The sequence below is a fragment of the Tasmannia lanceolata genome, unplaced genomic scaffold, assembly GCF_043159265.1.
Source record: "Tasmannia lanceolata isolate RefF3 unplaced genomic scaffold, GAP_Taslan_0.1 ptg000011l, whole genome shotgun sequence".
In the NCBI taxonomy this organism is placed as follows: domain Eukaryota; kingdom Viridiplantae; phylum Streptophyta; class Magnoliopsida; order Canellales; family Winteraceae; genus Tasmannia; species Tasmannia lanceolata.
Window position 1 is genome coordinate 7,292,076 of NW_027518688.1, and position 72,089 is coordinate 7,364,164.

The window sequence follows — 72,089 nt, forward strand, 5'->3', positions numbered from 1 at the left end:
AAGGATTTTCGGTTTCTGGACATTTAAGGAATACCAATGGTTCTAGGGTTCACCAATTTCGGCCTCGAATGGCATCCAATGAAGGGAATCGTGCGCTCTTTCCTTGTGCAATTTAATACTTATGTTATAGCACCTTATTGCCTGGCATATCTCAGGATTTCCGTGGACAGTAACCTCGGAGCCAACAACATGCTATAGCTTAAATATTCAAATTGTCAAAGATCGAGTGGAATAGGGATACGATTATGGATGCACTGGCCATTTTTCCAGGGAAATCTAAAGATCATAAGATTTCTGTTTCAATGGATTAAGAAATTAATATGTGACAGAGATTTAAGGTTCTTTAGAGATTTTCAGATGAATTTCAATTAATTTCGATATTTTAATGGATTTTATCAATTTTAAACCATATGAGTGATTTTACAAGTGAAACAGTTTCAAACAAATTCGAAATGAGTTGAAACTTCTACAGCAGCAATATATGATGAGATGTAGCTTACTAGAAGATTTCTACAGAGTTTTACATTAATCTCATATTTAATTTTGATTTAACAATTAATTGACCAGATTGCAAAAATAACACAGAAACTACTAGAAAAAGAAATCTAAATTCAATGAAATTTATACAGTAGTAAGAGATAAGTAAAAATAGTATGCTGTGAGATTTGCATGAATTTTAGGAATTATTTACTATCAATTTCGGATTTTTCAATTTTCAGATCAGATTATGAATTAACACTACATCCCATATGGAACAAGCTCCAAACCAATTGAAACTTTTACACCAACAATAAATATGGAATTTAAGACTACTGTAAAAATGTGGAGAATTTTATCCGTGATCTGATGTCAGTAAAAAGTCTCCCAAAATCTGATAATTTTCAAAGAAAGCATAAAATAACATACCAAAATGAATCCAAAAATCTTTAAAAATTCATGGTAGAATGTATCAGAAACATATTATTTTCTCACAAAATTTTATTAATTTTGGAATCCAATTAGTATATATTTTATTTTACTTTGTCAAAAAGATATTTTTGAACAGTTTTTCTATTTTTAAAACACGATTTTCGAGAAAATTACGACTCCGGAAAACGTCATTTAATCTTGTTCTGATATGATGAACACAAGAAAAATTAAAAATTCCAAAAAATAGATCATCCTGAGATGGCTATTTTTTCGAATTTCGTAATTTCTCAGCCATTATTTTAAATAAAATTCCACTCTTCACTCAAATTCTAAAAAAACTTTGATCCAATGTCCGATCCGATACGATAGTTATTTTACTCTATTCAAGTAGAACATCGTATTAAATTTCGGGACGAAACAGATTTGAAACACTCATGCAGATCATGATTTTTAGCACACACATATAATATTCAATTAAATTCAATTAAATGTTTAAAAATCATGCAAAAATATAAAAAAATGCCAAATCATCCGGAAAAAATCTGAGAATAGTGTACTAACCTGTGATGGAAATCCTCGCCGAATCCGAAGCCGAAAAGTCCGAAAATATCCCGCCGATGTGCGATCCGATCCGATTTTTCTTCTTTTCTTTTCTTTGTTGTTCCTCAACCGAGAGTGCGAACGCGAGAGAGAGCGAGGTTGAGAGTGAGATAGAGCGAGAGTGAGAGTGAGAGAGAGGCCAAGAGAGAGAAGCCAAGAGAGAGTGAGAAAAAGGCCGAGAGAGATTGACAGAGGGTGTGAGAGTGAGGCCGAGAGAGAGTTGAGAGAGTTAGATGAAGAGAGAGACAGATGGAGGGAAATAGAGGAGGTGATATAAAACGAGAGAGAGGGTGAGATAGATGTATATAGAGAGAGGGTGAGATAGATATAGGGAGAGAATGATGGAGAGGGGTAGAGAGAGAGAAACGGCAGAGAGATAGAGAGAGAGAGAAACGGTAACAGAGAGAGTAAGATAAAGAAGAAATAACAGATAGATGGAGGGGGAGAGATAGTATAAGAGAGAGAGTATAAGAGAGATAGAGAGAGAGAGAGAGAGCAAAAAAAACAGAGTATTACGATACTCTGTTTTTTCACGCTCCTTCCCTTTTTTTTTTCTTTTTTTCTTTTTAATGGGCTGTTGAGGGTTGGGGGTAGATGGTGAGAAGAACAGAGGGAAATCGGGAGGATCGTCCAAACAGAGAGAGAGGGTAGGGGAGAAGAAAAAACAGAGGGAGACTCCTCTGCTCTCCGTTTTTTTCTTTTGTTCTTTTTCCCTTCCCCCTTGTGCTGCCGAGAGAAAGCTCCTTTGATATCCTCTTTCTTTCTTTTTTTAATCCTTGAATTCCTTTTTTTCCACCATGTAATTGCTATTTTTCTTTTTTTTAAATCAGGTAACCCATCCTTTGCACCGAATATAGCTTTTTCTCAATGTAGAAATTCCATTTTTCGTGAGAATAGTTGCTATCTCAGCAACAAGGAACCTCAAACATATAAAATCAATGCAGGTCCCACATGTATTACCTCTATTTGCAGTGGGATTAATTAGAAACTCGGTAAAAATGTGAAAATCGTCCATTATCTTAAGATACTAATAGCATTTTGGCCTCTTTCTTCCCCACAATAGAGAATTTCTATTTATAACCTTTCCCAAACGGTTAACTCTTCATTGGATCCCTTCTTAAATAAGGCCCACACATGGTGGCCCATTTTAGGGTGGAAAAATACACAATCAGCAAGGCCCACACATGGTGGCCGAATTTGGGATAGAGCCCATTTGGAATGATCCAAGCGGTTCAATTAATGGGCGGTAATGCGAATGGGCTAGGCCCACAAATCATTTTTCATGGGATGACTTGAGCCATTCAATTAATGGACCTCAATATAAATTCGATGTGCTTCTTGAATCGTTTTCAAGGGTTATTTGAATAGCTCAAAACTCATTTTTCATTAAAACAATATGCGGGCCCCCTGTTTGATCCAAATCTCAACAAAATGCTCAATGCGGGCCCACGCACGGGCCCAAATTCTTTCGTGCTTCGATTTTTGAATAACTCTTCTCGACACTTGACGGAAAAATGCGAAACACGGCAGATATGATTGAAAAGATCGAGAAAACATAGGAGGCGAACACGGGAATGGAAAACACCGAAGAACCGATAGAAAAACACTAACTTCTTTGTTGACTAAGGCGGAGCAAAATGGGGGTGTCTACACCGTCGTACTTGCTAATGTCAGGTCATTTGAAGCTGGCCGGGAGCTGTACATCTAGAAACAAAGAGACGTCTCGAAAAGAGAGTCTTGTTGATCCTTGAATCTTGATAACCTTGAGGTATTGACTGACCTTGGCAAACTTATCTTCCCATTGTTTCAGAATTTGAGAAAAAGGATGGTTCTCATCTGCATATTGTTCTCCTAAGAATGGGTCCGGAGGCTGAGCTGTAGACTGGTTAGTGGGCTGGACTGGTATGGTTTTCTGAATAGGAGGAGTTGTCTGTTGAGGTATAGTGGGTGCCACAGTGACCTGAGGAGGTGATCTCAACGCGGCGTTCTCCTCTAAGAGATGACGAAGATTCTGAGCAAGTGCAGCTACTGTCTGCTGCAGTTCATGGATAACCTAAGACTGGTCCATAGGTTCTGCCATGATGGCAAGGGAAGTTGAAGGACTAGACAGTTCTGAAATTGCTACCGGAGGAGTAGGAATTGAGGGGCTAGGTAGATCCAATGTTATTTAACGGGCTTGGGTACGGGCCCAGGCATTTGACTTCTTGGATGCAATGGTTTTAAGTGTAAAAACTTTCTACCTGCAGATGAGAAGATACACTAGTTTTAAATTTTATCCATGCAAGGAGAGAAGAGTTTATGCAAGCAATTGGACGAGTACAAACAAAAAAATTTATTTTATTTATATGTCTGACCATTATTTTACATTTTGTAGAACAAGGCATGTGCTAGCCTGACTTCTAACACTATTTTTACAAGATTTAGCAAAACAAGAAAGAAACTTGTTATCTTCTGTATAGAAGTGGTCCATAGCCTGTTAGTCCTGAGTTGAACGAATGACATTTGAACAATCCATATGCCTCTGAATCAACGAAGACTTCCGAGGGCACAGCACCAGAGGGAAGTAGCATACGGAGTGCTGAATAGTACTCTGGATGTATCCTGTCTTTACGAGGAATGAAAAGTTTGAAGATAGGGACTACTCTGCACTTTTGCCATGCTGAGTATACGACAACGGCTTCAATTGCATCGAATTCCTCTGGTGGATGGAAGCGTCGGAGGGGTTCTCATGGCTTTTGTTTGCCTCTGAATTGCCACATGATTCGGTGAGGAATATCAAAAGAAGTATCCTGAAGGCCTGGATTTGAACATAGTTGGATTTGAAAGTAGCCAAGGTGGCAGAATCGGAACCTCGAAGTTTCCAGAGTATGTCCTCATTTGTACGGGTTCTTAACCATTTAGACCATTTGATCTCGCTATCAAAATGAATATCACGGGTCCATGACTCGAAATTCAAGATGCAAGGGATTGTCTGAGGTCGAGGGGTTGCTATATGAAGCTTCGGGCATAAACAAATGTATAAGAGAGTTGGACATCCTGTGAATGAGAGATGAGGATGCTGGAAGACATCATCAAGTCCATGGAAAGTCTCAGCGAGTATGGTTGGTATGGGGTTGGCGTCTAATGGCAACTGGTCAACCACACTAAGGAGGGACAAAGAGGCTACATTGGACCTTTGACAGAAAAGGTGCTTTGCATATACACAAAATACATAGGCTTCATGACAACGTTGTTGAAACAACAGGTCTTCTGGGTCTCCAACGGGAGCATCGGCTCTGATAAGCCTATCTATGTAAACACCTTCTGGCGTCATGAAATCGTCGGGGTCTTGTAATAGCTTGCAGAGTAGCCGAAGACATAGGAATTTGTTTGATCCGTACCTAAGCTCAGGGTGGATGACAGGTCCGTCATCCAGGTACTGTAAAAGAGTACAACCATCGTCGAAGGTAGGACACATTTCTTCCAGATAAAAGCGAAAGACATGGTACCAGGGATCCCAACATTTTGTTGCTGCTTTGAGGAGGTTCCAATCTATTTGGATGGACTCATATAGGGGGAAAAACTGCTCATGGTAAGACATACGGTCAAACAATCAGAAGTTCTCAGGCTGGCTGTAACTTTGAATCCATTCTGACACCATTTATGCAGACATGGTCTGCTCCATACAGAAGATAACAAGGAAATTTTCAGACAAACAATAAGATAAATACAATACATATACATACTTTTTATTTATTCACATTTCCTTTCTCGTTTACACAGAGGCCTTTAACAGGCTATTTACAAAGCAAAAACCGGTAAAAGAAAAGAAAGCGACGTTCTCTATCTTCTACGTAGGTTGATCAGTGACCGAGAGTGAACATTCTTACAGCGACTTCTCTCTGTAAAGCAAGGTAATATTCGGGCGACACTTCATTTCCTCGGGATGAAGAGATGCTGAGGAGAGGGACGATATTTCTCTTTCTCCATTTGGAGGCAATCTTACTTGCCATCCATTGGGTAAATCCTTCTGGAGGGGAGAACTGATAAAGGGGGCGACAAACTTCCTATCTGGCCCCATACCGGCACCTAATGCAATCTGGGATATAGAAAGAAGTTTCTTCTAAGGCCTGAATTTTGACATAGTTGTATTGTGGGTCGTCAGGGCAGCGAATGCGTATCCATCCATTTTCCAAAATATGTCTCCGGAGGAGCGGTTACCTAACCAAGCGATCCACTCAGAATCGGTATCAAAGCGCGGACCAACAACCCAAGAGCTAAAGTTAAAAATGGAGATATTATAACGGGACCTCGGGATGAAGACGCCAAGTTTAAGGGTAAGCCACATGTATAACAGAATAGGACTTCCTGAAAATGGAAGGCTCAGATTTGCAGAAACCGCATCTAGGCCATTAAGGGTTTCCCTTAAAATAGTAGACACAGGATTTGCTCCATCTGGGATTTGATCAACAAGGTTGAGAATGCTAGGAGAAGCTATCGCAGAATGTTGAACAGTAAGGTATTGTGCACATACGCAAAATAGAAGGGCGCTATATCGGTGCATTTGATAGATGGAATCTCTCAAATCTCCATCTGGGGAGAAGGCACCAAGGACGAAACTGGTTAGCACGCCGTCTCTATTTTTGAATGTGGAATGTTCAAAATGTTCCCAACAGAATAACCACTGGACAGTTGCTCAATGACGACCTCCGATCATTGGAGTGACCATGGGTCCTTCGGATGATACTCTCAACAAAGCGTAGAATTCTTAATATATCGGGCATATTTCTTCTGTGCCAAAACGAAAGACATGATAGTTGGGGTCCCAAAATGTAGCGGCTGTCCTAAGGAAATTTAGGTTTACCAAGATTGTGGGTAAGAGAGGGATGAAGTTTTCATTTGGATCTATCATCCATCCAACGTGCTTAAGACTCTCAGGAGAGTAAAATTGCTGCATCCAGTCGATCAAATTGGCTTGGTCCATGATCTACCTATACGAAAGACAGAGAACAAAAATACGGTAGAACAAGTGTAAAACGATCGGTAAAACATTTGTTATTGTAATTTTGTTGTTTCTTTCTTTTTTAAATTTTTACAAATTTTGGACGGATCGTGGACAAGCAAGGGGTTGAGATCTGCCCCTACGGTATGAGAACTGGGAGGACACTCCTAGAAAAATAGAGTTACGATAATGATCTAACCCTGATTTTGAAATGACAATTGGACAGAGGTCCGACACTTTGGATGACAAAGGTTTGGATGGGTATATCTTCTTGCGAGAAGACATATTCATTTGAACGGAGCCCTCACGCTTTGACCATGAAAAATGGTCGGGATAAGATTGTCTTCAAAAGTGAACACAACATGAACTGAGTGTGACTCCTGAGTTATGAACAAGACACTGGTCAGAAAAAGGCCATCTTCCCATAGGAAGATGAAGAGAATTCGGGCAGAGTTCTGCCGCTGTCTTGACCATAATGGGTGGTCTGGATGAGTCTAACCTTTCAAAAAGACAAACTTGGGTTGAGCAGTGCTCGGGTACTGTGACCAAAACAATGGTCATGACAAGATTATCTTCGTGCCAGAAGACAGGTGTATTTGGGCAGAGCTCCACCGCTCTTGACTATAACAGAGGTCGGGGAAGGTCTATCTCTGTGTGAGAAGACAACTCCAAAAAGGATTTGACCAGGGTGGTCAGGACAAGTCTAAGGATAGATAGACTTTATTTGAGCAGAGCTTCGCGGTCTTAACTATAATGATAGTCAGGACGGATAGAAACACAGTAGAGCCTACACGGCTGAGACCAAGACGGTCTAGAGAAGAAGATGATTAAGGGATTACAATAACCTTTGAAAGATGGGACTAGAGTGAGGATCTTTTGGTTAAGAATAATAACCGGGGGACAAACATCCCTCCAGGGTACAATGGTTGCTTATCCAAGGAATGTGATGATATGGGTTTGCAAACATGACTCTGGACAAAACTAAAGGTTAGACAATAACCTATAGTCTTGGGTAAAATAAGCTGCGACCGTTTGCGCATCGGGCTAGGGTAATGACATCCCTAGCAAGAATAGGCAACCTGGGGATACCTATCTAGACTCGCTCGACATGCCCGAGGTGGGCCAAAGGTTTAGTGTATTCCTACTTTGGAAGACACTCACATCTCTCGAGAGTAACTGGTTTTGGCTTGCCTAACTCTAAGCTCAGCATGCCCTATGCGAGCATGGTAACATCTATGTGCGTATGCTGAGCTTATACATTGTGATGAAGGTTTGAATGTTGCTCTTACCGAAGTAATCAAACAACCCTTGCCAGGTGTGCTCCAGCGCGGCTGGAAGTTTAATACATCATCGTTTTAACATCACCACAAGGGCGACGTGCAAAGAGGTGGTGCTTTTTGTGTACCCCAATCCTGAGGAGGAGGCCAGGAACGAGTCCCCCGTCGGTCCTTTGGGATCTCCACATGAAGGAGAGCTCTACTAAGGAACTCTCAAAACGGTGCCACCCTCATAGCATAGCATGAGTGGCGATGTATATGAGATACCTCTTGATTCGGGGACTAGCCCGGAACCAAGATGTACCTGAAGCAAAGAAAGAGTCGTCATCCAGGGAAGTCGACCCTGGAACCCAAAAGATACTCTGTCGCAACGGATAACCAGAGATACAAAGGTCCGTGCCTGGTGACGAATGAGGAAGTTCCGAAGAGCACCCCCACCTGCCCGAGTGCACGCACTCGATCTCTTATATCATTTTTAATAACTTCAAAGAATTTTGGGCAAAAATATATGAAATGGGAACAGATATCCTAGAGAAGACGTCTACCTAAGCATGCATGACCCGAGGATGAAAATAATAAGCACACACAAAATAAATGAAAGAAGTGCCACCTAAACATAGCTAGGTTATGAGTCTCTTGCCTAATTGATGTCTAAGTTCTAGTGGGCAAACACATGCATGCTACAGCTAAAAGTATAAGGTCTGTATAGGAAAGTAAGAAAACACAATAAAACACACAACACGACTCGACACTACATACGATACGACATGACAAACCCTATACTTTAATGTGAAGTTTGACTCGGACCAGGATGGCCATCCCGGCTGCTCTATGTATCCCGGCCTCGGGAAGAATCAGTGTCAACATAGTTCGATGGCCTATTCGAAGCTACGATGCCTAAATGTGCCTAGACCACACTAGACTCGACACGACACGACTCGACTCATGTTTAAGTATTTTAGACATGCCTATATGGTCCTAGACTAATGCAAGTCAACCTAGTCTAATGCAAGTGGGCCTTACATCCTACGTGTAACTAGGCTGAGACCCTAGAAAGTGGGCTAACTAAGTGCATCCTAATCTAGCCATCAGCTCGACAACCATGAGTCGAGGCCTCCTAACTCTAGGGACACTCACACGACAAGACATAGCAAATAAGAACAACCTGTGGGACTCGATCCCGCGAGAGGGGTGGGGCGCGAGCCGCCACGCTCTCTCTTGGTCTCTCGTACCCACGCGATTGGCGTGTGCTCTTTTATTATTGATTTTAATTCATCTTTTATGTGAACTTGGGATCACTAAGGTAATCCGAATTCCACACAAAAGAGAGTGACAGAGTCGCCACCTAGATGTGGGATCTAGGACCCATAATTAACCAGAAATCTAGACTCGTTACCTGGTTACAAGAATGGAAGGTATGGGGAGTTATCCACCACATGCATCATTCCTGCCCGATAATCGGTCTTCAATTCCAAAAGTTAACTCTTTTGAATTTCTTTTAAATGGCTCATTTAACTCTATGTTGGTGTGCTAACTACGTGACATGCATCCTATGATCTAATTTCAATGTAGATCCTAAATGTGTGTCTTGATTTCTTAATTTGTTTGAATTTAATCTAAGTGAAAGTTCTCCTAAGATTCTAATTTCATGGAAGGTCCTAAATGATTTAATTAAGAATTTACAAGAAAATTAATATACAAAACCCCACAATTTGTTGTGGAGCCGACTCACGGTTGGTATGCCATCAAGCATCCAACCTGCCTACGTACTCAAGCCTCACTGGGATCAGAGTCAACGTAGTTCGGTGCACCTAAGCTAAGCTACTTATGCCTAACTCAACTAAGACACCGATCTAGACTGGATTGACTGTTTCAACAGTTTTAAGAGAAGTTATTTAATTCAAGTTGAAGATTTTATTATCCTAGGATTTCATCTAAGATGCTATATGATCCTATCTAAGTGCAAGTTGTCCTTTAGACTAATGCAGGTTAACCTACATCCTATGTAACTAGGCTTGTCCTAGGAAAAATTTGGGTGACTAGTGTAACTAGACCTATGGTACGGTTGCTATCCATAGCAAACGTCCGTGATGAGGCTGGACTTCTAACTCTAGGACTCCCTAAAACTTAGGACACGACATGACGTAAGTGTTCTTAAATAGGGCTCTAATGGTTCTTACGATGGAAACTGCCATCCAACGGTGCCAAAGACATGGAGTAAATCGATTCGAGTTCTTGAAGTTAATAAATTTCAGATTTCAAGAATTTTCGGTTTCTGAACATTTAAGGAATACCAAAGGATCTACGGTTCACAAATTCCGGCCTCGAATGGCATCCACGGAAGGGAATCGTGCGCTCTTCCCTTGTGCAATTTAATACTTAAGTTATAGCACCTTATTGCCTGGCATATCTCTCAGGATTTCCGTGGACAGTACACCTCGGAGCCAATAACATGTTATAACTTAAATACTCAAATTGTCAATGATCGATTGCAATTGGGATACGATTATGGACGCTATAGCCATTTTACAAGGGAAATCTAAGACTCCTAAGATTTCTGTTTCAATGGATTAAGGAATGAATATGTGACAGAAATTTAAGGTTCCTCAGAAATTTTCATAAGGATATTTAATTAATTTCAATTTTTAGTGGATTTTATCAATTTCAGACCGCATAAGTGATTTTACAAGTGAACTTATTGCAAAAAAATTCGAAATAAACTGAAATTTCTACGGAAACAAGATATGAAGGAATGTAGCTTACTGGAAAAAATTTACAGATTTTTATATTAAGCTCCTATTAATTTCTGATTTAATAAAAATACGACCAGATTATTAAAATAACACAGAAACTATTAGAAATAGAAATCTAAATTCATCGAAATTTCTACAGTAGTAATATATGAGTAAACATAGTATGTTGTGAGATTTTCAAGAATTTTCGATACTATTTACTATCAATTTCGGATTTTTGAATATTCAGACCAGATTATGAATGTACACTACATCACTTAGAAATAAAATTTCAAATCAATTGAAAATTTTACAGTAGCATGAACTATAGAATATAAGACTACCGTAAAAATTTTGAGAATTTTAATTGTGATTTGGTATTAGTGAAAAATCTCACAAAATATGGTTGTTTTCAAAGAAAGCATCAAATAATATACCAAATAAAATCTAAAAATCTTTAAAAATTTATGGTAGAATGTATCAGTACCATATTATTTTCTCATGAAATTTCATTAATTTTAGAACATATTTAGTATATTTGCCATTTTTCTTCTTCAAAAAGATGTTTTTGAAGAGTTTTCTATTTTTAAAACATGATTTTTGTGAAAATTACGACTTCGGAAAATGTCCTTTAACCTTGTTCTGATATGATGAACATAAAAAAAATTTAATATTCCAAAAAATAAATCATCCTGAGATAGCTATTTTTTCCAATTTCTTAATTTCTCAGTCATTATTTTAAATGAAATTCCATTCTTCACTCAAATTTTCGAAATCCTTTGGTCCAATGTCCGATCCGATCCGACATTTCTTTTAGTCTATTCAAATAGATCAGTGTATTAAATTTCGAGACGAATCGGACTTGAAACACTCAAGTAAAACACAATTTTGAGCACACACATATAATATTGAATTAAATTCGATTAAATGCTAAAACCATGCAAAAATATATAAAAAAAATACTGAATAATTCTGGAAAAATCTGAGAATAGTGCACCTACCTTTGATTGAAATCCTCGCCGAATCCAAGAGCCTAAGAATCCGAGAAAGTTCGCCGACGTGCAATTCGATTCCCTTTCTTTCTCTTTTTTCTTTGTTTTTCTTCACCACTGTGGAGAGGGAGAGAGAGATAGAGAGGGATGAAAAGAGCTATTGAGAGTGGGTCAAAATGAGAGAGAACCGAGTGAGATGAATGTGAGAGATGAGATAGTGCTCTGTTGAGATAAATAAGAGTGATGAGAGTAAAATAGAAAGAGATATATGAGAGATGAGAGTAAAATAGAAAGAGATATATGAAAGAGATAAATCAAAGCAAACAATCCTAAAAATGATGGAAAAAAATCCAAATTCGTCCTTTTTGGGGTGTTCTTTGGGTCTTCTTCATCATATAAAAGGGTGCGACAAAGCGTATACCTCGGATCTACGCACCCTAGAAACAAGGAGCGCGATCAACGTTAGGATCTTTATCTTTGTAATATCAAAAGTAGAAAAGCATGCTAGGGTTTTACTTTTGATAGATCAAATCAATGAATTTTTCCTTGAAATTTCAGTATGTTATAATATAGATTATAAGTTTTCAAAATTTAAAATTTCACCAAAAAAATAAATTTTCTCCATTTAATAATGATTTTCTTTCGTTTTTTATTCAATATGGATTTAAATTGGACTATCAAATCAAGTGTTAGAGAACGTGGGTTTCTTTAAAAATTGATATTTTTTAGAATTTCTATAAAATAATTTCTAGTGGAAACTTAATTTCCAATCGGGGTTTGGCCGTTTTAATTTTCATTCTATTTTTCAAACAATAACCCCGAAAGGAGTTATTTCTTGATGAACGAATCCAAAAGTATATCAAACCATGTCCAAAATTTGTGAAATCTTTTTTCCAAACCAATGTTTTGATTTCAAGAAGACCCAAAAAAATTTGGATTTTTTTTAATTTGTATAATCCATTTTTAAATTATTTTAAATTTCGGCCATTTTTAATAAATATCAGAATGTTTTACAAATTGATGAAACTCTTCAGAATTAATTTTCAATAATAAATTGAATTTCTTATGAAATTGTTTTTTCAAAAAATAGTTTTTTTATTTATTTTCTAATCGCTTCTTCGTTTTACGTGCCGTAATTCGTTTTTGTATTAAATTAGTATAATTTTGAAATTTTTCTTTACAAACGAGTAACTTTGGTTATTGGAATGTTAGATAAAAATTTCAATTGGTTTTGCAAAGTTTTAATATGGTTTTGTAATTTATTTTAATAAATAGGTTTCAATTCCTAGGAAACAAATTCCCCTTTTCTATTTAAAAATCGATTTTATGGAGAAGATTTAATTTTTAAGTTTTGAAATTTTGATAAAAAAATTTATAATGTATTATATATCTACTGGAATTTTTTATTTGATATTAGGATATATTAGGTTTGCTTTTTAAGTAATTCTTTGGTTTCATCCGATTTTTGTGTGAATTTCAATTGACATCAAATCATAATAAAAGTCCATGAAAGTCATACCGTAGTCTAATCTCATGATTATCTTTATTTTGTGAAAGTTTGGATTAATTTAAAATTGATATACTATAAGTTACGGTGTTAACCTATGAACTCATTTGAATTTTGAGAAATTAGAAATTGATATCAAATCTTAATGACAATTCATATAAGTTTTCCAATAGCCTATAATAATCTAGATCTCTATTTTGTGAAAGTTTGGATTAATTTGAAATTGATATGCTATAAGTTACTGTGTTAATCTATAATCTGATTTAAATTTTGAAAAATCAAAAATTGATATCAAATCTTAATGATAATTCATGAAATATTTTCAGTAAGCCACAATCATCCATATCTTGTTACTGGAAAGTTTCAGCTGATTTGGGGTTTGATTGCTTAGGGTTTCTGTGTAATCCTAGTAATCTAGTCTTAATGTTAATAAATCATAATTTAATAGCAAATCAACACAAAAGTCAGTAAAAACCTCCAACAAATCTTAACTTTACATCATAAATTTAATCCCTAACTTGTTTGAAACAGAAACCTTAGGGTTCATAGATCTCCATTGTAAATTCGCTATATCGCGATAGTCTAACTGCCGAGATCGCAACCGTAATTGTATACTAATTGTGATTAATCCTGCATAATTGGAGTGCGTAAATTCTAGTATGATATTGGCTCCGAGGTCCACTGTCCACGGAAATCCTGAGAAATATGCCAGGCAATAAGATACTATAATTTACGTGCTAAATTATACAAGCGTTGAGAGCACGATTCCCTTCCATGGTTGCGATTCGTGGCCGAAACTTGAGAACCATAGAGCCTTTGGTATTCCTTAGATGTTTAGGAATAAAAAATCCTTGAAATCGAAAATCATCAAGTTCAACAAATTGAACTAACTCACTCCATGTCTTTGGAACCATTGGATTACGGCTTCCCATCGTAGGAACCATTAGAGCCCTATTTAGGAACACTTGTGTCATATTGTATTCTAGGTTTTAGGGTGTCCTAGAGTTGGGGAGTTCAGCCTCATCACGACCGATTACTATTATTAGCAATTGAGTCATAGATCTAGTTACACTACTTATCCCTTTTTCACATAGGACAAGCCTAGTTACCTAGGATGTAGGTTAACCTGCATTATTCTAAGGGACAACTTGCACTTAGATAGAATCATATAACATCTTAGATGAAGTCCTAGGATAATAAAATCTTCAACTTGAACTAAATAATCTCTCTTAAACTGTTGAAACAGTCCATTCGGTGTCCTAGATGAGTTAGGCATAAGTAGCTTAGTTTAGGTCCACCGAACTACGTCGACTCTGATTCCAGCGAGGCTGGAATACGTAGGCAACTTGGATACTTGAGTGGCATACCAAGCCCGAGTCGGCTCCACACATAAGTGGTGGGGTTTTATAAATTAATCCTTAAATTAAAAGTAATTATATCACTTAGGATTTTCCATGAAATTAGAATTTTATGAGAACTTCACTTAAATTGAATTCAAACAAATTAAGAAAATCAAGATACACATTTAGAAATTACACTGAAATTAGATCTTATGATGCATGTCATGTAGTTCGCACATTAATATAGAGTTAAATGAGCCATTTAAAAGAAATTCAAAAGAGTTAATTTTTGGAATTGAAGACCGATTATCGGGCAGGAATGGTACATGTGGTGGTAACTCCCCATACCTTCCATTCTCGTAACCAGGTAACGAGTCTAAATTTCTGGTCAATTATGGGTCCTAGATCCCTCATCTAGGTGGCGACTCTGTCACTCTCTTTTGCGTGGAATTCGGATTGCCATAGTGATCCCAAGTTCACGGAAAAGATGAATTAAATCACACCTTGCTAGGCTCGGCGGCTTACCCATGCCCTTATGGGTCCTGGGTTGTACGTTTGTTTGCACCCTATGGCTTGGTTCCTGCCTGCTTGGTTGGGTAATTAAAATCAATAATAAAAAGCACACGCCATTCACGTGGGTACGAGAGACCAAGAGAGAGGGAGACGGCTTGCGCCTCATTCCCCTCTCGCGGGATCGGGTCCCACAGTTTGGCAACTCTTCATCTTCATATCATGAGTGATGAGGTTAAGATCATTGAATTCAAGAGAGTCCAAGTCTTTTGATTGCTCTACTGCCGTGATCATTGGATCTCATGAGTCCGAAAAGCATCTTAAGAGCCTTTGGACCAATTTGTATACGTCTTTCCTAAAGCATTCAACTCATTTACAATATTAGTAAACCTTGTGAACATGTTGGAGATAGACTCTCCTTCATGCATCTCAAAGGCTTCAAAATCACTTATAAGCATATTAACTTTAGATTTCTTCACTTGAGTTGTCCCTTCATGGGTTGTCTCAAGTGTGGTCCAAACTTCCCTAGCTGTCTTACAAGTTGAGACTCTATTGAATTCCTCAGGAGAGAGAGCACAAAATATTAGTGTCACTCCTTTAACGTCCAATGTAGCCTTTCTCTTGTCGGCGGCACTCCATTCCTTCCTATCCGTTGAAGGTTCAATGTACCCATCTTGGACTAGCTCCCAAATTTCAAAGTCTACGAATTTTAAATAAAATGCCATTCTTATTTTTCAATATCCGTAGTTTAATCCATTGAAATATGGAGGTCGATTTGAGGCATGGCCCTCCATGTATCCGGAAGAAGTTATTGGAAGAGGAGGGGGAATTAGATGAGGAGGTCTCTTCGGTTGCCATGAATCTTTTTCTTGTAGATTTTTAGATTAAAAATCTCTATAAGAGCCTAATGCTTTGATACCAAATGAAATCCAAAAGGACAACAACCAAGAGGGGGGTGAATTAATGTTTTCAAAATTTTCTATTTGAAATGCTATGGCAAGTGAGATTAGCCTAATTAATTCTAACCCTTGTCCAAGTTATATTCAAAATAGAAGGGAAAGAAACTACCAAAACCACAAGAGAGAGGAGAGAGAGTAAGGAGACCACACAATGATTTATAGTGGTTCGGTTACAGCTTGACCTACTCACTACCCAAGTACTTCGCCTTTCCTTGGGATTTCCTCCACTATGATGAGACTCTTTGACGCTGTCTCACAAAGCGTATACAACATTCACCACATTAATAAGGGGACACACCCTTGTATTATAAATCCACCTCCAAGGACGTTCTTCTTTGTTGCACTCCGACCTTGAACCAAGAAACCCCTCTTTACAATCTCAAAAACAAATGAAAGAAGGATAAAGGAAAATGAAACGCACTCAAGCCTCTTGCAGGCGTATATAACTCTCAAAGCTCACAAACCTCCCAATGATTGAAACGAAAAGCTTAGGGAGAACCTCTTGGCAAGAAATGAATGCAAGTTTGAATGCTCAAGAGATTTTGAAGAATAATCATTTTAATTTCAAAGAGTAAAACTTTAGGGTTTGATAAAATGCTCAAAAGGTGTAAAATGAGGTTCCTCTACATGTTTAAATACCCATAGTTGATTTAGAAACCCTTAATGGCAAAATCATATTAAAACTAGGTAGGTGGGGTAGTAGCACCTACCACTGGCAAGTTCAAACGGCTCTTTCGACGAACCGGCGCGGTCGACCCAGCCATCGCGGTCGCCTGCCCTTATCGGGCAGCTTAGTTTTATTTTCAAAATTTTTATCGCCGTGGTCGCCCTCCGAGGGCTACCTGTTCGAAAAATATTTTGGCTCGAAAATAATATCACAGTCGACCAAGGGGGTCACGGTCGTCCGCAGAGACCAACCTGGATGATTTCTCAAAATTGAGAAATCATCCCACGGTCAACTGAGTTGGCCCTGTCGACTAGCCCGATAAATTTTGAGATGCCCTGGAATTCCAGGTAGCATCCCGCGGTCGCCCGGTCGACCGGCCTTGCTTTAAAAACTTGTTTTAAAATATTTGTGAGAGGGACTTAGGGCCTTGGTCTTTGGGCTTTAAACATGTGTTTTCAAATACACTAATACACTTACAAAAATAGTTTTAAATATGATTTGAAAATATCAAAACATGCAAACATTAAATGTCAAGAGGACTCCTATGCATTCTAAACATATGAACCTTGAGTCTTCTTGATCTTCAATCTTCTTGGGTGCTTGCATGAATCTTCCTTTGTCTTGAGATAGTCTTTGAACATGTTCTTGTGCTTGTGGTTCCCTTATTTCTTCAATACACCATATGGCTTGAAGGTTAACCACCAATACTTGACTTTCTCCAAGACTAGCCTTGTTCTTCTAGCTTCAAGTGTTGACTTGAGTAAAACCTGTCTAAAACACAATCCTACCATCAATTTGGGTTTGTTGATCATCAAATAAAATAAAATAAAAAGAATTGTGCATGTGGCATCGCTCAAAATGAATGAAATGAAAGGGGCCTTTTGACAATTCATGAATTGAATTTTAGGGACTCATGTGAAAGTTACTGACAGCAATGGAATAGAGTAACAATAGAAATAGATGTAACAATAAAGTATAACTCTCAGAATCTCAACCAATGTGACAGTCCTTGTATGACTCAAGCCATCAAAGTAGAATACTCATAAATCGCGAGCTACAAGAATGACAGATTCGAGGATGAGGTCTTCCTTTCTAAGATCGTCGATACACATAACAAAGACAAGCCTCTTAAATGGATTCACAAATCCCTATGTTCAAAAATCAAGTGAGACTGACCTAGGGAAATCACCATTTTTCGTTAAAACGAATCAAAGAAACCTAGATTGAGACTTTTAAGGGAAAAACCCCCTTGTGCCTATGGTGATTTCTTATTTGAAATAATCATGGAACAACAAGAGAATTTGAAACCATCACAAAAATACCATCATGAAAAATAGTGCACCATAAGAACAGGGAATGAGTCGTGAAGTTAAGGAAAATTAGCTCAACTTACAATGATTAGATACACCAGACAACAACTCATAGATCCTAGGGGAGATTGCGATCTATGACGAATTTGTAGCCGAGTTGAGGCGATGTCCGCGGCTTGGCGCGAAAGAGGGTAGAGTTGCTGGCGAGATCAGATTTGGGCGTGAATTGTCGGAGTCAATGGAGGTTGGCGAGGTCTGCGATGGAGACGCGTGATGATCGTGCCCTCTCCCCTTCTCTATTTGTTGTGTTTTATTCTCTTGAAACCCAGAAAAAATGAAAGCCCTAAGACCAATTTCCGAAAAGTTGCGGAATTGGCCAAGATCTATGGAAGACAAGGTGGTTGGCAAACCCTCTTCTTCTTCTTAGCTCTAATCCTCTTTCTCAATGTTGTAGAGACCCAAACCTTAGCTGATCTCATCTTAGAACACTTTTCCCTCTTGCAGGTTTGATGGGGAGTGAAGGAGATGATGGTGGGAATGATAATGGCGGTGACGAGTGGTGGAGGAGACGATCGGAGTGGCCGAAGTAGGAGCTCAGATGAGGATCAGCTGCAATTCCCCTCCTCTTGTATGCAAATGGGAGAGAAAATCAAAACCCTCTTTAAATCTAGGAAGAGTGAGAGAGATTGGTAGAAATCAAAGTGGGTTTGATATGGAGTGGGATCCAAGAGAGAATGGGGGCTGATGTTAAAAATGAGTGCTGCTATGGTGGAAATGGGCGGATCTAGGGGTTGGAGTGGTGGCTGCAATGGAACAGAGGAGAAGAAGAGGGCAGGAATGAAGATGGGCTGTTGGTAAGATGGAGAAGAAGGTGGAAATGGTGGCTGCAATGGTGGCAAGAGGGTGGAAGTGATGGCTGAAATGATGGAGTTGGTGGAGACGGTGGAGATGGTGGCTACTAGGGAAGTGCGGTTGCTGGCTGAAGAAGGTGAAGATGGGGCGAGCTCCTTCTCTACATCCCTCTCTCTATCTTGCTCGGCTAGGGTTTTTCACCCCTTGATTTTCTTCCTCAAAATGAGAAGAAGATTCTCCCTTTGCAAATGCCTTAATTCGGCGGGATTAAAGGAAAATGATATATATCCGACCCCTTTTTTCCACTGGGATATTTGCCATTGTGGTTTGATTTATAAGGGGGTGTCTCAAGTACAAGCAAGTTTCTAAAAATAAGTGGAATATTCAATCACTTCTCTTCCCTGGACAGCCACCCTCTAATGAATTATGACTATTATTTTATACTACCAGGGGGTGGGGCTTGGGTGAGACAACTCCAAGTGGAAAATGACGTATTTGACACCTTTCTCTTTGTATGAACAGCCCCTCTCTAATGTAATTTATGATTATTCTTTTACTCCACAAGGGTGGTCTATGCAAGCAAGGAGGTGTAAAAGTTCTTTTTTATTTATTTTGTACATTTTTTATTTAAAGGGAAATGATATGGACACATCTGAATATTGATATTGACACTCCCCTCACTTTGTCTTTTCTGCCCAAACGACGTATAGCACGCCCATGTTTTGATAAGGGCACCAACTTAGTTTGTCTTTTCCTCTTTAATTAGCTTGCAAGAGTTGTCTTGGGAAATGTAATAACCTCTTAACAGCTCCATAAACACTAAGACGAAGTGAGTTAGTGCATATCAAAAATATGGTGTGAGGGTATCATCAAAACTCGGGGAATCCAAATAGAGGGGTGCCAATACCGAAGTCAGGGGTATTTTGTAAACTTTGCAAATTTTTGGAAGACGAGGGAAGGAGTTAATGCAACCTAACAAGGGGTCTCAACTCTCAATAGGGGTTTTTCTGGGCTTTGAAATTTTTGGCAGAGGCTCAGTTTTTCAAAAATTTTGTTATTTGGTTTTGAAATTTTATTCGACTTCGGGACATCGAGTCAACTTTGGGACTTTAGGGCCTGGTCAAAATGGTGTGTCTACACTTTCACATCAAATGGAGGTGAGACCAGAGGCAATTGGGTGATGAAATCCCAAAAGTTACCGAATCTGTTCCAAGTACTAGTCACTCCCGAGGGTAATAGGTATGCAAAATATGTGTAGACACCCCATTTTGACCGAACCCTTTTATGTTTTGTTTTAAATAATTATCCTAATAAACTAGTGTTCTGAAGTCCCAAATTGTGCCCTAGGTCATCTTAGGGTCCCATCGAGGTCCCTGCAAATTTTCGTCGAAATCCGAGCTGATTTGCCCAGCGAGCAAACCTCGGAAAGTGTCGTGGTGCAAGTTCAGACGGGTGGCAATTTAGCCATAAAAGGGGGTGCGCTTGAACCTGGAAAACCAGTTCAAGTTTACTGCAGGGGGCAGTCCAGGAACATATGCAGGCGTGCAGATTAATGTGTAACATAATGGGGGGGTGCATTATCCGGGAGCAGGGTAGTTTTGTAAATAAGGAAGATTCATTTCTTTCTTTTCAAGTAATGATTATAGCCTAATATAGATTAATGGAGGTTTAGGGCTAGGATTAGTTGGGAAGGAATATTAGGAAGCTTCCTAGGTGGTTAGAGAGCCTTCAATCCTCACCATTGAAACATAAAGAGAATTTGGAGGGCTGAGATCAATTCTCAAGAAGATATTTGTTGCAAATTTTTTCCCCTTTGCTCTTGCCTTGGACCACCTTTCTGGTATAAAAGTTGTCAAAAGCATTAGAGGAGGCTGTCCAAGTGGGATAGCAGGGGGTCAATTATATCATTTTCCTTTGGGTACATTTTACCTGGCCGCCCCCCCTTCTTTGCAAAGATTAGTCACAAATACACTCAGGGGGGCCTATTTTGGAAGAAAAAGAGGGGGGGGGCGAATTCACCACTTCCCTTTGTTAAAAACCCAGCCGATTAGGGTTTTTTAAGAGAGAGGAGAAGAAAAAAAGAAAAAGCGATTTGAGAGAGGAAGAGAAAAAGCACAGAGAGACAGAGAGGAGAATCCGGTTCTCTCTACCCATTTTCTCCGCCATCATCTTCTCCACGCAAACCCATACCCATCAAGCCCTCTTCTCATTTATCCAAACCCATTTCTATTTTCCATCCCATCTCTGCAATCTACAGCCGCCACCTTCGCCTCCTCTTCCGGCCGGAATCCGGCAAGCCCAACTCATCCACCGGCTGACTTCACCTCCACCTTCAAACCCATCTCCGGCCATTTCTCCGGCCGGTCATCACCGATCGCCTCCACCACCACTACAAATTAGCACCACCATCTTCTTCTTCTTCTTCTTCATTTTCCTTTTCTAAAAAACCAAAACCCCAAAAACCATTTAACCCAAACCCACATCGGACCACCATCGATTACCCCCTTCTCCGACCACCACCCTCACCTCTGCAATCCCTCCATTACCACCTCCAGCCGCCCACCATCTTCTTCCTCGACTGATCTCCCATTTTACCTCTCAAACCCATCTCAAAAACCCCTCCATCTCCTCCGCTATTAAATCCTTCTTCTCCGGTGGGATTCTCACTAGAACCCAACCATCCAAAACCCACTCCTCAAACCCATTCGATTTTTCTGTTTAAATTTGCAGAGAGAAGAAAAAGGGGTTTTCCCATTTTGGTTAGAAAACAAAGGAGGAGAGAGCTGAGGGAGAGAGAGAGAGAGAGCCTCTTCTCATTTCCTCTTTATTTCTGCTACCGTGGCCACCATCTACGATTCTGGCCATTTCAACGAAACCTGGCCACCATTTCCGTTAATTCAAAGCTTTGTCAACGGTGGAACGTCGAGGAGCCCCCCCCCCCCCCCCCCGGCATAGTTGATTGATTCTCCAAGGATCCAAGAGTTGCTGTTCTAGACTACAATTTATTGTAAGTACAATTCAGCCCTTCTAGTTCTTAGAGTTTGTTCCTTATGGCATGATGCTCTGATTTGTGTGTTGTTATGCTTTCAATTCATGTCTTCTCCTATTCAAAGGACAATGATCTTATAAAAATTTGTTTTGCAAAGATTTATGAGTTCGGGAATGCGAGGTTAAAGGTTCTATTTTTTCTAGTTGTCCTAGTGTAGTCTCTTGGACCTTCGTTCCGGATTAAGTCTTTGCATCATGACACCAGCAGGTTGTAAATTCACCAGATTGGCTCCATTAAGAAATTTTGGTCGATTTAGCCTGCATGTTTGAGGTTTGGTTAAGTGGTTACACTTTAAGTGTTCCTAGATTCCAAATGATATTCTAAGTCATAATTTGATTTTGGTAAAATGCCCTATACTTTAGATGGAATTTTATGATCTGTAAATACAAAATATGCCAAGAAGGATAGCAAGCTGTTAGTTCTCTTTGATTTTGTCTTGTCCCTTTTACTAATGGTATCCATTTAATTTTAATTTAGCATAAGGGCAGCAAGTTAGGGCAGCTGCTTATACTTTCATTTCGCTCATGGACTTTCATTTTGGTGTTTGGAATTCTTGAGATTATGGATGTTGATGAATCTGCAACTGCACTGTGTGAATCATTTCCGGATTCATTGGTACATATTTGTTTAGCTTACCTTGCTCATTCATGAAATTTACATACCCATCATTCCCCCTGTAAGTTTCCACCTTTGATTTCTTTGATGCTTGACATCGAGGCTTGTTTCAATCATGGTAAACAACTAGTGAATAAGGTAAGAGATGGGTCCTTGCAGAAAATCTAGTTCATGCTTGTAGAGTAAGTGGATATGGAAAGGCACATTGCATGGTTGATTTGGATTTAAGTGCATTTTACTTTCTCGGATTTTCTATTCCCCCCTTTTCATGGTTGTGAAGGGGAATGCGTTTGTAAGTTGTCCTTGAATCTTAGCTTCTAGGTTTTGGATGTGAATGCTTTTGTTTGGCTTAAGGACGCATTTCATACCCAGAGCATTGTTGAGGGGAAAAGAGAATATTGTGCCCCCAGCCTAGTGTGATGATTTGTTAGTTTAAGAGTGTTTCTTCTCTAGTCACCGCTCCCAGCTAACCTTCTCATACGATGATTTCTCGGGATTTAAACCATTTAACATAATGATGAAATGCCTAATATCTTGTGGTTAAAATTATACCAAAATGACCATGGGTTGAGTAGTTGAGATCCTCTTATAGATTTTTTTTTTTTTTTTTTTTTTAGCAGACAGCAGGGCATAGTGAATGAATGGTTTGGGGATCATCAGATGATGTAGTGCAAATCACTGAATAATGAAGATTTGCATTGTCCTTTTGTTTAATCGGTATATTGTGATGGTCTGTGTGGTTTGGAGTTCCATTGCTTATTCCGAAATTCCATAAGAATTCTTTCTTGGTTCAAGATGAATGTTTCTGGTAGTTTAGAACATTTATTAGGGTATAAATTTGGGAATTGATGTCTTTATTCTTGGCTATTATAAACCTTTGAGGAACATGACTATGGTGATATCATTTCCTTAAGACAAGTACATGGAAATCAATTTATTACTGAAGGCAGGGTAATATTCTAAAACTTTTTTTTGCATTGCTTTGGTTAATGCTCAACTGCTCTGTTATGGTATCTCTATGGGATATATGCTTGTTTTTTTTTGAATTGATATGCTTGTAATGATGGCTGATTGTGCTGAAATTCCTGCTATTTTATCAGAATTGAGCATTTTGAAAATTAGAACATTAGATGAAGAAAGTCGCATATTGTCCAGGCTACAATAAGAATTTTTCTGATGAGCCTAATTATCTGTTTGATATGCCGAATGGCCATAGTCAAAGTTTGCACCAGCAGCTCATAGACAAGTCTGAAGCTCAACCATTGGTCAGTCCTACCCCATTCCTTCCTTGTGCTAAATTTTCTATAAATAAGAGAATTATCGCAGGCCTCAAAATATCCCCTAATGGATAGGTAAACCTACAAAACTGTTTATCTTCTTCTGTCAATCTGTACCCGAAGCACCTGCGACAAGTTTAGTCACTTTAGAGGGATTTAGTGTTCATTATCATAATATAGATGTGCCAAATCTGAATATTACAGGCCATGGCTAGATTAGATATAGTGCTAATTAGGGAGTTGCCATTCATCCAAAGGACAAGATGAGTTGTGGGGATTCCAAAAATGTGGTTGTATTGATACCATCTCTTTAGTTCTTTACATGAGTCTCTTAGGTTGGAATTTTGTGCGGATGGTCATTACGTTTGAGTGAACTTCATAAACGAGGTTATCATATTCCTTATGGCCAATTGTACCCTCCAGCATACCCCTTATCCTTCTTCGTTCACTTCGTTTTCGAGTTTCCATAGGATTCAGGGTCCACTTTCATTTTCAGTGTTTGCTTTCGTTTTGGGTCTACCTTCGACAGTTTCTGCATTTCGGGATCGGAATTTCATTTGGTTTCCGAGATCTTCATCGATTTTTCAGAGTTTCCATCGGGCTAGGAAGGTGTTAGCCCAAGCCCATCCTTATGGGACTTACTCAGTCCAGGTAGTGTTCCCCTCCTTTGTATAGTAGACTTACCTAGTCTTTTAGACGCCCTTTTAGAAAGTTAGCTCCCTCATTGCTAGGGCAATGAAAGAGCCATCTAGAGTCCCCTTTTAGGAGACATGTTCTTGTCTCATTAGATATTCCCCTTTTAGGAGACATATTCTTGTCTCATTAGATATTCCTCCACTAGGAGACATACTCTGTCTCATTAAGGCAGTTCTCTCATGGAGACAAGCCTTGTTGTCTAGAGCCTGCCATTTAGAGAGATAAACCTTGTCTCATTTAGAGAGTTTTCCCTTTTGGAGGCTTACCTAGCCTCATATTAGAGCCCCCCATCCTTTTAGGAGTTGAGTCTTTGATTTATTTGCCCCTCTCTAGAGTTGTTAGACATTATTTGTCTTGTCAGTACCCTTTTTAGCGTCATTGGTTAGAAGTCAGCCCTTAGGGTTAGAAGCTTTTCATCTGTCATTTGTTCAAGGGTTTTACTCCATAGGTTAGATATCCTCTATTTCGGAAACTGGCTAAGTCTCGTCAGCTTTTGGTCATCTCTTTGAGATTGTTTTCTTGTATCAAAATTTTAGTTCCCTCGTTTATTTTCTTTTTCCTTAGGCTTTAGGGATCCTGCTTCCCTCTTTAATACCCTACCGTGATATGGTGGGTATAGAGGCTCTTCTATCGGATCCCCTTTAGCTAAAAGGGTGTTAACACACTTTTAAACCAAAAGTATTAGAACATTGGAAAGCTTTACACTCCAAAAACATTAACAACATTTGAAAATTTAAAGCATTTTGTGAGTAGTTAAGAAAGTTTGCTTTTGAACTACGTTGGCTTGATCCTCTTTCACGAGGTACGTAGTGCAGCTTGGGATCGTCATCCCAAGTCCAGCCAATTTTTTTTTTTGATAAATAACATTTTAAATCTTTTTTTGTAATAAACAACTTTAAAATCTTGTTTTCAAAAAGCTCTTCCTCTATAGTTAGGAGTTTGTTCTAAAGTTAGGTGTTCGTCCTTGATTTGTTTTGTGCTTGTTGTGTGTTTGTGTTAAAGTTAGGAGTTTGTCCTAGCTAGGAGTGCCTCCGTCCGGTCAGTTGGCGATTCAAATCACCGACTGATGACTAGGTCTTGGATACATTAGTGATCCCATTGTTTTTCCTATGACACACAGCCTAGTTACACATAGGTTGTAGGAACCACCTGCATTAGCTTAGGGCTAACCTGCATTTAGTTAGGGCATATAGGGTGTCTTAAAATTCACAATCCACTGGAATTTAAATAATCGCACAAGAAGCTTTAATAACTAGTCCGGTCTTTTAGGTCGTGTCTAGGATAGAGGTTTAGATGTCTTAGGCATCATAGCTTAGAATAGGCGCGAAGAACTACGTTGCCTTGATTCTCGTGGAGGCGGGGATATGTAGGCTTCTTTGGATAAATATCAGATCATCTAAAGACTTGGGCTGAAGCATTAGTCTTAAGGTCTGTTGTTAGCACTTTAGGGCTTGTGTTTGTATATCGATGATGATTTTCGCATAGGATCATGATAGTGTGTGTCCATTTCTTGGCTTTCTCACATGCTTATTTTTTTATCTACATGTACTTCTGTTTATTTTTTGTTTCATTTACTATATCTTAATCCATTTCGTGATTAACTGCTAGTTTTAGATTTCTCATCCTGTGCAGACCTTATACCTTTAGCTGTAGCATGCATGTGTTTGCCTATCAGAATTTAAACACTTATTTAGGCATGACACTCATAACCTTGCAATGCTTAGGTGGCACACTTCTTTTATTTATTTTGTATGTGCTTATTATCCCCGGGTCATGCATGTTTAGGTAGACGTTTTCCTCGGGGATATTCGTTCCCATTTTACATGATTTTTACCCAAAACTCTTCAAAGTTAATAAATAAATGGCATAAGAGACCAAATGTTCGCACTCGGGAGAATTGGGGGCGCTCTTCGGACCTTCTCCATTCGTCACCAGGCACGGACCTTTTATATCTCTGGTTATCCATTATAAACAGAGCATTTGTTTTCTTGGTTCCATGACGTATCCATGGATGGCGACTCTGAGTTATTTTTAGGAACGTCTCGAATCTGGACTTGTTCCCGAATCGAGATGTATCTCATTTTACATCGCCACTCGTGCTATGCTGCAAATGTGGCATCCATTTCGAGAGTTCCTTGGTAGAGCTCTCCTTCACACGTGGATGATCCAGAGGCCGTTGGGGGCTCGTCCCCCACACTTTCTCTCAGGATCGGGGTCCACAATATGGTGTGTGGGTGTGTGTGTGTGTGTATTTGTATAAAAATAAATAGGTAAGCCTAGGTGCCTCCTGGGGCATTTTCGCACGATTGGCGGCAATTTTGAGCATTAGCTCTTGCAATCCTTGTAGAACAAGCATATGGTACTGAAAAGTAAATCTAACACTTATTTTATTTCGTACGTTAGGAGCGTCTGCAACTTGCGAAGTGTTTGCAACTTGTGGATACCCCTAAAGGCTACATCGGGTTAAGGATAACCCAAATAAAGGAGAAAAAGCCAAGTTATTTGGTTGAATTCTTCAAGAATGCCAAGGTAAGTTATATAGAGTTATAACCTTTTTTATTTTGTTAACAAGTCTGCTGAAAGGAAATCAAAGTTCTCCCTAGCAGAGTCGCCGGCCTGTGGGAGCCAATTTTTTCCCGTGAGAGTAGGATGGCAGGGGATCACCACATCGGGTTCTCTCGGGAGTGTTAATTTGATTAACGTTACTTGCGGACTCGGGACCGAAATCCTAACTTCGCAAGATAGAGAAACTCAGAGTCGCCACCTAAGTCAGGGCCTAGGACCCGTGCCTGTTCTTCCAATGAAATGAGTAACGGTACTCGAATTTTGTTGGAAGAACAACAACCAAAGGGGTTCTTTTGCTCTGGGCCTATAACCTAATATTTTTCTCCGTTTGTTTAAGTCATTGTCCTTACAGATATCTGGGTAAGGGTTATGGTTACAATCGGGGAAGGTGTTAGGCACCCCTCTTGTCCGGATGAATCCAGTCTCTTAACTTAGATTGGCATTTTTCAAAGAATTTAAACTAGGATAACTTATCTTTTTATCCTTTACTTAGGTTATGCTTAATTCCAGGATGTAAATAAAGGTGAATTTACAAAAAGACAAAAAATAAGCGGTAGTTATCCTGATCGATGTCGTAAGTTGTATACGGATCTCTGAAGATCTCACAACTACTCATGATCAGGTTAACTTAAAACAAATGAAAAAAGACAGTGAAGAAAGAGAGGTAGAGGGATTTATATTGTAAAATTTGGGCAGCGAGAGCCGAGATCTTATAATGTCACCACCTCGTACCTTACGTTGTAAAGGAAATTGCGGAAAGTAAAAGAACGGTAGAGGGATTTATATTATAAAATCTAGGCAACGAGAGCCGGGATCTTATAATGTCACCACCTCGTACCTTACTTTGTAAAGGGAATTACATAAAGCTGTTAAATAAATGTAATTTTACCAAAAGTTGAGGAAAAATAAGCAGAGCAGCTGCACTATCCTGAAAAGAGAGGGTTCCGAGGCTACGGAGATTTCAGCGGTATAATGGCGTTGTGTTGATGAAGAGACTTCGGGTTTGCCGAGATTTCGGCAGAACAACGGTGCTATTTGGATAATAGGGTCATGGGTTCTCAGAAATTCGGCAGCGCAACGGCGCTGTGTTGGCAAAGGGGCTTTGGGTTTGCCAAGATTTCGGCGGAACAACGGCGCTATTATTGAAGAATAGCTCGTGGTTCTGCGAAATTCGACAGAACAACGGCACTATTTGAAGGATGTCGCTCCAAACCTTCAGAATTTCGGTGAAGTGCCGACGTCCGGTGTGAGCTACTAAGAGCTTCTCTACTTTCTCTCTTCTAAAAACCAAATAAATTAGGGTTTTTAAAATTTCTTAGGGGTATTTGGGATGAAAATACCAAAAACGGGGGGTGAAAATATCACCGAGGGGGAGGGGTGTTTTAACCAACAAAAGGGGGGGGGAGAGAGAGAGAGAGCTTGTTTTACTCTTACCCCCCTATTTATAGGTTTGGGTGGGGGGGTAAAATTTGGTCATTTCTACCAAATTTCACTAGGGGCGAAATTGAATTTTGCCCCTGGAGAAAATTGGTGTCACCCAGGTGACATCACCTGGGTGCTTCATTTTTCGGAAGGCGTGAAGGTTCGTCTTGTTCTTGTCTCGAAAAATATGATTTTTTGTCTTTTATTGGTGAGTTTCGATCTTCCGTAACTCCTCCAATGAACCTAATATCGTACGCTTTCAGGAAACGAAGTGTACTTTGGTGAAAATAGAAGTTCCCGACCGGAAGTTAACTTACCGGTTGAAACGCCGTGTGAAAACGAGCTTACCGGTTTATGCCGTAAAAGGCGGGTGCTGTGTAGGAACAAACTTTTGGTTTGCCGAAAAGGTAGGTGCTGTGTAAAAACAGGCTTTCCGGTTGTTAAAACGGCTTTCGGAAATCGTTTCCTTCTGAAAACACCCTAAAGAGAGAGATTGAGAGAAACTGAACTAGTGCTCTGGGACTCGTCATAAGGTTCTTCCTCGCGACACCTATCATTAGTACCGCCTTGACAAAATTGGGTGTCTATAGGGTCCTAGGCCCTAACCTAGGTGGTGACTCTGAGTTTCTCTTTCTTGTGAAGTTAGGACCCCGGTCCCGAGTCCGCAAGAAACACAAATCAAACTAACACTCCCAGAGAACCCGATGTGGTGATCCCCTGCCGCCTTACACGCGCGGGAAAAAACCTTCTCCCACGATCCCTCTCTCTCTCTCTCTCCTCTCTTTTGTTTAAAGAAAAACTCTTGTTTTTCACCCTTTTTGGCTTTTCCAGTCCAAAAACCCTTCTGAATTTTCAGAAAACACTAATTCCTTTGCTTTTAGAAGAGAGAAAGTAGAGAAATTATAGGTAGCTCACACTAGGCATCGGCATTCTGTCGAAATTCTAAAGGTTCGGAGCAACATCTTTCAAATAGCATCGTTGTTCTGTAGAATTTCACAGAACCACGAGCTATTTTTCGATAATAGCGCTGTTGTTTTGCCGAAATCTCGGCAACTCCGAAGCCTCTTTTCAAAATAGTGTCGTTACGCCGCCGATTTCTCTGCAACTTCGGAGCCCCATTGTCAGAATAGCCTCGTTACGCCGCCGAAATCTCGGCAACTTCGGAGCCCCTTTGTCCGAATAGCATCGTTACGCCGCGAAATCTCGGCAACTTCGGAGTCCCCTTTTCATAATAGCGCAGTTACGCTGTCAATTTCGTTTCAGATTCCTGTAAATTTACATTTATTCCCTAGCTTTCTGTAATTTTCTTTACAAAGTAAGGTACGGAGTAGTGACATCATAAGATCTCTAGTTCACATTGCCCTCATAACTTATGATATAAATCCCTCTACAGCAACATACGATCTCAATCAGGATAACTACCGCTTATTTTCGGTCTTTTTTTTAAATTCATTTTATTTACATCCTGGAATTAAGTGTAATCCGAATTAAGGATAAAAGGCTAAGTTATCCTGAGTAAAATTCTTCAAAAATGCCAAATTAAGTCAAGAGACCGGACTTATCTGAGCAAGAGGGGTGCCTAACACCTTCTCCGATTGTAACCATAACCGTTACTAAGATATCTGTAAGGACCATGCCTTAACAAACTGAGTAAAATTACAAGGTTCTAGGCCCAGAGCAAAAGAACCCCTTTAGTTACTGTTCCTCCAATGAAATTCGGGTACTATTCCCCTTTTCATCGAAAGAACATGCACGGGTCATAGGCCCTGACCTAGGTGGCGACTTTGAGTTTCTCTTTCTTACAGAGTTAGGACCACGGTCCCGAGTCCGCAAGAAACACAGATCAACTAACACTCCCAGAGAACCCGATGTGGTGATCTCCTGCTGTCTCACGCGAGCGGGAAAAATTGGCTCCCACACATTGTTGTATCAAGCCTAACAAGAGGCTGAGAGCATTCTTCATTCCTTCTTCTGCATTGTATTCGAGGGTCTACGATTCGGCCCGTCAAGAAGATGAATCCGATTTTGGTCTACGATTCGGCTTTCAAGAAAGGTGGGGTCTGTAAAGAAGGTCTTGTCCCTCATTGATGGTGATTGTACATCGTCCTACGACCCGGGTTTTGTGTGGCGTCGGACTTAGTGAAGAAAAATCCCAAGGAGTACCAACTTGGGGAGTGGAGTAGGGCTTCAAGGTTGAAGGACCGACCCACGATAAATCTTTGTGTCGTCTCTTGTGGTATTTGTTTCTCTCTCCCCCCTCCCTTTTACTTATCTAAATCTCTTCGGTGTTTAATTCCTTACTAGCATTTAAATGTACATTGAACATCATATCTTTGCTAATTAAGTTAATCCACTAATAATCAAGTTGTAAATCGACTTAAGGAGTGGTTCATATCGAGTGTATATATTGTACACCCATTTAAATCAACTTGATTAAAGTAAGATTAAAACCAAGGTGATTTTTGAAAAAGGCTTAAAAGGCAAAATTTTATAAAGAAAACCAATTCACTCCCCTCTTGGTTGCAACATCTGTATTTCACAAAGAAAGAGAAGAAACAAAGAAGAGATGAGTGGCCTTGAAGGCCAAAGTTGATTGTGAGGAAGTAGGAAGTGAAAAGAACCAAGTCTCCAGGACTTGACACTAGAATTAGCTCTCCTCACGAAGAAAATCAACAAACTTGAGAGATTCAACCGCAAGAAGAAATCATTTCAAAGAAGCAAATCCCCAAAAAGAGAAAAGGAAAGAAGAGATAAAGACGAAGATCCAATCCAGTGCTATGAGTGTGGAAAAACCGGACACATCTACCCGGACTGCCCCCTATTGAAGAAGGATAATGATCGAAGAAAAGGAAGAGATCCCGGAAATCCAACCCCTTAGCCCATTAGCACACGGCAGATTATGAAGATCCAACCTCCAAACTCAGAAAAACTCCACTGAAGACTAATTTCCGTTACCATACACTTTTTGGGAACCATAAATCAATTTTGGCTACCAGAAACAACTTTTCGAAAGCCGAAAACCACATATCAGCAACCGAAAACGGAAGACCACATTCTGGGAACCCAGAACAACATATCGGGAACCCAGAACAACATATCGGGGATCCAAAACAACGAATCAGGGATCCAGGACCACAAACCGTGGCCCTAACCCACTCGGGATTTTAAAAATCAGGGGAGGTCCCCCAAAATCACAGGACATGATTTTGGGGCCCAACCCCTATAAAAAGGGGTCCCCATCCCATTTTTTTTTTAATTCAACTTTGATCTATGTTCCCATCCTACCTAATATCAAAAAGGTAAAAGATGTTTATTTCCATCCGCCCGTTCGCGACTCACGACTAGTGAGTCACTCTCTACAGGAGTCAGACAGATTGGGTCACTCACTTCCTACGCCCAGTCCTCCTTCAATTTCACTTTAAAAATTTACTCTTCCCACATATGGATAAATACAACCCCCTTTGTCTTCTTTTCACCCCCATTTACCCTTCCACTTAGATTCGCTAGGTTCTGGTTCCGAAACCCTATAAAAAGAAGAAGTAGAGAGAAACTAGAGAAACTAGCCGAGGCTGCAGAAATCGGGAATGGTCACAATTCGACTTCCCAATTTCTATTGAAATCTGTTCCAAAACCACGGGACATCGGCACTCTACCGAATTTCTAAGGAATTAGAGCGACCCCAATCACAAATTGGGAAGTACTAGGTTAGATTTACAGCTTTATTTACAACTTTCTGTCTTTCAATTACAAAACCGGTAGCGGGTAGCTATGGAGTTTTGGGATCCTTCTGGCCCCAAACCCTATAGCATAAATCCCCTACTTTTTCACAGAAATAGTTCTTTTCTCTCTACTTGTTCCGCCACTCTATCCCAAACCCCCCATAGGTCTTGGGAGCTAAAGAATTGAGCCTTGCGCTCCTACGGGGACGGAGAAGTAGAAAGAACGGAACCTTTTTCTCTTTACATTTCACAGGATCTAGATTGAGGATATCTATAAGGTTTGGAGGTCCGGTGGACCCGAATCATATAGTGACGCTCTATTTTATAACATTCTGTTATTTACTTTTCATACCATCTAGATTGAGGATAGCTATAAGGTTTGGAGGTTCGGTGGACCCGAATCATATAGTGAAGCTCTCAATTTGTAGAGGTTTTACAACTCTCCATCTTTCAATTACAAAACCGGAAACGGGTTGCTGTGGGATTCGAGGATCCTTCTAGCCCCGTGTCCTATAGCCTATATCCCCTCCTTTTTCGCAAATAAAGTTCTTTTCTCTCTCCTTATCCCATCATTCTATCTCGGGCCCCACCATAGGCTAGGAGAGGTAGAGAAGAGAGTTTATACTACTAAAGTGTAGGACAAATGGAGAGAACTTAACACATTTCTTTACTTTCTGTCATTTACTTTCTGTCATTTACTTTCTGTCGCTTACTTTCTGTCATTTATATTCCATAGTACCTAGATTGAGGACAGCTATAAGGTTTTGATGTCCGGTGTATCTGAATTGTATAGTAAACCTCTCAATTTATAGGTATTTCATTAGAGCTTTCCTTATTGCTTTCTACATTACGTATAGCAGAAATCATCTACCCCTTTGCAGCAAAAAAAAAAACCCTTTTTCCTTTCTCTTTTTAACTCTCTTTTATTCTTCTGTTTAAAAATCCTAACGTGAAAATAAGCCCGATCGTGGCAAGTGTTTTTTAAAAACCAACTTTGCTAAAGTTTTCATATATTCTCCAAGTCAAGTTTCGGTGGAGAACGAAATCAAAACCCATAATATTCGAAACGTTACTTTATTTCGTGCGAAATTTTGAAATTTCGTTTCCCCAAAATTTCGGTCCGAAATTTAAGGGATATCATAAAAAATTTGGATTTTATTGATTATTAAATACTTTCCTGAAATTTCAGCCGAAATTACCGAAGTTTCGGCCGTCGAAATTTTATACGAAATAAAATATTACTAAAATTTGATTTCGTTGGATTTCGTCCGAAATTTCGGTTTCGGTCGGTGAGGACCGAAACGCATTCCGAAACCGAAATTTGAAACTTGCTTAGAACTAAAGCTAGCATTAAAAGGAATTAAGTCTTTATCAAAGCCTTTCATGGTAAATCAATATTTTTCCTTTCAGCATGTTTTGATAACTGGGCAAAATCATATTTTCCGTTTTAATTGGCTTCCAAGAGGTTTTTATTTTTGGGAATTGCAACAAAACTTTGACAGCTGGCTATGTGCAATTATCAGAGCATGATGGTATGAATATCCGTTCCTAGTACCAACTACCAACAACAATTATAGGGCAATGATAAATCGACCCCCAGATATCTTAAATCGTCCCCCTGGTGTGTCTTTCTCTCTCCAGATAAAGACACATATGCTCTGTTTGGATGCTGGTAGATGTTGGGAGGATTTGGAGAAGAAGAAGTTAAAGGGAGATTAAAAGCATATCAAAATGAAATCAGTCAACGGAGAGATTGAGAGCAAATCTCCCAGACGTTGTTTGGTTGCGTTAGGAGATGTGAAGGAGGTTTTTTGCCGTATTTTTTAAGATGTTTTTTGGGAAATGTTATCAGCACTACTGTTTTTTGATGAGGGCACTCCTCACTTTATTAAAAGTATGGCATGGCCCGCACCATAGGATGATCCAAACCGTCCATTAGATGGGCCATAGCCTAAATAGGTTATGCCCCAAAATTATTTCCATAGGTTGATTCTAACCCTCCGATCTATAGAGGGTTAGGATCAGCCTATGGAAATGATTTTTGGGGCATAACCTATTTAGGTATGGTCCATCTAATGGACGGTTTGGATCATCCTATGGTGTGGGCCATACCGTACTTTTAATAAAGTGAGGAGTGCCCTCATCAAAAAACAGTAGTGCTGATTACATTTCCTTTTTTTTTTCTATAGGAATTTGCTAGCCACCTTTGCTGAGGCCACTTGTTGGCTTGTGGCCCATCCTTTGTGCAAAGATTGGCAGAAGTAACATGGGTGCAAAGGTGGTTAGCAAAACTTAAAATAGCAAAAAATAGTAATCATTATGATTTGTGGCAGAAATACTAAGTTTTAAATGAAAAATTACAGAAAAATGGAAGCAAAGTAGGAAAATTATGAAAATATATCAACAGGAGGTACTAACATATGACAATTACCAAAAAAACTACAATGAAAATTAAAAACTTATGACAATTACGGGAAAAAAGAATTTGCCTGAAAATTTCTCCCATTTTTTCTTCGATTTGGAGAAATTCATCCAGCGAATTTTGAGGGTTCCATGTCACCGACAAGCGCCCGACATCCCCGGCCGTCAAACTCCCCAATTTCGCTAAATTCCCTACCAAACACCCTTCAACGAATTAGTAGAATTACATTCCTGCTATTTTTCTCAAAAAAGGGAACCAAACAGAGCAATAGGGGGTCGATTGGAGAGAGAAAGACACATACGGGGTCGATTTATCACTCCCCAATTATAAAGTAGCTTTCCTTTATTTGCCCTTTTTATATTTTGTTGAAGAAAAACCAACAAATAAGGAGTTTTAAATGCAAAAAACACTCTCTTTAATATGGTATAATCCTCCGCCACTCCTTGTTCAAGCTTTACTGTGGGACCCAATCATCTAAGGTGGGTCCCTCACACGCATAAGCATCAATATTTTATTAGGAAAGGAAGAAACAACAATGGCAGCGGGCCCCACCTTTATTCTGTCACTAAAATCCTGACCGTAAAATTAATGGATTTTTTCGTTAAATCCGGTAAATTTCCCGTGTTTCCTTTCACCTGCCCATTTAAATGGTGCCAATATCAAAACAAGGGTCAGCGTAGATATCACATTTTCCTATCCCTCTAGTTTATAAAGGTTTCTATAAATAATAATATGCAATTCCTCTGTAGATCTGGCTAGGATCATCTTAAGGAAATTATTTTTTTGGCATAACCAATTCACATTATGGCCCATCACATTGACGGTTTGGATCATCCGATTATAGTGTACCAATAAAAAAAGAAAAAAAAAACTGGATGACCCGTGGGTCCACCCAGCCCTACGGGTGGGATCCGGGTTCACCAAATTGTCACTTTTGACCCGTAAATGACCCGGCCCGGGCCACCCGTTTGCCACTTGCCAGGTACCCCGTACCCGAGCAACCCGAGGGAATGCCAATTCCGATTCCAACCCAATAAATCCAAAAAAGCTCAATCGTCGATTTTGGTAAAGTTGATCTAAAGGATGTGATTGTTCACATGGGGAGGGGCCTAAATTGGAAACAACCTAGAGGTACAAAATTATCCAAACCCTAGTACAAAATTTTCCAAAACCTTTTCGGTTTTGTCATTTAGATTTCCATCCCTCCCTCTCCACTCTTTCCCTCCCTCTCGTTCGTTCGAACTTGGAAAGCACGAAAGGGTATTCGGCATATCTTCAAAAGGGTGAGTCCTTCATCTCCTCTATGTTGTTCACCTTTTCCCCTTCTTATACATAAGAGCATGATGGGTTTTTCTCTCTACTTTTTCATTGAGATTAAACTATTTTAGCATCTTAAGTTATTTCTGTGGGATTCCTTTCAATGAAAAGAAGATGTTTTGTATTGGGTTCATCACATGCCAGACGTTTTACTTTTGGGGTCCTTCCTCTTTTGATTTTGCTTTTTTTTAAAATTGTTTTCTGTTATTTCTAATTAACTTTCTCTTATACTTAGTTGGATTCCCCATCCTAATTTCCTTGTAGGTGAATTCTTTCTTAAATAAAAGCTAGGTTCGACAACCCAACTAATTTGATCCCTGTAGTTCTTACTACAATGGCCCAGAAATTGTATTTCCTTCTAAACATTGTGAAAGAAAGCTTCCTCCGTGGCCCTCATCACTTTATCTTGAATATGTTCCAACAGTTCTCGAAAGAGAACCCAGAGGTATTCATTTGGGTGTAAATTTTTTTTCTGTTGGGTGAGGTTTACCAATGCCCTAGCCCCTATTAGAGAGAAGGAACCTCAAAACTGTTTCATTTTGGATTCATCACTTTCTTCAGTCACATGGATGGGAGACTTGAAGTTGAAGGCAACTCCGCAAACATTATGTCTTGGTACCATGTGTAAAACCTAAGATCATGGTATTCAATCAAATTCCATGATAACAAATATAATAAAATAATATATCAAATAATCGGCCATGGCGGTGATTGATCGGGCTGGACCTTCTACTACCTCTTTGGTCTGCCTGATATCTGGTGGGGAAGATCTCCTTTGGTCAGGTTAGATGGCAGCATGGATCAACCATTTTATTTATAGAAAAAGATCTCCTAGAGTTTCACCCACAGTAGAACTCTAATTAGCTTAATCAATTTAACAATTGATGTAGTTGAATCTAGGGCTAAATTAATCATCCTTGTTTTAATAGGGATGAGATGCACTATTTACCCTTATACCCTTTACTGATTACTGTGGCAACAGGTAACACCAGTCAATTATGGACTTAAATGAATTTGAATAATCATTAACTAGATACATTTATCTAGTTCTGCAGGAGCTATGATAACTAAAGAAAATCTCTTATGCCCAAAGGTGATGGGATTTTTGGAGGTTATTATATTTTCATTAACTGGCATTGAGGTATCTTTTGAAGTGGAGCATTGCTTATTATACTCTTGTCCCAAAGAAAAGATTACAAAGGTGCAGTTAGGACTCCTAATAGACCTTGCTAGTAAGGTTTGATTAAAGGTAGAATTTATAGTATTTTGTTGAGAGTGGATGAGACTGTTATGGTTAATTTGGATAGCTCTTATAAAGTGAAATCCCAAGTCTAGGAGTAGATGAGAGTGGATAGCATATGTCATCTGATCGTGTGTGTGTGTGTACGATGATTTGTATATGATGCCATAAGGAAAGGTATTCAAAGTCTGATAAGGTAACTAGCTTTTAAATGCCATTGGACAAGGCTTTTGATGAATTAGAGAGGACAGAGAATGGACTTTGATGAATACCCTGGTGAAAATGAAAGATGAAAGTGTCACTAAATTGATCATGATGTAGCGTTGTAGATGTCTTTAAGGTCATCAAGATAGAGTTAATCTATCTGAGATATAAAAATACATGAGCTAATTTTTTAAGAAGCAAACATCGGTGGGAGTATAAAATTTTTATAGCTCCTTTAGATTAATTATAGCATTGATAGCTTGTTTTATAATATATAAATTAGGGGGCTCAATTTTACGATTTCAGTAGGCATCAAGATATTAGATTTTGGATTTAGATCCTATGATCACCTCATTGATTGATCAATATACATATATATATATATATATATATATATATATCTCAAGATTAATAGGAGTTCGTTAAGTATTTCCTTTTGGCCAATGGAATGAGTTTATAAAATTCGGACAAAGGCTTGATTCCACTCTAGGGCCATGGATAGCTCAAAGGTTAATAAGAGCTTGACCGGTTTTATTTAATAAATAATACTGATATCAGTTAAGGAATATGCATTTTCACTAAATAATTATGAGAATATTCCTGAAGTAAAAGCCTTAAGTCTCATACTTAAGCATGACGGTAAAGTCACACATGGGCTTCAGGTGAGAAGCATAAATCCTTGTGTTTCATACATCAGCACCTTAAGTTTCATACTTAAGCATGACTGTAATAGTCATAAGGGCTTTTGGAGAGAAATATGAAGGTTGATCAATATTGGATTTAGCGTAAATGATCATTTAAAGGTATGTTATTTTAATACTACATGTTCCATGTTCATTAACGATTATTTGTGAATGAGATTACTAATAATTATTATCATACTTGGTCATACACTTTTTGAATGGAGTATTGATCTCTATGGTTTGTTATTAGAGTCTTGTTAGACAGGATTTTGTTTGTGAGATGATATCGCATTAATCGTATTTAGCCAAAAAGTTTACCAGCCTTGATACGCATTAAGGTTAGCCTTATGTTCAATGCTTGCCCAAGTGGGAGAATAAGATCTTATTTGGGCAATTATTGATCAAAGATCGACGGTCTAGATTGAAGAATGAGGTTAAGTGTGAAATGATTGGAGTTACCCGTTGTCACAACGATCAGTAAAGGGTATAAGTGCATTTCATCCCTATTGAGACATGGATGATTAGTATAGCCCTAGATTCAACTACGTCAGTTGGTTAAATAGATTAAGCCAATTAGAGTTCTACTGTTGGTGGAACTCTAGGGGGTCTTTTTCTATAAATAAAGGGGTTGGTCTCTACTTCCATCTAAGTTGACAAAAGGAGATCTCCTCCGCTAGAGGTCAAGCAAACCAGAGAGGCGGGAGAAGATCCATCCCAGTCGATCACCGCCATGGCCGGTCGAGATATGTTCCTTGATTCGTTTTTTCTTGTATTCTAGATTTAATACATGGTTATATCCTTTAGATTTTTTGTGTTATTGTTTTATAATTTTTGTGATAATGGAATTTGATGGAATGCCATGATCCTATGTTTTACAGTTAGTATCAGAATCAGCCATGCAAATCTAAGATCTGATTTGGATTTAAAGACCTCACACCATGGTCATAGCACATGGCCGTGGAGGCTTGCAAGGTTCTTTGACGAGATTGCTGATATTATTTGAGATTTAGAGGGAGAGACACCATTTTCTTATATTCCGAGGAGTGCAAATGGCTTAGACGATAAATTGGCCAAGCTAGGGGTGGTTAGATACCTTATCTATTCTGGGTCTGTGCTACCCATTGATGTATCTTTGTAATTTCTCTTCTAGTTTTTTATAAAAAATATAATTGTTTTTTGAATTGTAATATATATATATATATATATATATATATATATATATATATATATATATATATCTTCGTAAAACAAGTAACCTCAATATTGTTATTGACAATTGACAATTAATTTTTTTTATATAATGTCTCTTGTAATGGTAAATTGAAGGTTCTCTAAATGCATTGTTTTGTTTTTTATGTAAAAGATTTCTTATTGAGAAGGGTACGACTCTAAAACTATGGTGAATGATTTGGAATGAAGCAAAAGAAGAAATCACGTGTAGCCAATTCCCTAGAATTTGACACGTGTCCAACACAGGTGCTTTACATCTGTAGAAATCTAAGAGTAAGATTAGGTTTATTAGTACACAAGAAAGGAGTATTTGTACTATTATTGCATCCGTACCGTATATTCCTATTGCATACCAACTAAGTAGCGAAAACAACAATTTTGATCAAACCATATAGTTGAGTATATTTCTTTGGGTCATGGCCCGTTTCAAGATTCATCCCACATAATCCTACTTTTAGAAGAACAAGTTGGTCATATCCGAACCTAAAGGAGAGCATGCTTAAGCTTCATAATACCTGGCAATCTACAGTAGTGAACATAACTGTACTCATTCTCGAGATGTTGGGGCTTGGAGGTGTGGGTTGGAAAAATAAATTTAAAGTAGCATCTATAAAACATGTTCAAAATTATAATTTAGAAAATGTGACAGTAACATGCAAAAAACATTATATTTAATTCTAAGAGAGTGATATATGTCTAATTATTTTGACCAACAGAAATATGAATGATGTATCCATATATTCAAGTACGAATATCAATATTGTAGCATGTTGGACACGATACATTGAGCCTACACAAGTATCTGAGTATCATAGTTGTATAAGCTATAGGGCAGGGATTTTATATCGTATAAGGCCCTGTTCTTTATGACTTTTTTATGTGGTTATATTATAAAGTCGTTTACCATCTGATGTTGCTACTTATAATAATATGTCATTTTAATAGTACCATTTTATTCAATAATGCAATTGCTAATGTATTTTCTTGTTCCTCTTAATTCCGTAGTTCCATCGTTTATTAAGTATTTATTTATTTTATAGGATATGGTCATGTGCTAATCTTGTGTATGGGGATAAAAGTTTGATGCATTCCCAATTAACTAATGATACAATTTCTTATTTCTTTTCTTGTTACTCTTAATTCCCTAGTTGCAATGTTATATATTTATTTATTTAGAGAAAGGGTTCCTGTGCTCGAGCGCAGATAGCTTATCTGCGCTCGAGTGCAGGAAACAAGGGTGGGGCCACATTGTTGGGGTGATCCTAAGCATTCATTTGAAAGGCTCCATCATGGATGGGATGTGTACCAAAAATCAGCTTCATTGGATCATCATAGGGTGGCCATTTGTGGGGGTGAAAATGGACAAATGCTGTTTGTCCACTAATCTGCCCATTTTTTCACTCCACAAATGGACACCCTAAGATGATCCAATGGAGCTGATTTTTGGTGGACACCCTATCCATGATGGGGCCTTCCGAATGAATGCTTTGGACCCCCCCCAACAATGTGGGCCCACCCCTGTTTTTGCACTCAAGCGCTAATAAGCGCAAAAACCCTTTACTCATTTATTTATTTATTTTATTGCATAAGGACATATACTATGCTTGTGTATGGGGATAAAAGTTTGATGCATTCCCAATTAACTAATACTACAATTTCTTAATATATTTTCTTGTTATTCTTAATTCCCTAGTTCCAATGTTTATTATTTATTTATTTTCTTGCATAAAGACATGCATTAAGGTTGTGTTTGCCATGGGCATGAAAGTTTGATTCATGCCCAATTAACAATTACTACAATTTTTTAATTCCTTTCTTGTTAACTATTTATTTATTTTACTTTATCAAAAAACATTATCTATTTATTTTATGGCATTATTATACTACAATTCCTTAATTCTTTTCTTGTTAATTATTTAGTAATTTTATGCCGTAAGCATACTACAATTTCTTAATTCTTTTTTTTTGGTAATTATTTATTTAATTTTTGGAGTAAGTGCATGTACTGAGCTTGTGCTTGGGGATAAAATATGATAATGCATAATTAATTAATACTCCTCATTTAAGAAAAAAAAAAAAGCAAAATTAATACTTCATCTTCTTAGCTAAGTGTCCAATACAAGTTATTCAATTTAACAAAAACTAGATACAAATTGGGTTGCTTGGCAAGGCTAAATTAACCTTTGCCTCAAACACTTCCCATCAGAGTCCATGAGAAGGAGGACCATTCATATAATAATACCTTTTTATTCGATGTTGATTTGGAACCTGTGGACTAGAGGATTACCGAGGGAGGGAGGGAGAAAGGGGTAGAAGAAAGCAATGGTGGGAAGACAATGAAGAGCAACATTGAAAAGAGGAGGGGCACCTAAGGATGTGCAGAGAGGAGCTGTAGTAAGTAGCGGTTGGTATTGGAAATGCGTAAATAGAGAATAGACATGGAGGTGGCAATGGAGGTGGCAATGGATGTGGAAGTGGCCTTGGTGTCAAAAGACGAGGGATTAGGTGGTGGTGATGGGTGAAGAGCGTAAGTGGAGCATGAGTGGTTGAGAGAGGTCAAGGCTGTCCAGTTGGAGAGGGAATTGGTCGGCTCATTATAGGTCTATTGTGAGGGGTGGACAAGATGGTGATGTGTGGTTTGTTATGAGCCTGGTTTTTGTTTTAAAGGAGGTTTAAATTTGAAGGAGATGTTTATGGCAGTGTTGGTGGGGCTTTTTGTTTGGAGGTGGGAAGTTGAAATCAGAAGGTAAGACACTGCTTTTCTTTTTTATATAGGAGGTTTTGAAGTGCTTTGTAGAGTGGGCGGGTTGAAATCAGAAGAGAAACCACCCTCTCCTTTTTGATATGGAGTTTAGATTTCTTCTAATGCATTTACATACATAAAAGTCGAATGGAGGTGAGTTGGGAGATGGAGGTGGCTGGGCTGGCTGAGTTTTTTTGAAAGATGATAGATTTTTTTTCTAAAAATATGTTCAACACATTTGCATAGCACACTCAAGTGGGACAAGCCATCCCAAAAGGGAACACAACAGATAAAAAATCAGTAAGCCCACCCAAAATCCTATCTATGGACCAAGCAACACTTTCAGTTGGACTGTAATTAACGATAACCGGTTCTCCCTTCCCCACTCCTTTAGCCAATTTGTCTGCTTGCTCATTAGTGGACTTCAACATATGCTGGAATTTAGGGCTCAATTTGATGCAATGATCTCTAATTTCAACAGTTGTGTCTACTCTAATTTCAGAAATAACACCTGCTAAAAGGACCTATTGATATATTTTTGTCGCTCATCGAATGACATTTGATTAATCACCTTCAATGACTAAGGGGTCATTCACAGAGATAGCATACAATCTCAATTCCCAAAGAAGGGCTCTTGCTTCTGCCTTGTTGGATTTGCACACACCCACCGAGCCAAAAAAGGTCTATAAAGTGTGTCTGTTTGAGACACAAAATATACCACCAATATCTGCATGACTTGGATGAGAAATTATATGGTGGCCGACCGTCAAGTCCCGTGAAGGTGATACGATGGAAGTACCATCCTTGATATTTGATCCAACAGCAGCCTCTTAATATGTGCGCTGCTGTTGGATCAAATATCAAGGGTGGTACCGCTCTGACGGTACTTGACGGTCAGGCACCATATAAAAACTGACTTGGATTACCTTTAGAACTTTTATCAAAATTAAGCTTGATCAAACTACTAGGGGGAGGGCGCCACTTTGGAATAGATCTATTTCCGAAGCCTTTTTCCCGTACAATAGTACTCCAATTTCTAAGTATGCCACCCATGCTATAGTTGGACAATTTCTTGTCATTTCTTCCCCAAAGAATGAGATTTATTTTGATTTCTTATATCATCATTTCCAATCACCTCTTTTTCCTTGGAAAATACTATCATTTCTCTCCTTACATGCCAAATCAATACATAAGGTAACATGTCTCAGAGTATTTTTCTTGATTTACCAGAGGATCATCCACCCCAATGTAGAATAGTGTTCTTGATTCATGAGTGCTGAGTTTTTTGTTTTAAGATACCTCTTGTCCCTGAATGACACAGAGATGTGTTCGTGCATGCTACCAAGGTTTTCATCCATTTATTGTTTCCCCACATTGACTAGTTCTCCCTTGCGTGAATCTACATAGAGAGAGAGATAGAGAGAGAGAGAGAGAGAGAGAGAGAGAGAGAGAGAGAGAGAGAGAGAGAGAGAGAGAGAGAGAGAGTTGCCATCTTCTCGAATTCACGAGTTCCTCCTCGATCCACTTACCTTCTTCCTACTCTTGCCTACCCTCCAGGCACCCAGAAAACCACCTTTCTCCTCTTACCTACCCTCCGGACACCCAGAAAACTGCATCAAGATACATTGAATGAAGCTGAAAAAAAACCCACCTCAATAGAGCATCAAAAGGAAATAATGACAGCAAAATAAAACAAAAAAACCCATACACAACAGTAGAACATCAAAAGAAACAATGACAGCCGGTGTATGCGACTTCCAATGAAGTGGAAGAGAGAGCTCTCTCTTATGAGGTTTGATTTGGTTTACCGCCCAGTCACCCACAGCTTTAGGCCGTTAATCATTGAAGGTGATTCATCAAACGTAATAGCATGGGCAAATAGCAAATCGGTCAGACCATGGATATTAGCGGACATCAGTACTGTAATCAGAGACCTAGTTGTTTTGATTGCACTCAAATTTCAGCATATTCAACACTCTGCTAATGAAATGCTTACAAATTAGCTAAAGATGACTAGAGAGGAGATGATAACCAAGTGATGCAGGAGCATCCCCTGGGAATTCTACATTGACCTAGCTTGCTCATTAGTATAGGATTAGTATCTTCCTTTTTTCCTTTGCTAGCCATGCAGGGGAGTTTAGTCATATTGTAATTGTTTCATGTCCTTAATTGTCTTTTCATATTGAGGAGGGGTAGTTAGGACATTTTACTTGTAAGGGATGCCTATAAAAGACGACTTCCCTCTCTTTTGTAATTAGCTTACTTGATTTTTGAAATGAGAAATTAGATTTTAGATCTAAGTGGGAACTTTGGAAGGAAATCCTCTTGCCAAAAGAGGGATTTTAGTTGAAATCCGTTTGGAGAGTGATATACAAGCTTGGATTTCAAGTCTGACCACTTCTTTGTATCCTACACCTTATTCTTTTTTTTTTAAATGGCGAAAATATATCATTAAAAGAAGAGGGGGGACCGAGATGGACCACACCCGAATATACAGGAATTTAAAAAAAAAAAATTACAAAATAATTCCCACGGAGGGAGAAAATCAAACCACTCCAACTCCGAGCGCCTAACTCCACCCCTAGCCAAACGATCTGCATCCTTATCAGCGGACCTCCGCACATGATTAAACACAATACTCGAACCCGAGATTAAATCTTTTATTTCATCAAAAATAGAAGAGAATCTCCATGGAGGCAACACCGGCCTACTTAACCACCGAATCACATTGAGTGAATCACCCTCCACAATAGTTTTATCCTACACCTTATTCTATCAAGGATTCACTTCTGATTTAGAAATTTCGGCGTCTCCTCACTGGCTATGTCACAAATATCTCCGATATTTTCAAAATATAGTGTTTTTATCGTGAGATTTTGATAAAAAGACAAAATCCCGAACTAATCCCGAGATTTTAAAAATATAGCGATATTTTCGTTTTTATCATAAAATATCCCGATATTTTTACGATATTTTTATTTTATATTTTTTTTCTTAAATTTAATATTTTTATATATTTTTTAAATAATTTTAGTTTTACCGTTTATTTCCCGATATAAACCCGAAAGAATTAATAAAAATTAATATATCCCGAGATTTTCCCTTGCCGAGAAATTCTCGAGAACGACATTTGTGACATAGCTCACTGGATCTGGTTCGTTGCATTGAAGAAAACTCAAGAAGGCAACATGAACTGCTCTTGTATACATCTCTATTTCAAGTTGCTGGATTAAAAGAGAAATATTGTGAATTCTCTTGTGCTGAAATTCGACTACAGCTTCATATCAGTAAGTGAAATTCCTTCCTTTCCATATTATTTCGATCCTAATGAAGAATCTCTTGAAATGTGGTTGAAACTTAGCAAGAATTATTAAAGTTCATTATCCTCAGTTGATAGTGCTGTAACTGCTTGGAATTGAGGTTTCAGATCCCATAGTTCTTGATTAAATCTCAGATCTGTAACGTTGATGCTTTTCTTCTTTTGGAATAGTATTCGCCCCACGTTGTCATAGACAAGGATTGTAATTTCGGTTCCGGTGGAAATTTCGGTGAAAATCTTACAATTTCGGCCGAAAATTTTAAATTTCTGTATTTTGGCCCGGCCGGAATCCTAAATTTCGGTATTTCAGCCGAAATTTAAAACTGTGATCATAGATTTTGGCAAATTTGCAGTCCTGATAAGTGAACCAAGAACAGTGACCATTTATATCTGAATTCGGCTACAGAACTGTATACTCATCATCTAATGTAATCAGCTAGCTTCAGTCTCCTTATTTCAGCATCAAAAGCATGTAGATCTGAGCATGTTGTTTAAGAAAGTCACTGTTGTAAACTCTTCACCTAAAGGATTCAGATCCATCAAGAGAATCTATCAATATGAGACAGATCCTTGACTTTCATTGCTGAAATGAAATCCATTTCATAGAGCTGCGGAGATGTCTCATGGATCTGATCTAGGTATGAGATCTGGATCAACAAGGGTTCTTTATAATTTCTGGATGAAACCGAATTAGTGACCCTATAGAACTCAGAATACTGCTATACTGACTCGTATTATGTTGTGTCCACTGCAATTCCTAAACCTCAGCTAGAATTTTTTACTTAAGGCATGTCTCAAGTGAATTCACATTTAGACCTAAGGAGAAAATGTTGTTTGAACCATAGTTTTGAAACTCCCCCGTGTCCGCATCGACTCCCCCGAGTCGACTCCCTTTTACCTTGGCCGCGTTCCGCGTTGCACAGCATCCCTGTTTTGCCCTACAGAGTCAATAAAAACTCCTTTACTCTCCTGAGCTATGACCGTGTCTACCGAGTACTCGTGCCGACTCGACTAGGATTTTCTTCGGCCGCGTTCCGCGCTGCATCTGTGTTTTTAAACATAGGTTTGAACTACTAAGCATCCTGTTTGGGTTTAGTGAAGTCAGTACAGCCAAGAAAACTCACTGGAGTGAACAGAACTGAACTCTCCATCAATGTTGGATTAGGGAAATTCGTGAACTTGCAATAGCAGAAGCTCTGCTATGACACGCCCTCAAACCTGGTAGTGCTGTTCTACCTTGACAAGTGTTGCTGCATTTCTTTCCCTGAAGCTAGTGATCTGAATATCAATGGCATCTTTGGCATTTTTATCTAGAGAAGGTCTTAATCCACTTGAACGCATTTGTTTCTTGAAGGTAATTAAAAGGCTTTTCACGATTTAACTGTCCAAGAGATAATTGTCTGGCAGTGTCGAATGTTGTCGATTGTGGGTGAATTGCCCGTATATTTGGTTGCTGCATTCACATACTAAGTGCTGAATTATTTCAATTAAAACCTTCAATTCATTCCAGAGCAGTCATAGCTGTTGTCTGGGTACAGATCAGAAATTGAGCCTTCTTGTGCTATAGCTCAGCATCTATCCCGAAAATCTACCAATCACATCTCTGATCTGTTACGACAGCTTCCGCACTTGCCCTGCATCACCGTGCCAGCTAATCTTACAAGTATCCAGTAAGCTGGGCTTAGGAGGGGTTGTTGTGATGGGGTGGGCTGTGATGCTAAGGATGTGTCTCCGTATTTGTTAGTTTTTGTGGGAGATATTATATTGTATTGGTAATGGTGGGACGATGCTTGTAGGGTACTGTCACTGTGTTGTTTCTGCAAGTAGTTGCAGCCTAGGAAGCACGGGTACTCTCCCGGGACCCCGCACCCGAGTCGGGTGCGTGTGGGGTGCCTGTGTGCGTGTGGGGTGCGGGTGGGTGCGTGTCGGGTACGCACCCATCACAGCTATTTTATAAAAATAAAAATAAAAACCAAACTGGGTACGTTTTTTTATAACATAAAGGGTTACAAGGGGGGTGTGGTTATAAAAGGGGGTGTGTGGTTATAACTTAAAAGAAAAAAGAAAAACTTTTACCCTAACTCTCTCTCTCTCTCTCTGGCACCGGCACCGGCTCCGGCAAGGCAGAAACCCTCCTCTCCGGTATTACTCTCTCTCTCTCTCTCTCTCTCTCTCTCTCTCTCTCTCTCTCTCTCTCTCTCTCTGTTTCTCCGACCTCTCTCTCTGTCTCTACTCTCTCTCCCTCTCTCTGCCTCACTCTCTCTACTCTCTCTCAAAGGCCCTGTTTTTTTGTTTTTTTTTTTTGACAAGTGGATTTTGAGTCCATCACAGATTATTGGACTCAAAATTACATTGGGCCCTATTTGTTTTGGAATTTGAGAACAAATTGGGAGTCCAAAGCTGATTGTTGGACTCACAATCTGTTGAGTCTAATTTTGAGTCCAAGAATCAGCTTCGGACTGACAATCTGTTCTCAAATCTGTTGGATTCAAAATTGGGCGCTATAATCTGTTGAGTTCAAGAGTCAGTTGAGTCCAAGAATGAGCTTCGGACTCACAGATTGGGTGCAATAATCTGTTGGATTCAAAATTGATTATTGGATTGAGAGTCCAAAACTGTTGAGAGTCAAGATTACATTTGTTGGATTCAAAACTGATTATCTGTTTGATTTTTGGGTCCAATAATGTCACGGGGTGACAATTTAGCTCACCACATCTCATTTTATAGGCATATTGGAGGCCCAAAACAAGCATGGAATAGTGGAGTACCTTCCAAAAGCCTAGAGTTATGTAGAGAATTCTAGAATCTTCTAGACTCTCTAGAATTATGTAGGTTATTCTAGAACCTTCTAGAACTTACTAGAAGGGTGGAAGGCTCTAGAAGTAGAGGCATGTGAATATTCTAGAGGAGGATGTGCTTGGAATATTCTAAAAATACTCTAGAAGAAGAAATTTATAGAAAAGGGGTCTAGAAAGTTCCCCTTATGCCTATAAAAGGGGAGATGACCCCTCATTTGTGAATCACCTCAGAAAGTTGTAAGCATTCTTCAACTAATAGAAGCTCTCTTTCTAAATCTCAGTGTGTTATTTTACTTTTAGCGTTCCCCTAGTTGGTTAGAAGGCTGACTGGTGCTAAGCATTGGGGTGCTAAGTGCAAGTGCCGCACGGTTTTAGCTAACGAAAGTGCTAAGCCCGTGACAAATAATCTGTTGGATTCAAAACATATTATTATAAAAGGGGAGATTATGGTCGGAGGACTAGCAGTGTTATTACTGCTCCTACCACAACTTTAGTTGGCGGCAAGGATGTAGAAGGTGCACGCAAGTTAAAGCAGAACCGAACCCTTCTTTTGTAACGCTTTCCGAGGGTGGGAAGAGTACCAATAGGAAAATTAAACTAAGGAATAGACCTGGTGTTTGGTTTTGCTCCCCCTTTAAATATCTTAATTTCAAGTGGCGGGATATGTGCCGTTGGTGTCAACGGTCTGAAATCCCCTCAAAATGGGTTGTCCGTGGTAATTCAGAGCCTCGTCTAGAAGCTAACTATGGGGTGGACAGCCGATGGCCTGATTCGGGTAATATCCATTTACTTGAGGGTAAAGGGAGCCTAGCCCTTTCCATTTCCGGCAAGGAAGTGCTAACACGTATGGACACCCGAAAAACTTGTCTTATCGGAAAAAAGAAAGACAGTAACGTGACTCTGGAGGATCTCTGGTTTTGGGTACAAAAAGTTTGGGATTTTCCATCCTTACATTGCTCTTGTACTTTGGCGGAGGACGAGATTTTCTTTATGTTTGAATTTGAAGCCCAGGCATCAAAGATTCTTGGGATGGGATTTGAAGCCCTAGGTAATCAATTCGTTCCTCTCTCATCGTGAAATAGGGAGTTCCTTCAAGGTGAGGAAGCCCTTTGGGTTAATTTTTATGTATCCCACTGCATGCATGGGCTGTTTCAACGGTGGAAGCTATAGGGAATCTCTTTGGTAAAGTATTGGAAACCAAAATGGAAGGCAACCGCCAACATTGTATGAGCTTTGTCTCCGCCAAAATTCTAGCCCCTCAGTGGCATTTCCATGGTTCTTGTGTTAGAATTAGAATTCTTGACAAGGTTTACTCCATTGGGATTGATTTTCAGAAAAAAAACATGATAGTAAAAATGGTGGCTACTTTTTTGAGTACTCTAGTTCCTTGCTTAGGATGTGCTGGTTTGAGCATTATACCGTCGATTGGGGGTTCCCCGCCGATTGACTCGGATTCCTAGTGAGCCGTTGATTCCCCTGACCAATTCAAAATTCAAATCCAAGGATGGCGCTGAGAAAGAGCTCGAAAAAGGTGTGTAGGGGCCTGCCATTAGGAGTGTTGGTCAATCTTGTGTGCCCCTGACGGGGCTCGAGAAGAGTAAGTTTGACTCTGCTTCTCCTAGATGGAAAGTTGCTTGGTCGGACTTACCCAATAAGGTTAGAAATAAAGGTGCTTTCCCTCCAAAAGTAAGGAACACCTTCGTTTCCCGAGCCTTTAACGGCGTTAATCATCGCCTAAATCTTAGTGCTATGGTGGCAAGATCAGGAAACAACCTTCTCGCACGTATTGTTGAGAAACTTTTGGATGCATCTTTGGTAGGGTCAAGAAGGAAAAATAGTACTCTCAAATCTCCTAAAATTTTATTCCCGGTCGCCCAAGGTAGGATTTGCTTCGGGTTAAATTATTATTACTAGTTATTCTAGTTAGTAATTAGTAGCTTTTGGGTCTGGGAGGGCCTCTTTTTTGTTGCGAGTTTTCCTCATTTTCTGGTGTTCAAAGCAAGGTTGCCAGAGCGGAAATCGAAAGCAGGAATCGAAGGCTCCCAGGGAAGAATCCTGCTCAAGGTTGCCAGAGCGGGAATCGAAAGCGGGAATCGAAACCGGAATTGAAAGCGGGAATCGAAGGCTCCTAGGGAAGAATCCTGCTTCCTTGGTTCGAAGCTTTGGCTACCCTTGGGGCTTTTGGTGCTAGAGAATGTCATGTAGCAGTTGAGAAAGATGACTGCTGTTGAAGAGATGGTGCTGTTGGGAGATCGCCTTCAGAAGCAATGGAAAGACTTCAACTTTGAGTCTCGAGCTAGGATCCTTATATGGCTGAGCCTCTGTGGGGCATTAGGGTGGTGCGTATCCGGATGGTGGAAGAAAGAATTATTAGCAGAAACATTCTGCTTATTGATTGGGACTTCGGGGGAACTCCTCATTGACATGCTGGATTTCTTGATCCTCTAAGATTATGGCGAAGGGGAGTGTGCATTTTTGGCTTGTCATTCAAAGATACAAACTGAATGACTATCTAGATGATGATGACAAGCCTGTTTTGATGAATGCCCTAGACCATTGGGCATTGGAAAGGATAGGAAGATGTATGGTGAAAGCTTTTTTGGTTGCGGTAGTAGATGAAGATCTCGAAAGGAAAGTGATATAGCTATTTGGCAGGGTGGAAGTGCATGGAAGTGTTGACTTATCTGCAGTGGTTTAACCCAGAAGATTTTTTTTTAGTTTTTATTGGCCCAGGAGTATACTCCTGGCCACTCTTAATTGATTCTATGTAATGCAAGTTGGGACCACTGGTCCCCAATGTAATCTTCATAGCATCAATGAAATTGTCAATTTAAAAAAAAAAAAACATACTATTATAATTTATAATAAAATATTAAAATATATTATTATATTTGGCGTACCCGAATGTACCCGCACCCGGTTTTTTTGAAAAATCACCTACGCACGTACCCGTGTCGTGTCGTACCGGCACCCTGTACCCATACCCTTGCTTCTTAGGTTGCAGCATATTGAGGTCTTAGAGTGCAGATGTATTAGTGGGACAGTCCCTCCTTCTGTACCTTGGGCATTCAATTAATAAATGTTACCTTTCAAATCAAAATGTTGGGATTCTGACTTCCACCCCTCTCCTAAAGCTCTAATGATGTGCGGGGCATGCTTGGGAGGGTTCAATAGGGGGCTGAGTTGGTTATTGGTAACTCGTAAGGACCCTCTTTTTAAGTGTTTCTGTTCTACTTTTTAAATGTTCGTGCATTTTTCTTTGCATTTTTTCTGCATTGTGACTACCATCTTGACCCATTTATGTACTTGTTCACCTTATTTGAATTCAATTTCATCTTGTAATCCCTCAAAGAAAAGAAAGCTAGGACCAGTTCAAAAAAATAAAAAAGAGAGAAAAGAAAGCTAGAGCTGAAGTTGGGCCTGTAATTGAGTTTCCAGACTTCTACTTTGAAATTGGGCTAGTTTTGGGTCTATTTGATTCATTATTGACCAATGCTAAAAGCCCAGCTCTGCTCAACTTTCACCCCTATATACTCAACTCAACTCAACAAAGCCTTTGTCCCAAGCTAGTTGGGGTCGGCTAAATGAATCCTGGTTCTAGTTGGGTTCTTCTATGTGGATCATTTTCTTCCATTCTATCCTATCCAAGGTTATGCTCTCTGTTATGTTCCTAGCTATCAAGTCTTTCTCACTGTTTCTACCCATGTTATTTTCGGTCTACCCCGACCTCTTTTTACTCCCTCAATTTGGCATGAGTCACCTCTTCTCACCGGAGCATCCAAATGCCTACGTTGGATATGTCCAAACCATCTTAGGCAGTGCTCTCTCATCTTCTCCTCGATTGGAGCCACCCCCACCTATATAAAGCTCTTTAATGTTCAATGAAGAATATCATCCTTTATTTAAAATGTCTTGTCACTGTCACAGTATCAATGAAAATTTCTGTCAACTTTAAAAAAAAAATGTCTTGCCACTGAGTGCTAGAACCCAGGAGCATTTTTACAACTGCTGCAGCCAGACTGCTTTGTTTTTTTTTTTTTTGAAATGGCAGAAGTATATTATGAAAGGGAAGGGGACCGAGATGGACCGCACCCAGCCAGACTGCTGCAATATCCAGTTATCTATCTGCAGTCTGTACCGTTCGAAAAAAAAAAATGAAATGTAAACTATTTCCCATGACACCTTCCGAAAAAAAATGAAATGGATAATATATTTCTTTATGTTGCCTATCCTGCTTTGTTTGTTCATTGATAATTTTGTGATTGAGGCTACTATCCCATGGTTCTTTCACGTATTACATGACCTTTAATGTTTGTTGAAGGCATGATCGCACTTTTCATTTTCTGGGTTTGCTAAACTTCATAAATTTTCTTTACTGAAATGTTATAGTGAAAGACGCTCAATTGGCATTCTGGCAAGACTGGCGCATATAGTCCTCTTCTTACTACTTACTCTTGTACACAATTCGCACTTGTAGATGCCAGTCACGTGCGTTTTTAGTCTTTTTTGCTGATATTGCCCCAACCATTTGTATAGGTGGTCATGGCAGTAGAAGATGATGGCTGGAAAAGTATTTTTTCACATTCAAATCAGAGAGGGAATGAACTCTCTCCTGAAGACGCGGTGTGGGTAGATTCTTGCTTGGTAAAAGACCCTGAATTATCAACTGATAATTGGAGTGCCCTGCAAGATGCCTTATTAGACATTCTCAGCTCTCACACTATTTATGAACCTTCTTCAACTGTGGAACTCCATGAGATTCCAGAAGAAAATGATGAGTATATACCAACCAGTTATGAGTCAGAAACAAGACAAGTTCGATACTGCTTACGAGACGATGTTCTCCCTAATTGTCTTGATTTAGAAGAAAATGGAGACGATCACACAGCAGAGTTGGCCATTGGATCTTCTGAGAACACAGAGCTTGAAAATATATTCAGGGTTTGGGATCTGGACGTGACCTTTGAAGAAGATGGACTTGTCAAACAGTTGAAGAAAGCTCTTTCTGAGAGTTCACTCAGAGTTCTACCATCAACACCTTCCAATACAGTTGATACTTTTGATGAACAAAATATTGATGACCTTGTTGCCTCCATGGCTGATCTGTCTTTGCGTCCATGCGCAAATGGAAACCTGTGAGTCTTCTGCCAATTCATCCATGTACATACATGCTAACAATGTTCTTATTATAGCTGCACTCCCTTGTTTTGATAATGGTACTCTTTTCTTTATGTTGCACTTCTCTAAGTAGCTATTAAAAGCATATTAAATTTACCTACCTATCATAGCTGGTCTGAAAGTGTTTGACAGTATGAGTGCTACTATCAAAAAAGGTGGTGTGGGGTATCATTATTCTTTATTTATTTCATTTAATGATGATAGTAGCTTCTTCCAGGAGAGGTAACTGGGATTCTGGTTGCAATTTTTATGGAAACTTTTCAATGGCCTTTGAATCAAAGTAGGCCGTGACTGTTGGGACCCGGGTTGAACTCGCCCTTAAAATCTTGCCCTTAAGTAGAGGGTGCCCAAGTCCTATATAAGCCCATCCGTATCTCAGTTTTCCGATGTGGGATCTTTGCTTTTGTGTGGAACCCAACAGTGACTGTTTTGTTGTTGTTGGTCTAGCAAAGCTCTGCTGAGCTTTACGACAGCTCAGCTTCCTCGTCTTCCTTATGGCAAAGCTTCTAGGTTGCTTGCAGCTGTGGCACTTTGGCTTGCACTTGTAAAATTGAATTTGGGCTCAAATCTAGCAAAAATACACATATTACTTGGATGAAGAATCCATTTGAGTCAAGATTGATTTTATATTGCAAACCAAATGCTCGACTTTACCTAGAATCGGTTTTGAAATCAAAATCGATTCCCAAAATTATAAACAAACAGAGCTCAATGATATTGGCACTACCATGTCTTAATAATTACACAAACTCAGCTTGTCTTTTTTTTGTAATTGGCTTGTAACAGCTCTTTAAATAATTAAAGGCAAGATGAGTTGTTAATTCAATTATGAAAACATGGCTGTGCAGATATAATTGCACTAGTTTTATTCGATCTTTATAAAATCGGATTAATAGTTGTAAATTGCATAAGAAATATTAGATCAGAGCTAATTGTAAATGAGTGTTTAGACTTAAAAAAGAGAAGTCATACCAGACATTATTTGGGAACTTGGTATGCAGACCGCTTCTGATCACGTAGAATGAAAATTTTGTGGATTTTATCCACAAATTCCTCATACAACTTTCATTGTGTATTGTGCTCTCAAAAGAGCAACTCTAGTCAAAGTCTCAATCAAAATGTGCGGAGTTTGAATCTTATTCTAAGGATTCTTGCTTTTCCGTAGGATTTAGGGAAATGAGAACCAGGAGCGGAGAGCTCTCCCCTCTGTGGGGACCCAATGTCCAGTTACATTTTCATTTTATTGGTGGAAGCGCTTAATTCAATCCTTAAGAAGGCGCAGGAAGGAATTTTGTAGGTGGCATCCAAGCTCAAATTGATGCTCCTAGTATTTTTCATTCGCAATTTATGGATGGCATACTCATATCTTTAAAATAGAAGGAAATGGCAAACTCTACTGATCATCGCCTTGGTAAGCTATTGCCTCGCCAAATAGCTAATCAGACGCAAGGCCCTCCTCGTGCGGATTCCCCCTTTCGATGGTCTGAAGTCATTTCGGGCCTAAAATTTAACATGGAGAAGAGGAAGCAAGAATAGCTGAGGTATTGAGAGGCATCAAAGTTAATGTCCCACTATCCTATCTAGGTGTCCCATTAGGGATAGGTAATTCAAGCGCCATCCCTATAGGACCCAGTTTTCTTCTGGACCGTGTTGGCTAAAAAGATTAGTTTATGTGAACGGCTTAAGAAAGAACAAATCCAAATAGTGAGTACATGCATCCTTTGTCAGAGAGTGGAGGAATCATTAGATCGGTAAGGCCCTTCTCATTTTGGATTTTAGAGAATTGTTTAATTTTGAACTCAAAATTGGTTCCCAGAATCCAAAACAAAGAGGACTTAATGATTCATTGTCCATGAGTGGAGGAATCCTTAGATCATTCAATGATTCATTGTCGATGGAAGGAAAAAACCATAGATCACTTACTACTTGTTTGTTTTGGACTCTGAGAACCGACTGAGACTCCAAAACTGATTATTGGACTCATATACATTGTTGCCTTTTGGTATGAGATGAGTCTTTCCAAAATCCATCTGAAGGGTATTTCCAAAAACTATTAGAATCCATTTTTAATTGGTTTCCAACACATTTGGAAATGTTGGTAGAGACCCATGGGGTCGTTCCTTACCCAATAAATTGGCATATTAGGAATTAATGAAGTCTTCAAATCTTCCAAGAGAAGTCCATTGTTAGATTATAATGAAACTTAAGCTAGACATACAATTTGTAATTGAAAAACGATCATATGGGATAGGCGACTAAAGCATACTTGTGATCACACAGAAAAGGAGACTAAGGCATACTTTCATCGAATTTGAAACCCCACTATGCCCCACCATAGATGTTATCAAAACTTAAATTTCGATGGCAGCTCTAAAGATGATCCCAAGCTTGTTGATATTGGGAGACTATTTAGAAATCAGCAGTGAGGTTCCAAATGCTTCTCTATAAATCTGACTGTGCATATTCATAGTACTGTATATATGACTTAATAATAGAAGGTGACTTCAATAACGTTAGCTCGTGGGCCAAAAGACTTGTGAGATGAACCACCGATTATTTTGAAGATCATCCATCGTGCTGTTAAAACACCAAAATTATAGGAAATAGTGATAATGTCGATGAGATGAGACAACTTATGCTATGCCACTCATACCAACAAGGAATAGGCTCTTGCCTAACATATACTTGGTGGGGCCTACTTGTGCCTTGTCTATATAGGTCTGGCAAGTGCCATTGAGAACACCTGAATAGGAGGATTCTAGGCCTTAATCCATCAAACCTCGTTTAGGGTTCCTACAAGAAAAGTTAATCCATCAATTTTTATAGTTCTTAATCCTGAGCATGGGATCTCTGTTCAGGATGGGATCAAGGACAGGAAGGTCTCCTGCTGCTCTACAAGATCAACGGTCTTGATTTCACATACATGCCCACTTATGGGACCCAAAAATTGCATGTTACCATTGATCCCTACTATGATCATCTGCCAAGTGGTCCTCTATTATATATGATCTTCCTTATCTCTTTCGAAAACATAAGTTGGCTTATGCTTCTCCATTACCATAACACCCTTCCGAAATATAGTATACAGTTACCATTTTAAACAATTGGGTAAGGAAACCTATTCATTTTAGAAGACATTTTGACCAAAAAGTCAAATTTCAGGGTGCTCTGTATCATGTTCTTCAAACATGGGAAGTTTCTTTGGAATTTAAACATGGCTACTAAACTTACATGGATTGCTTGGGCTCACAGACCTCACCCTTTAACGAAGTTGACTCATTTTTTACCATGCAACCTTTTCAGCAGGCTGGACTTGTAATTCACAACTTCAACATCTTCTTGGGAAATTTCAGTAGAGTTTAGGATCGGGATCGCTCCGGCTTGGTGCAGAACTCCAACTACTGCATCTGCAGTTTTTAAGAGAGATTGCATTTTAGTATCGAACTCACGCCTACAATTAAAAACATGACAGCCAAACAATTACAATTCCAGAAGGCTGCTGATATTTGCACTACCATGTTTTGATAATTGCACCAACTCATGTTGTCTTTTACTATTTAACCAGCTGTCAATGGTTATTACGAATTCACGATTTCCAAGAATACTCTCAGAAGCCAAATTAATAAAGAAAAGTCAAGGTGAGTTGGTGAAAATGTCAAAAACTTTTTAGTGCCCATATCAATAGCCTTCCAGAAAGGTCTTCCTTTTTTATTTCTTCTTTGTATTGAGCTGCATTAGAGGCAAGGTTTTATTTCCTCTTGTAATTATTATTTTCTCATTAATAAAATTTAAGGTGCAGACCCTGGTTCCTAAATAAATTCCATGTCAAAAAAATGATTTCAGGATGATTGGAAAACTTAATCTAGGATGAACAATGAAGTGTAAATAAGAAATTTAAATAAGCATGAGCATAAGGTGTGATTGAATGGCCACAATGTTCATATCGTTAAATCCTAGATGCCAGGGCATGGGCCTTAAAGCTCAATGTAAAGTTGGGAGTTTCTACATGGTTTAAAATTGATGACATTATAAGGTATGGTTGAATTCCTAAGCTGAGAGGCGTTGTTAGGCTTTCCTGAGGACAAAATTTTCACAAACTTGCACCGCAGTTTGAGCTTCTTTATAGTACTTTGAGACTTTATTGGAAAATTCATCTTAGCCAGTAGCGCCCTATGGTCTCATAAAATAATCATGAGAGTGATGCTGGGGCAAGCATTGGGAATGAGTAGCTCGGTCCTAGGCGATTTCAGTGACTTCAATTAGTCACGGCTGTGATCAGTTTTAAGAACAAGGATTGATGTTTACACCCAGAAAAAAAGATGTCCCGTAATAATAAGACACGACTGTGATCAGTTTTAACATTTAAGAAAAAGGACTAAAAAAGACCACTTGCTCAACCCCAGCAAAGGGCTAATCTTGAGCTGACCTGAGGCTTAGGCCCTGTTCATTTAAGATTATGCCAACTGATTGTGTGGGCCAAACCAATTATTGGACGCAAATTCAAACGCAATGTTGGGTCTAATAATTGGTTTGACACTCACAATCGGTTCGCATAATCTTAAACGAACAGGCCTTTAAACTTGGATTTGCTACCTTCACTGAGAACTTGCTATCAAAGAAACAATAGAAAAGGATAATGAATGGACCCTCAGGAGATTGCAGTTCCTGAACTGGAAAGTCATGAAGTTGCAGATGGGACTGACACCTCAGTTGCATTTGGAACTCATGGTAACAGAAATCAAAATCAAGGGGTCCTAACCAAGGAAATTGAAGCCAGAGGAACTGAGACAAGATACAGGTAGCATAAATCAAAACCATATCTAGTTCCAAGTTGGGGACCAGTAGTCCCACCCCTATACAAAACACCCAGTCACAACAACATGAGAAAAACAGAAAATAACTCCCCATACCATACAAACTCAAATGGTACAACTAGGATAAAAGATAACTCAAAAAACACGAAAGACCAAGGTCTCTCAAGCATAATCGAGCAATGCATGGTAGAGATCCTTTCCCAACATCCTTTCTGATCCAGGCTTCCCACAAAGTCAGAAATAGAAATCACCACTCCATGGAGACATCACAGTAAGCCCTCAAGCAGCGAAGGACCACAGCCCCTCAAGCGCACTTGCTATTGATAGTGATCCATCCTTTACCAAAACACAGAAAAAAACAACCTTCAAAACAGCTAAAAGAAAGAACGCCACCATCGCCGCAAGCTCTCAAAAGACAAAAACACAATGCTTTCCAGAAGAACACCGTATCTACACCCAAGAGAAAACAAACTCTCTCTACCTACTCAAGGCCTTTAGTTCCTTGCTACACTTTCCAGGAGTCTTCCCTTTCTTTTCTTTCCCTGCATCACGCCTCTCAATATCACTGAACATTCTCTTTGTTTCTTCCACATCTTCTTCATAATCAATCCCCAAGACACTTCCCTATTTCGCTATCTCCTCAAATTCTTCCAACTGGACCTCTCCTCCGACAACTCTTTGTTCCCCTCCATCGGAACGAAGTCAGCCCTATTGAGACAAGATTTGATTTTACCGCTAAGTTCAGCTTCCAGAGAGTCTCGGGGACACCAGATTCACGATCTCCACATGACGAGCACGCCTTTTTACTCAATTCCTGTACAATTTCTTCCTCCCGGTTCTCACCATCAACAAACCCTATATTCAAAACTTGTTTTTGTTTTGATTTGAATAACGGCAATTCATATAGCGGGACACAAATCTCTGCCAACGAGTTTTTACCAGTAAGTTCCTCCAATTCCTTCTCCTTCCCCTTCGCCTCTTCTTGTATGTTCCTCCACTGGAGCTTGAGATATTCCGATGCCACTTCCTCTCTGTTGAACAAGTCCTTCCTCTTCCTTCTCTTGTGACTACTCTGTCCAAGTCTTTTAAAAGATCTCTTTTCACCTACACCCAGCAGTTCTTTCCCTCCCGAGGACCTTTTGCTTTGGCGATCCCTAAACTCTCCATCTTCTGAAGATGAAGAATCCTCAGATTGGAAGAAACTTCCTCACATTGTAATCACGTCAGAGACTAACTTTTTCCTTCTTTGTCTTTTAACACGCCTCCTCACTGACCACTTTTTATACAGATCTGAACCGCCCTTTCTATCCACTGATATCATTGATGTGACAGCAGCCTCGGTATGATATCCCTCATGCGTATAAGCAGGGGTGGCAATGGTTCGGTTTCGGTAACCGAACCGAAATTTGAATCGGTTTGGTTTTACCAGACCGAAACCGAACCAAAATCGAATTTTCGGTTCGGTTTCGGTTCGGTTCTGCCAATTTTACCACCCCTTACTCATAATTATTGGAGATATTCGGTTTCGATTCGGTTTGATTCATCCCCAAACCAAACTAAACCGAAATTTGAATCGGTTTGGTTAAACCAAACCAAAACTGAATTTTCGGTTCGGTGTCGACTCGGTTCCGGTTCGGTTCGGCCAATTTTGCCACCCCTACGTATAAGGAACATTTTTCAAAACGAGGGCCTTCGCATACCACCACGATCCCTCTTAAATGCGGATTGCACATACTACCTTTCCGAACTAAAGGTTGAGAATCAACACGTCTTCCAACACTTATAATTATCTTTCTCGTACTCGAGAAAACTGACATTCTTTACTCCTTTCATAGAAGAAAGCGGATTGATATCGATGTTTTCAACCTTGCTTTATCTTCTATCGCCCTAATATCCCCTCCCAAATGGCCACATGGCAACGCATTTAATTCAGGGCACTCCAATTCATCTAACCGGTCTGTATCTACGCCAGCCTTATTAAGCCTAAGCATGCCAGCCAATGAGCACTCCGCTTTATTGGACCCTAATTCAAATTTGAAATTTGAATCATCCAATGGTTTGATCGCCGCCTTCTGCCTCTTCGGTATGACCCCGTTTCCTTCCCTCCACTCGTCGGAGACGGACTTCACCGCCAACAATGGATTCCTAGAGCTGAGATGGTCTTCAACTTCAATCGCGGGCACATTACCCATGGATGTAGATTCCAAATGAGCCGAATTTACCTCCCCTTCCCAAACCCCATAGAGGAATTATTAACGCTTGAGTTTTTTTGCCACATTGCCATCAAAACTCTTCTCTTAAGGCCATACCTCAGGTAAGACAACGACACTAATTAAGAAGCATTTACCCTCAGCCTTTATTCTAATAAATGAGGTAAGGCTTTTCCAGTTTGGAGTAAGGACTTTAACCAATGCAAAAGTCATACAATGATCATGGTAACCTGACAGTTTAACTTGGAGAACCACCCCAAATATCTTACCTAGAGCTTCAATCGTCGAGATATCATAAATCTTATCCAGACAGCTTTTGCCCCAGAAAACAAGGCTGAGTTCCATGGGTACAAAGAAGCAAGATAATTACCCATAGCATCACATCCACGATACAAAACCCCACATGCTTGCTTCTCCGACTCAAATCTGAAGGGAAAGATGTTTGGGAGTGGTTACCACAACTTCAGAAGGGAAGAATCTCGTAAATGCTTGAGAAAATATCATTTCCGTAACTATATCCGGAAAAGAAGAGGAGAATTAAACCAAACTACTGAAAAACATGTTTCATATGCAGACTGAAGAGAGAAGAATGGAGGCTAGAAGAAATATGGAAATGGACCAGCTGGTTTTGGGACCTCTTGCAAATACCTATGTAGTTTAACTTGAGCAGGAATGAAATCTTGTTTTGCTTCCAGTTTGAGGCACACAACTGCAGTAGCCAAGAGTGGGGCGAGAGCCTTTGGGGATCATCTCCTCTCTCTGAATTAGTGGAATCCAGCTTAAAGGACTGGCTCGAGGGGGATCTGGGTCTGATTTTTCGGAATATAGTTACATGCATAGGCTATTTCTACCGTTCAAGCATTGGGTAGTTTGTTCGGCACAAAGATAAAGGTAGTGAAGGAAGGGAAGGATGGGAGATGTTTATAATACGTCCCAGCACAAGTTTTTACTGCACATTGGGGATTTCTACATTCCTTTGTTAGGTTAAAGGTTGCAGAAAGGTGGTAATCAATCGGTGTGGGAGGAGAATTTGAGGAATATGTAAAAATTGATGCAGAAAACCCACGGAGAGATCGCTCTTCTCCTGCTGATGAGGGTTGAAGGAAGAAGGGCAAGATCATGGAAAAAAGGGCCTAGAGCAGCGAATGCTGAGCTGGTGATGGAGGAAAGTGTACCCTCGGATCGGCAAAACAAACAGGAGTCTAACAGCTCGAGGAAGGAGACAAAATCTCCACCCTAGGTTGGGGAGAGATCTCAATCAAACTTCTCAATTCAATTGAACGATTCAGATTGGTTAGAGGAAAGGCCATGATTTTAAATTTTGACCAAAATCCGCAGATTTCAGTCGTGGCCGAAACTGAAATGTACCGAAATCGAAATTGCCGAAAAGTACCAAATTTCGGTTGAAATTTCGAAAATTTAGGCCAAAATTTCAATGAAATACTATTTTTAAATTTTTTTACTCAATTTTGGCCGAAATTACCAAAATTTCAGCCAAAAAAACTGGCATTTCGGGCCTTTCTACGAATTTTGGCTGAAATTTCAGTTTCGGCTGGGACTGAAATTTATACCGAAACCAAAATTTAAAACCACGGGAAAAGCAACGGAAGGGCAAGTTTCTGATGGCTGGTCAGGAGGAAGGGAAAACAATCCTGCCATAAGTTTCAATTTCAAATACCGAGCACTCAGAGAAGTTTAACCATCAAACCGCCTGGTCTTAGCAGGCAGTATTTGACACATGGTTTGTACCTCCAGAAAAGAAGTGCAATGCAGTTAATGGGGTATGTATAGGTTGAAAGAAGGATATCTCCTTCCGACAAGATCGCTATGGTAGCAGAAATTAGATTCGCATAGTATTTTATGTTTTTCTTTTGATCTTGCTTTTGCCCAAGATCCCAGAGTCTAGATTAGTTATTATAATTAATCTAAGATCAATAAATACCTTTTTGAAGAATAAATTGATAGGTCACGATGCTTGATCTACTCTTCGAACGGTTGCAATCGTTCTAAACACCACGAACCCGCAAGTTGAACCGATGGATTCTATTGTTTGCACCGTTGATTGTGGATGTGAATAACTCTTATTCACTTCTTTAGGATCTGACTTAATCAGTATCCAAGTGACAGAGAATAGAGAATTATATTGGAAGCCTTTTTCTTTTGATCTTTGGTGTGATTTTCAACTATTGAGGGAGAGATGAAGGGAGAATGTGAAAACGATTTTCCAAGGGGGAGGGGAGTGGACGAATTCCAGATTTCATCTGCTGATGGAATTTGTCCACCCTCATATTATAGTCCAAGAGAGTTTGGTTAGTTCATTCCTTCTTTTTCTCACCCAAATTCTATCCAAATTAGAAGACATCTTGTATCAAAGTCCAAAACAAATTGGGACTCCTCCCAAAACCGACCCATGGCTGAGTTCGACGCCCCTCACTCCTTGGGGGGCGTGTATTTGAGTCACACTCCAACTCTTTGAGAGCTTATCCAATAGAGTTCAAGTTGGAATCATATTCTATGACTTCTAGAAGATAGCTTGGAACAATTCCATCTCCAAAAGGACTTCCAGTATAAATGTAACTCCAAACCAAAGTGGGAAATGTTTTCCCTTGTGTCCCAACTGAGTTGGGTGTGTGGTGGACCCAAAGTTACCGGGATCGCCCTCCCACCCTCTAACCCGCGATCCGGGGTCGCTGATTCCAAACACGGGTCATTCTCGACCCGGATAGCCAAAAATGGCGACCCGGGCAACCCACAAGAATGGGAGAGGTGCATAGAGGAGGGGGAAGAACGGGGGAAAGAGAACAAAAAAACAACTCTCTTTCCCAGCTTTAATCTAATAATTCCGTATTGGAGGCCGAAAAAAAGAAGAAATTGAGAAGTAAAGAGACTAAATTGAAACTTGTTCCGACAGAAACTTCCACTGAAGATCGCCAATCGAAATACAACCCATGCATAGTATTATAAAACCTCCTTCCCTGCTTCCTTGCTTTTGCAGAGAGAGAGAGGGGGATTTGTAAATGACATAAGAGATGAGGGAAAAGGAAAACGTGGAAGGCATGCAACCACTTAAAAACCCTAAACAAAAAATCTGACCACAAACCTACTGATATTTGGCACTACAAGTTTTAACCTTTTCTTTAAAAGAGTTGTCAAATGGTATTGCCTTTCCCAAAAACTGATATTAGCACTACAAGTTTTAATCTCTTTTTAAATTAGCTGTTAATTATGATTGCCTTTCCCAAAAACTATCAGCAACCACCAGTTGATATGCTTGACCGTCATATTTAAGATAAGGCCTAACAATACTTTAGCATCTCTTGGCATAACATTAAACTAGAGTGAGAGAGTACAAAAATGACCCGGATTAGCGCTCCAAGCCGACCCGTGACCCCATAAAGCGAACCAACTTAGCCTACGCTCATCGTACCGCGCACCGGGGTACCATCGTACCCCATACCCATTCCCGTACCGCGTACCGGAACGAACCGTGTTCCGGGTAACCTTGGGTGGACCCCACCACACGTTTCCCAATGTGTGGGACAACTCCAATTTTGAATTCAGTTCTCATTTTGCCCTCTATGCAAAATCAGTTTGGGTACAACTGTCCTCATTTGGATTTCATACTATTATTTCTATTCTTAATCATAATAATAATATTTAATAATGTTTAATTAAATAAATAATTAATTATCCATCTAATTAATTAGTGACTCCCATCCGATGGGAGTTACTTGGCTCCAATTTTGTTCTTGAAAAATTCTCTCATAGTCTCTTGCTAGTTCACTCTTTAACTAACACACACACACACACACACACACACACACACACACACACACACACACATATATATATATATATATATATATATATATATATATATATATATATATAGAGGAAAATGATTGTGAGCTTGAAGCTCATATAGCTTATATGAGCTTGAGGGCCCAAACACATGGGTGTGGTACCCGGATCCCGCGAGAGGGGTGGGGCGCGAGCCGCGCGCTCTCTCTCTTGGTCTCTCGTATCCACGCGATTGGCGTGTGTTTTTTAATTGTTGATTGTAATTCGTCTTTTATGTGAACTTGGGATCACTAAGGCAATCCGAATTCCACACGAAAGAGACTGACAGAGTCGCCACCTAGATGTGGGATCTAGGACCCATAATTAACCAGAAATCTAGACTCGCTACCTGGTTACGAGAATGGAAGGTATGGGGAGTTATCCACCACATGCACCATTCCTGCCCGATAATCGGTCTTCGATTCCAAAAGCTAACTCTTTTAAATTTATTTTAAATGGCTCATTCAACTCTATGTTAAAGTGCGAACTAAGTGACATGCATCCTAACATCTAATTTCAATGTGAATCCTAAATGTGTATCTTGATTTATTAATTTGTCTGGATTCAATCGAAGTGAAAGTTCTCATAAAATTCTAATTTCATGGAAAGTCCTAAGTGATTTGATTAAGCATTTACAAGAAAATTAATATACAAAACACCACAATTTGTTGTGGTGCCGACTCGCGGGTGGTATGCCGTCAGACATCCAAGCTGCCTACGTACCCAAGCCTCACTGGGATCAGAGTCGACGTAGTTCGGTGAACCTAAGCTAAGTTACATATGCCTAACTCAACTAAGACACCGACCTAGACGGGATTGATTGTTTCAACAGTTTTAAGAAAAGTTATTTAATTCAAGTTGAGGATTTTATTATCTTAGGATTTCATCGAAGATGCTATATGATTCTTATCTAAATGCAAGTTGTCCCTTAGACTAATGCAGGTTAGCCTACATCCTAGTTTACTAGGCTTGTCCTAGGGAAAAACTGGATGACTAGTGTAACTTGACCTATGGCACGGTTGCTATACATAGCAAGCGTCCGTGATGAAGCTGGACTCCTAACTCTAGGACTCCCTAAAACTTAGGACACAACACGACACGACACCATTGTTCCTAAATTGGGCTCTAAGGGTTCTTACGACGGAAACCATAATCCAATGGTTCCGAGAGACACGAGATGAATCGAGATGATGAATAGTGTGAGGGAATGGGAAAGATAGAGAAAGGTGCGACTGAACTTGGGAGTGCCAAATTGCCTACGTACCCCGTGATGGGGATCAAGCCACACGTAGTTCCGCTGGGGAGGTTGCTTGGATTTTGGAAAACAGGTTTGGTATTTGGATCAGGAATCGGGTTTGTATTTGAGCATTGGACTTGAGATTCAAAAACATTGATATAGCAATGGGATTTTGGAATTGGGAATTTGCATCAAAGAATTGAGCATATTGGAATCATCAAGGGTTTGAATTTTCGGAATTCAAAGTGGGCGGGCTTATGAGATTCGGCCAAATGGATTCAGACATGCGACTCGGATTGTGTTGGGATATGACTTGGTTGGATTGGGTTAATGGTTAGGGTCAAGTGAGTCGGGTCTAAGTTAGGAGCAAACCCGAGACTAGCCATGGTCTAACTAGGAGGAAGCAGGGTACAAACCAGGGTGCGGACCAGGGTGCGAATCAGTAGGGAACCAGGGTGCAACCAGCATCGAACCTGGGTGCAACCAGCAGCGAACCTGGGTGCAACCAGGGTCTAACCAGAGGCTAACCAGGGGGAAAACAGACCCTACATGCTTCCTAACATGGTTTTTCTTTTAAAGTAAAAGATATGCATGAAAACAGACCCTACATAGAATTGAAATAAATGCCTACCTCTTTGGAAACCCACTTTGTGTTTGATTTTTCTTTGATGGTAATTCCTTGAAGATGATTCCTTGCTTGATAATGACTGCTTTTGATATATATCACCCAACGTATAAAATCACCCGATCCGGCAAGGATGGCCGAACCCTTGAAGAGATGAGGGAGAGGGATGAATTTTCTAAGAGAGGGGTTCTTTTTCTTCTTTTTGTTGGATGGTGGGATGAGAGGGTATTTATAGGAGAATGGGATAGGAGGTTAGGTGAGGTTAGGTGAGGTTAGGTAAGGTTAGGTGAGGTTAGGTGGTTAGGTGAGGTTAGGTGAGGTTAGGTGAGGTTTGGATGGTTAGGATGAGAGGAGAGGTTAGGTGAGGTTAGGTGAGGTTTGGATGGTTAGGATGAGAGGAGAGGTTAGGTGGTTTTGGATGGTTAGACCCAGGTCAAGATCTGCCATTGATCTAACGATTTACGGAAATCGGGTCTCGGAATGGAATCAGGGTTCGGGCTATGAAGTGACCCTATCTTATTTTGTCCCGATTGATGATCCGTAAAGTCAGATCAAGATATTAATGACCTAAAACATATAAATCAATGATAGAGGGGGTTCTCACATGGATTTAACACACTAAATTCACTAATCAGGGTATTTTTCAATTTTTCGGATCTAATCATCTCACCAGGTACATCTCTTTATCATTTTGTTTTTTTCAAAAAATTTGAGGATGGATCAATATATTAGGTTATTATTGGTTAAAGTAAAGCAAAATGTGGGTGTCTACAGATGCCCCTCTTTGGTAGAGACGACGTAGTCATCGAATACCAAAGTCAAAATGACAGAACCATTTTGCGTAGCTTTAATCGACAAAGGACCCCCTAAACACAATGCAACCTAATATAATGCAAGACCTTAGATGAAATCCTAGAATTGGAATGCAATAAAACAAACCCGCTGCGGTGCCGCTGGCAACGAGAGAAATGGGATACCATTTTCAAATGGATTTTCGGAGGGAAAGGAATATCGCTTTTGAACAGCTTCAGAGGAAATGAGACGTCATTTTCAAATGGTCTCAGAGAGAATAATGGATGACTTTTGAAAGATTCTTAATGAAAACGCAGCATCATTTTTGAATGGGCTTGGGTAAGATGAAATACCATATTTATACGGATTCCAAGGAAATGAGACATCATAGTTGTATGATGTTCAAAGGGTATAAGAGACCATAGTTGTATGGACTCGAAGAGAATGAAATACCGTATTTGTACGGATTCCAAGGAAATGAGACATCATAGTTGTATGATGTTTAAAGGGGATAAGAGACCATAGTTGTATGGACTCGAAGAGAATGAAATATCGTATTTGTACGGATTCCAAGGGAATGAGACATCATAGTTGTATGATGTTCAAAGGGGATAAGAGACCATAGTTGTACGGACTCGAAGATAATGAAATACCGTATTTGTACGGATTCCAAGGAAATGAGACATCATAATTGTATGATGTTCAAAGGGGATAAGAGACCATAGTCGTATGGACTCGGAGAGAATTAAATACCGTATTTGTACGGATTCCAAGGGAATGAGACATCATAGTTGTATGATGTTCAAAGGGGATAAGAGACCATAGTCGTATGGACTCGGAGAGAATGAAATACCGTATTTGTACGGATTCCAAGGGAATGAGACATCATAGTTGTATGATGTTCAAAGGGGATAAGAGACCATAGTTGTATGGACTCGAAGAGAATGAAATACCGTATTTGTACGGATTCCAAGGGAATGAGACATCATAGTTGTATGATGTTCAAAGGGGATAAGAGACCATAGTTGTACGGACTCGAAGATAATGAAATACCGTATTTGTACGGATTCCAAGGGAATGAGACATCATAGTTGTATGATGTTCAAAGGGGATAAGAGACCATAGTTGTACGGACTCGAAGATAATGAAATACCGTATTTGTACGGATTCAAGGAAATGAGACATCATAGATGTATGATGTTCAAAGAGGATAAGAGACCATAGTTGTATGGACTCGAAGAAAAGAGGCACCGTTCTCAAACGGGCTCGAAGAGGATAGAAAACCATTCACAAATGGACTCGAGAAAAGAGGCACCGTTCACAAACGGGCTCAAGGAGAAGACAAGACCATTCACAAATGGACTCGAGAAATGAGGCACCGTTCATAAACGGGCTCAAGGAGGACGATACCATTCACAAATGGATTCGAGAAAAGAGGCACCATTCACAAACGGGCTCAAGGATAAGACAAGACCATTCACAAATGGACTCGAGAAATGAGGCACCATTCACAAACGGGCTCAAGGAGAAGACGAGACCATTCACAAATGGACTCGAGAAATGAGGCACCGTTCACAAACGGGCTCAAGGAGAAGACGAGACCATTCACAAATGGATTCGAGAAATGAGGCACCGTTCACAAACGGGCTCAAGGAGAAGACAAGACCATTCACAAATGGACTCGAGAAATGAGGCCCCGTTCACAAACGGGCTCGAAGAATTTAGAGATTTTTTATGAACTTGAATTTGACGTAGGATTGGATTTTTTTATTTTTTTTTTTAATTAAGGATTTGGATTTGATAAATTTTTTTATTTTTGGAAAATGAGGTACCGTCCGCAAACGGGCTCAAGGAGAAGATGAGACCATTCACAAATGGCCTCGAGAACAGAGGCACCGTTCACAAACGGGCTCAAAGAGGACATTAGAGCATTCACAAATGGACTCAGAGAATGAGAAACCTGTTCACAAACGGGTTCAAGGAGAAGACGAGACCATTCACAAATGGACTCGAGAAATGAGGCACCTTTCACAAAAGGGCTCAAAGAGGACATGAGATTTTTCATGAACTTGAATTTGACGTAAGATTGGATTTGTTTGAATCGGGGATTGGATTTGATGAATTTTGGATTTTTTTTTTTTTTTTTTTTTGAACTCAATGAAATCGGGGACATTATAGATCGTGCCCAGTAAAGATATTGGAAACCAAGACTTTGACGAATGATGAGACGACCAACCTTATGAACGAAGAACCATTAGTAACAAGAATGGATTAGGAACACTTTTATGAAACTTCAACAAGATTTTTCTCAATGAGACTGTTGGTCTTGTCTTCTGGGGATTTTGATAACTGAAACCTTGAACAAGATACTTGAAATTGGTAATTTAGAACAACGGCTCTCTAACATGGAAAAGCGGGATTTGCCTCTTGACAGGTGTTTAGATAAACATTTCTTGACCAGGATAGTATTTAACAAACTGGAAGGAGATTCCGAATTTTAATGGTTCGTCTTTCTGAGAAATTGGCTCAACCACCATTGCATCTGGGGCTCTTCCAAGCTTAAGGTGCCTTCCTGGGGTATGATCTTTTTACGGAAGCTGGGCTTTCTGATGTTTCTACTTCTGAACTCTTCTGAGTTGATCTTCTTTGAAATGTAGCTGTTTGACTAGATTCTTGAACCCTTTCAGGTATAATTGCAGGGAGCTGCCTAGGCCGGGCCTCCTTCACCAAGACAGTTACATCATTTGGACATATGAACGACGATTGACTCTTTCTAAAGAGAAAACTTAGATGAAAGGCACTACTCAAAGGATTGAGCAGCCCTGAAGGAGTGAACTTAGAATAACAAAGATTGACTGACTATACTGACAAACACAGTGATGCTTCTGACTTAGTTAATATTTTGTTTGGTAAGTCTATCCTTTCGAGGAATAGTTTTTTAATTGGTAAACACTGGACTTTTTCCTTAAAACAGTAATGCCTCAAGGATTTAATTACGCCCCCTAAGATTGCTTAGCTTCAATGCCCCCAGTTTTGAGGATGTCACTTGAATTTGCTTAAACTTCAGTTAATCTTCAGTCTTGATACCGGCTGTAGCCTTCTTATAATGATTCTCTTACCGTGACCAAGTCACCTCTTCGGGGTTTTTAACTTGGCGGACCGTGCTAGCCTTAACTTTTGCCTGAACCACCTTTCTAGGTTTTTGATCCAGCAGGCTATCCCCTTAGCTTTTGCCTAAGCCGCCATTTTGGGTTTTCAACTTAGCAGGGGAATGATCTTAAATTTTGCCTAGACCGCCCTTTCAGGTTTTCAGTCTAGCAGATCTTCAAACTCCGTTCCTTTTTTTTCATTTTTTTTTTACTTTTTGTATTCCGGGACCTAGCTCATTAGTTCTGAACACCGGAAGGACTTTATAGGTAGGATAGGGCTTTTCAAAGAATGGCTTAAGGTTCAACAAAGATTTCGACCGAACCTGTGAACAGGTTGCCTACATATCCCAAGGTAGGAATTAGGTCGTGTGTAGTTCAGGGCGAATGCCCCTAGTTTGAAGATAAATTGTTTGAAGGTTAATTGATATTTTTCCTTTTTTCTTTTCTTTCTGGAATAATTAACTTCTCTTCTTTTGGATCATGTTCCTCTTTTTTTTTTTTTGAAAGGATTGAATTTCTTTTCCTTTTTTTTTTTTTTTTTTGAATCGACCGAACTCGGTTTAACCGAGCTACCTACGTACCCCAGTGTAGGGATCAGGTCTCGCGTAGTTCGGGGCGGATGCCCCTAGTTTGATGGGTTTTCAAGAAAATTTGATTCAGGCTCGAAGGGTTTGCAAACCGGTATTCTTTTGACGTTGGGTTCTGATTTTGGGATTTATTCGGCCAAAGGAGGCCTTCCGATGTTCAAATTGGGAATCGATCTAGGTTACTAGGGTCCCTCTGGTATTGATTATTTATTTCTTCTTTTTTTTTCTTTTGTTTTTTTTTATGGAGTTTGACGGCATTTCCAGGTAAGAGATAATGGATCTTCTTCTTCCAAGATTCTAAAGCGTGCTTTCGACTTTCATAGAGCGAAACTTGTTCTTTGACATCCTCCATCTATGGATTCGTTCTGATGATCACTTTTCAATGCTTGCTCTTGAACTTCTTATCTTGAATTTGTTGGCTTTATGTTATGAATTTGAGAACCAAGGTCATTGATTGGAAATATGAAAGTTGTTTCCACTCTATGCCCCTTGTATAGCATATATCTTCTCACTTTCTTCATTTTCTTTGAGCTTTCCATCTATGTCTTGCCCCTGGTATCGGTTGTAGCTTTTCTAGACAATCTTCTTATTCTTGAAATAATTTTATCAATTCTTCACACTCTTCAGAGGGTAATGTATTTTCAATCGGCATTCACTGAATCAAAGTTTCAGTGCCAGTGTTTACCACTTCAATTTCATCTTTGAAAAGCTGGGATTGGCGCTCCTCCTCTTATTCAAGTAATTGCTGTGACTCAAGTGGAGTTTCGTCAATTTTGTCCTCATTTGAGGAGGGAGTCTTACTTTAAGATCAGAAGCAAACTTAAGAGACAGACACAAGTGAATTATTGGACACGACCTATCCTGAACATGCTCAGGATTCACAACTCTAAATAAAAAAGAGAGATGACTTGCCTGAACTAGGCATTGACCTTGAAATGTAAGACCGGACTCAACAATTGTACTGACCATGATGACTGATTCGCATAGGGGAATGCCCCTAGTTCAAGGATTATGATAGTGAACTCTGAAGGACTTAGCAAAATATTCTTGAAAAAGGTTGCCCTTAGAGTAAGAAAGGACCAAGGGTACAAGCAAGATTGGATCATCTGGACCAGGCATGATCAGATCATGAGATTGCATAATCGAAAGATTGTGAGATTCTGCTCCTGCCAGTTAGGGGATGGCATGAAGATACGATCGAATTGTATGACAGAAGAATGAAAGACGCACGATCAAGAGATTAGATGAGATAGCATAAGATTGCTTTCAACGGATAGATCATGAATGACTAATCCTATGAGATCTTTGGAAATGATGGGATTTATATCATAACCCCAAAGGGAAAGTTTTTAATCTTCACACATTTTAACAGTGTTACCTGAAGGCATCAACCCTAATCCTAATCTAGCGGAGTGGAGAGAGGATCTCGACTCATGACTTTGTTCGTGTATCTAAGGACCGATCGTAGCCATTGGAAGATGGACTACGGCCTAATCTAAACACAAATAGGTAGGATATCCTAAACTAGGCTCACACACGTGATGCACATGTGTTCGTATACTACATGCATGTGTGGGTTAATCTAGGGGTAAGGCCAAGAGTTCCCTTAGCGCGAATCCCTGTTCGATATACTGTACCAGTGTCCGGCGTATCAGTACGTGAACAAGAGATCCGTTTACGTACCATAAAGGTACTAGGCTAAGGGTGGAATGCTTCTCTAAC

The 72,089-nt window shown here is 39.5% G+C and overlaps 1 long non-coding RNA gene across 1 annotated transcript; it reads left to right on the top strand.

Moving 5' to 3' along the window:
* Positions 1–35,419: 35,419 nt before the first annotated feature.
* On the top strand, positions 35,420–53,215 carry LOC143886395 (uncharacterized). Its single transcript, XR_013253771.1, has 2 exons — positions 35,420–35,684; positions 52,472–53,215. It is a non-coding gene; the product is annotated as an uncharacterized LOC143886395 (long non-coding RNA).
* The last annotated feature ends 18,874 nt before the right edge of the window (positions 53,216–72,089 follow it).